Source organism: Alexandromys fortis, unplaced genomic scaffold, assembly GCF_014885135.2.
Source record: "Alexandromys fortis isolate MF-2015 unplaced genomic scaffold, M_Fortis_MF-2015_v1.1 scaffold_14, whole genome shotgun sequence".
In the NCBI taxonomy this organism is placed as follows: Eukaryota; Metazoa; Chordata; class Mammalia; order Rodentia; family Cricetidae; genus Alexandromys; species Alexandromys fortis.
In genome coordinates, this window is record NW_026067910.1 from 6,467,400 (window position 1) to 6,526,329 (window position 58,930).

Here is a 58,930-nt window from a genome sequence, read left to right on the forward strand (position 1 = left end):
TTTTTTCGAGACAGGGTTTCTCTGTGTAGCTCTGGAGCCTGTCCTGGAACTCTATCTGTAGACCAGGCTGGTCTTGAACTCACAGAGATCCGCCTGCCTCTGCCTTCCCAGTCCTGGGATTAAAGGTGTGCGCCACCACTGCCGGCTAGGAAGAATTGTCTTTAATATGTACAGTTTTTTTTTTTTTCCTGAGCTGGAAAGGAACTTTTATTGTGTAGTGTGATATCTGTAGCCAGTACAAAACATCAAAAAGCGATTCCCCCTTCCCCCAAAGGGACTCTAACAATTTGAGCAGCGAGCTTCTCCGTACTCTTTCCTGTCTGCCTCCCATGTTGTTTTCAGATGGTCTCAGCACTCAGATGCCTCCTGTGTTAGGGAGTTATTTGTCCGTGACACAGCTACAGAGGCTTCCTCTTCTTTTCTCCTCTAACATTGAACAAGGCGTTTGCAGTACAAAATGTTTTAGGTTTAGTGACTTATCAGTTTTTAATGACATCTAGATTTTGAGTCATAGAAGTTCTTTAAATAGAATTAGTAATTTAAATTTCATGATAATATTGTATAATCACACATTAGCTCATTATTTTATAACTTCTAAAATATTGGACATTAGTGTTCTGTTGGTTTTTGCTATTATAATTCAATATGCTACAAACATTTGCAAATAAATCTTTATGAATGTTTCCTATTATTTCCTGGCTGGAGTTATGACATTATTTAAACTTGTTACATTTCATTACATTGTTTCTGAAAAGAAACCAACTGATGATTTCCTCAACAGTTTTTAGCATATCTTTGGGAGAGGAATGCTTTAAAGTTTAAAACCAAATCATTTTGTAATTTCATACGTCATAAGATGCAGCTCCGTTTCCTGCCTTGAGAAGAGACGGAACTGTATAGAAAAGCGGCTGCTGTCCGTTGCCTTGGAGATTTTGAACGATGGTTGATGGAAGGATCCTCCTCTCACCTCCTGTTTCTTAACTTTGCAGGCTCCCTAAGACCCTGGCCAGGCTGGACCTCAAGGGCAATGCCATCCAGGACATGGCTGAGAGGGAGCTCAGGGACCTCAAACTACTTCAGGTTCTGAACCTGAGGAACAACAAGATCTCCGCCTTAGACCTCAAGGCCCTGGAGGGGCTGCCCCGGCTCAGGCACCTGTACCTGGACGGAAACCCCTGGAACTGCACCTGCAGTCTCCTCCGTGCCAGGGAAGTCCTGAAGGCCAAGGGCACCGACGTGAAAGGAGGGCAGTGTGCAGCCCCAGCAGAGCGACAAGGAGAGAGCTGGATGTCTTCCAAGAAGATCGTGAGACAATGAGAGCACCACTTACACCAGAATGAGAGAAGCAAAGAGATCAAGAAGAAATCAAAACTGGAAGACTCTTCCAGAGTCAGGCTCAGCCTGGATGATGATGACGATGATTACGAAATAGATTAGTGATGAGCTTTGTTTTCAGTTTAGAAAATGATTTTTAATGTTCACTCTCAGAAAGACGCTATCATTTAGATATGCAAGCCTCCGTTGTAAGTGGTTTTTGTATTTTTGGAAGGTGAAATAAGGGTTAAGATTAGTTAAAATGTGTGTGGGGGGGGAGAAACAATTGATGTGTTACCTACTTTGAAACAATTTTGTGCTTTAGTCTGCAACCTAGATAGATAATGTCAAATAAAATTATAAAAAAATAAAATAAAGTTAATCAACGATCCTTAAGTAGAGTATTTTGTTTTACCAAATAATTGTTGACGTTTTTATATGAAACTGCTGTTAATGGCCTACACTACAAACTGCTAATATAAGCAACGAGAACAGAATGACTAAGTTACTAGAACAATTCTCAGGAATTCACAGAGTAAACGGAGAAGCTGGGGAGTCTGGTGAGAACAGCGTATTCCCTTCCTCTCAGGAGAGTGAAATACCTAGGAGACAGACAGACAGCAGGCTGTAGGCAAGGCTCCTAGGAGACAGACAGATAAGCTGCAGGAGAGGGTTATTTTGGTTGGTGGTCTCTGAGACATCAGTGCATGGGTGTGTGGTAAGAGCCATGTAGCAGAGGCCTTGTTCACCTCACGGCAGTCAGGAAGGAGAGAGACTTGAGAAGGGAGCCAACCAACAGGACATGGCTTTCAACTAACCCCCTGTCACCCAAATTTCTCTAACTAGTCTCTACTCCTAAGTTCCATCATTTCAATGGTGGCATGGTGAGGTGGATTTGAGTATGGGAGCTAGGGATCAAACTGCTTGAGGGACTGACACAGAAGCATGCATCGGAGACATCCTTAGCTTCTCCAAGGCTCTTCTCTCTGGAGAATAAAGTATTCTCTAGTACTTCCGGAGTCTGTTTTCCTCCCTGCAAGATTTCTACCCTTGGAGGCAGTGGGCAGGAAGGCCATTTGGCCTAGTTGACTCCACAAGGTCTTTACCAAAACCCAAAGAAATGCAGAAGAGGAAGTGTGAGTTAGTGGTGTATTATCACAGATGTCGCCACATGGTGCTTTGAGTTATAACATTCAGTTTCTCTGAGTTAACCACAGGCTCCACAGTGCCTTCCTTCTGGTTAGCTGCATCTTGAGGGTTGGTTGCTTGTCTGTAAATAGGAGCACACAGATGGCAGAACAGTACTTTTCTCTGTCCATTTCTGGGTACACTCTATTTGTAAATACATTTGAAACCCCATTCAAAGTTAGTTTTTGTTCTCATTAGTAAAGAGTTATCTGTGCATAGGTAGGAAAGATTTCCATCAAATATCCCTCATGGCAGAGAAAATAAATAGGGGTCAGGAAGTTGGGCAAAGAGGCCACCAAAAGTAGACCTTTCTCCACTGGCATGTTTTAAATTAAAATTTCACACAGGTTTTACTTTATTTGATTTATGTTTATATTTTCTTTCTTCAAAATATTTATGAAAATTGAAATTCTTTGAGAGGAGCCCTATGTATATTTTGGTTTCTGAAATTCCCTAGTACACTAACATTTCCTTCCTCAACACAGAAATACATCAATCAGAGAATTTATACACAATTTTCCTTGCTATTACACAGGGTAGACCTATATAGTTCTCTCTTAAAAAAAAAAGATTAGTTATGTGTGATGTGTAATGATTTCTGTGCTCTAACACCTCCTGGGGAGTCCCAGTTTCTAGCTGCGAGGGTTTGAGAATGAAGCTAGTCATTGACGGAGCTGGCCTGGAGGGGCTCACAGACAGGAAAATTCGGAGCTGGGGCTTGGTCACGCTTGAATTGTTTTTTTTTTTTTCAGTGCTCCCCAGAACCGAATCCAGGGTTTGATGCTTGCTGAATAAGGGTTCTACTGTGAAACACTCCCCAGCCCTGCATCTGTTTTTATTTTGAGTGCAGCCTTCCAACATAGCATTCATGCATGCATGCACGTGTGTGCGTGTGTAGGGATTGAGCCTAGAACCTTGGGCTTGCTCGGCAAGTTTTCTACCAATTTTCAATCTCCCAGTTCTTTCAAAATGTTTAAGTTGAAGACAGGATCTCCTTGTGTTGACCAAGTTGGCTTTGAACTCAATCTGTAGCCCAGGCAGGGTTTGAACTTGTGATCCTCTTGCCCCCAACTCCTTGAGTAGGGATTACAGGCTTGTGAATCCAGACCCAGTTTACTTCTAGGCCTTTTATATAAGTTACATTAATTTTACCAGCACTGAGTGATTCTATGACTCAAAAACTTGTAGTTTTTTTGAGTTAATCCCACTGTATACATATTAATTTATTTGGTTTTCTGTTGATAAACTCTTTTTTTGACTTTTTATTACAAATATCACGTGTATAGCTTGTTTCTTATGCAGATGTATATATTAATAGAATACATTCCTAGAAATGGAGTTTCTGCGAAGATATGTTCATGAAAATTCTTTTTTTTTCGAGACAGGGTTTCTCTGTAGTAGCTTTGGAGCCTGTCCTGGAACTCACTTTGTAGACCAGGCTGGCCTCAAACTCACAGAGATCCGCCTGCCTCTGCCTCCCAAGTGCTGGGATTAAAGGCGTGCGCCACTACCGCCCGGCTTATGAAAATTCTTAAATTCAATTTTTATCTTAAATGACATATGCAACAAATATGTAAGCCACAAAACACAATAGTTGAATACCAATGGTCTTCACATTTTTAAAGGCCCCTAAACACACACACACACACACTATATATATATGTATGTATATTGCTGTGCTTATAAGTGACCCATAAATTCAATATATATATATATAACATATATACACACAGAAATATAACCTTTACTACATCTCCACACACGCACACAACCCTTCCTACTTCTACACACACACACACACACACACACACACACACACACACACACACACTTAAAGCTCTGTTTTGTTAAGGACTGTAGTTCAGTTATGTCTAACATCTTTTAGTTAATTAGGTAATTTACTCAGTTAAATTTGCTTAATCAAATACACACATACACATCAATGAGTTCATTACTGTGCATATAAGTGACCCAGAAATTAAACTGTTTTCCATAATATACTTGCACTTGTTTGATGACTGTTGAAAACTGAATGATTGTTGTAGGAGCTGCGGGCCTCTTCCCACAGCCTGGCTTCTGGACGCCTGGCTAGCTTATACCCCAAAATAACAACACACAAATTGTATTCTTTTAAACATTGCTTGACCCATTATATCTAGCCTCTTCTGGCTAACTCTCATATCTTGCTTTAACCCATCTCTAATAATCTGTGTAGCAACAGTCTTACCGGGAAAGATTCAGGCATGTCTGACCTGGCGGCTTGCTTCATCGCGTCTGCCCAGGAGAGGGGAGCATGGCGTCTGAGCTCACTTCCTCTTCCTCCCAGCATTCTGTTCTGTTTACTCCACCCACCTATAGGCTGGCCTATCAAATGGGCCGAGGCAGTTTCTTTATTAACCAATGACCTTCCTCCATCAAATGATTGCCGAAGTATCACCCAAAATGAAAGGGAGGACACAAATGGCTCAAAGCACAATTTATGAGAATAAGCTTTGTGACTGGTGACAACCCAGTTCTGATAATGGGAAATACTACTACTAATAATAATAACAAAAACAATAATGGTATATCTTATATTTTCCTATTTTTTCTAAGGCAAAATTTTACTTTAATATCCTCTGTAAATTTTCCACTAAACACTGTTCTTAGGAATCCAATATAGAGGACTTGACATAATAGCTATTATTCAGATGTCCAGGTAATCACCTTGATGATCAATATTTAATGTCAGTTTGGCTGGATTTAAAATTGTGCAGGAGCTTAACCCCCAGGCAATCTAGGGGGGCATTTCCCAAAAAGGATTAATTGGAGAGAGATTCACCCTGAATGTGGGTGATGCCATCTCATAGACTGGGGCTCAGACCTAATAAAAGGAAAAAAGGACTAAGTCAGGGCATTCTCCTTCCTCTGATACCCCCAGATGTGAGCAAGTAGCAGCCCTCTTGCTTCAGCTGTTGTGGTTTCCCCACCATGAGGGATTATACCCTCAAGCCATAGGTGGAACAAACCCTTTCATTTATTCTTATGAAGCTGTTTCTTGTCAGGTGCTCAGCTACAGAAACAGAGAAGTAGCTAAGACCATCAGAGACAAGAGTCTGTACCGTGGGGTGCTCATGGTTCCAGTATGGATTCAGATAATGCTTTACAGTCGTTCAACCTCAGCTACTTTCTTCCCATACCCTCCACTCACAAGCCTGGATTGGATCACTGTTTGTAAGGCTTAAGCTTTTTATTTCTTCTTGGTCACTTTTCCTTTTTATTTCTTATGCTGGGGGTTGACCTAAGGCCTCGTGCAAACGGGACAGGTTCTCCACCACTGGGCGAAACATCCAGCACTGACTTCTCTTAGTAATCACAAAGCCACTGAAAACTGCTTAAAGAGGCCTCAAGTGTCCGTGAGTTACTTAAAAGGTAGCTCATGATAATGATTCGTCTAGAAATACAGTGAAATTCCAAAGTAGGCTGTGTACTGTTAAGGGTTATTTTTTTATTCATTGTTTTTAGGTATCACTCAAAGGAATGGGTTTCATTGTGAAAGCTCCATGCACATCTATTATAATATTCATCTCTCTCCGAGCCGCTTTACCCCTCCCACCCGTCCCTTTCTTCCCCCAGTCTCTCCCTCTCTCATGCACATCTGCCCCTCGCCCTCTCCCACTGTCATCCCTTTCCTTTAGTCCTCTTTCGCTCTCCCATGGTTCCCTTAGGCTACATGTGTGTCACCAGGGAATTTTAAGAAAACCCTTCCCTCCACTGTTGTATTCAGTCCTAAGGAGGGAATGTTAAGCAGTTTCCTCGTCATTTCCTTTCTTTAGGAGCCTTTGAAAGTGTAAAGACTGTGGGTATACAGTGACACTATTGCCATTTGTGGCTTACGTATTTGTTGCATATGCCATTTGTGATAAAAATATAATTTAAGGGTTTTCATGAACATATCTGCCCAGCAACTTCATTTCGAGGAATGTATCCTATTTATATGCATCTGCATAAGAAACAAGCTATATACAACGATATTCGTGTAATATTTGTAATAAAAAGTAAAAAACCCAAAGTTTATCAACAGAAAACCATATAAATGATTATCTATACAATGGAATTAACTAAAAAAAAACAAGTTGTAAAGTGTGTAAATGACAGCTCCATTTACACACACACACACACACACACACACATTTTAGGTGGCTTCTACATTTTCAAAGATCTTTAGTGTCACTGTCTTCCCTCACTATCCTGCCTTCCCATGTACACCCCCCTTGAAGCCTTCCTGTTTCATTTCTCCTTCAAGCTTTCATATCCCTCTATGGTGTCTTACTAGTTTCCCGCTTTCTATGGGTTTCAGTGGTGTTGCCCTTTAACGGGTGAACAATGCTGCCCCTGGACATGACAGGTTATGGGCGATGTTCTCTATAGGTTCAGGTTATTTGAATACTTGGTCCCCAGTTGGTGGAGCTGTTTGGGGAGGTGGTACAAACTTTCTGGAGGAAGTACATCACTCGGGGGTGGGCTTCGGAAGCTCATGGCCTCGCCTCACCTCCAGTTCTTGCACTACTTCATGTTTGTGGTTAAATATGTGATCCCTTAGCTTTCTCCTCCTGGTGCCATGCCTTCTTGACAGCACAGCCTCTTATCCCTCTGGAACCATAAGACAAACTAAGCTCTTTCCTTTATTAGGTTGCCTTGGGGGTGGTAATTTTATCACAGCAGAAGACAGTCAATTAATATAGCTATTAAAGAAAAAGCTCAGTGTCAGGTATGGATCGCCTCTTCCCCAGTTATTGGCCAGTAGGGCTTTTATGTGGGAGCCCCTCAGTATGCTGTGACTACCATTCGTTAATAAAGAAGTTGTCTTGGGCCTGGCAGGGCAGAATAGAGGTAGGCAGGGAAAACTGAACTGAATGCTGGGAGAAAGAAGGTGGAGTCAGAGACGCCATGGAGCCGCCAGAGGGGAAAGATGCAAGCTGCCATCTGGAACCTTGCTGGTAGACCATGAGCCTTGTGGTAATATATAAAATAATAGAAATGGGTTAACCAAAGATATAAGAGCCGACTAGCAATAGGCTTAAGTGATTGGCCAAGCAGTGATTTAAATAATAAAGTTTCTGTGTGATTATTTTGGGAGTCTGGGCAGTCAGGGAACAAACAAGCATCCACCTACTACTACACATAGAGGGAATCCAGTACTGTGATTCTGTCAAATGGACACAGGAAAAGACTGCCCTTTAAGTCCTTATCTTTAGAGCTAGAGATTGGTGCATCTTTCAACCTTCACACAGTAGATAACAATTAATACAGAGACCCATACCTATTCATTGTGCAGCGAATGAGTGGCTGTGGAGTGCTCAACTCCAGATGGGACATCTATAGCACACCCACTCCCACAAGGCTCAAGAATCATAGCAGAAGAGGGAGACAAAAGGGAGGTAAGAGTCAGAGGGAGAAGACATTTGCAGAAAGAGATTTTCCAGACATGACAGTGAAGTTGCACACATGAATTCACAGTGGCTAGGACTGTAGGTACAGGACCTGTACAAATTCAAGCCAGCTCAAATCCCAACATGGGTGGGGGTGAGGCTAACGAAGTCCCACTCTTATCTGAGAAGCTTTTGTCAGTTAGTCACTGTCGGAGGAGGAAGAATCGTTTTTTCTGGTGATGCAGGCCCTGAGAAGCTACCCATGCTCTCCTACTCTTGTGACGCGGGACTCCCCTCTGTATGCTATAAATACATTTTGTTGCCATTGGTTATTAAAGAACCTGTGTCAGCCAATGGTTTAGTAGAGTAAATCCAGGTGGGAAATCTGAACAGAGATATAGAGAGAGAGTAGGAGGAGACAGAGAGATGCCATGTAGCTGCTGAAGGAGACAGACGCCCCGGAACCTTTACCAACAGCCAAGAAACGAACGAGCAGTCTATGTCTACCCTCATGCACACACAGGCAGCACTAAACAGACTCAGTAGCTGTTAAAAATATAAGATCAAGAAAGCAAATGAAGTTGGGAGGGTAAGTGGAGGAGAATAAGAGAAGAAATGGAGAAAGGATTTATACATGTATTTTATACAATAAAATACTTAAAATATATAAAAAGAAATGACAAAATGGAACAGTGAATAAAAGATTAACTATGAAAATGCCCCTGCCCGCATGTAAGTCAATGGAGACCCTAGAGAGGGAGTGACAATGAGAGGGGCAAGAGGCACGAGAGATGGAGACAAGACAAGATTCTGATCAAGTTTCATTTATTCAAGGGAATAATCCAGGTAAGATCCAGGTGAGGGAAAGGAGGAAATTTTCCTTGTGCATGTAGGTTACTAGGCAACTCATTAGGCAACCTCACTGTGGTCTAATGGTCAGGCACGAAGTCCCTAACTGCGACATCAGAAAATTCAGAATGTTCAGAACACGGGAACAATGGAGCAATAACTCCTTGCAGAGTTGGAATTTGACAGATCAGAACAGCAGGAGAAGCCAAGCGCTACAGGGTGGGCGAAACTGATCCAGGGAGCAGTAAGTCTCCCACATGAAAATAAGGGTAAAAAATTAACATTGTTGAGAAGTATTTAAATTTCTGCTTCACCACTAAAAAACAAAACCAAGGTGCATGACTGGGGATGTAGCTCATTTGCTAGCATTCATGGAATCTGAGATGTGATCCCCAGCACTGTAAACTCCAAGCATAGTGGCGCCTGGCTTTAATCCTAGCACTCTAGAGGAGGAGACAGAAGGATCAGAAGTTCCAGGTCACCCTCAGTCGCTAGCAAGTTCAAGGTGAGCCTAGGGAGCAATGAGGTCCTGTTTCAAAAGTTAGAAGTGAATAATGCTAAGTACGAAGGAGAGTGGTAGTTGCTGGCTTAACTGATCTGCTTTTCCGGCTTGCTCCCCATGCTTTTCCAGTTTGCTCCCCTTAGTTGCTGACATATATGGCTGCTACAATAAGGCTTCAATAAAAAATAAGAATGTCAAGGTCATAAAATGCAATCATTTACAATATGAAATAAAGGCAGCATGTATAAGTTATGTATGGGTTTATAAAGTTTAAGTCATGGATCTAAAGGGCGAACAAACTAATTTAAATATGTAAATCAAGATTAGATGGCCTTGAAAAGTAGTTGAAGATTGACCCAAACTGCAGCGTTTATTCCTTACCTACATACTTTTAGGGAATCACCAAGTGTAATGGGAAGGCAAAAATAGTTTAAAATGTGTATAAATTGAAAAAAAAAATGCCAGAAGTTGGCAAGAAGATGCTTTTATCAAAAAGATTGTTGCCAGGAGTGAAATGTTCTCTTAGGTATGGAAAGGGATACACCAACTGATTTGTTTCTTTATAGGGATGAGGGAAAAAAAAAAAAAAAGCAAAAGGGTAAAAGTATAATGTTGATAACACACTACACTGAATAAAATCTCTCTTGAATCGTTATTCCAGAAATGAAAAGAAATTTGCTCAACTCTACAAAGAACATCTACAAAAACTGCAAAGGACACATTTCACAGTGAGGAACTGCGAGCTCTTCCTGCAAGGTCAGCGACGAGACCTAGGCGTCCTCTCTCATCTCTGTTTCCACCATCATATTGGAAGTACTAGCTAATGTAATAAGACAAGAAAGGCAAGCAAAAGCCCCACTGGTTGTGAAGGAAGAAACTGTAGACGGCAGAGCTGCAGATGTAGGGGATCCACGAGAGATGCTCCTAGACTAACCAGGCACCGCAGCAAGGTTGTGGGACTCAAGCTTAACAGAGATCACTGATCGCTCCTTTGTGGACCAGCAGTTGCCAAGTGGAATCTGAAATGCAGAACACAGTGCTGTTTTATGTTGGAATTCCAATGCAATGTTTATGTATAAGCCTGACAAAATATGTTTAATGTCTGGCTGAAAAGCTCTGAAAAATGGAAGAAGGAACTTGAAGGAGATGGTAGTGGTTGTGGCTCAGTGGTCCAGCGCTTGCCTAGCATTTGCAAGGCTTTGGGTTCAATCTCCAGCTCTCTGTCTCCTCCAGTGAATAAAAAGAATGAGTAATGAGTAAAAAAAGTGTAATACTCATGAGCAAAAAATGTACACTTAAAAAAAGAAACCGGAGAGCAACTCACTGAAGAAGTAGATGGGCAATGATCTTGTAGAGAAAGACTTATTATTGTCAAGATCTGGGATTTTTTGTCAACTTGGTCTATAAAATCGATGGTTTGACTCCCAACGAAAATCTTACCCAATTATTTTATGGGTACTGACATTTTCTTCAAAAAAAAAAAAAAAATTCTACCCTGACCATGTGATCCACTAACCTAGCTGAGCTAGAATCAAATTCTTTTAGTATTTACCTAAGTAGGTTTGAACAACATCTTTATCTATAAGTACCATAACTTGGAGGTCATCAAGATGCCCTTCAGCAGGTGGACAGATAAGCCCACTCAGGCAGTGGAACACTTTAACACTCTAAAGAAATGACTTATGAAAACACAAGAGCAAACTTAATCCACACTAAGTAAAAGGTGGCAGTATCGTAGCCTACTTCCTGTGTAACCCCAACTGTGGAATGTTCTGGAAAGGGGACAACTGTGGAAACAGTAAGAGGATTAAGTGATTGCCAGGATTTCGCTGGAGGGGGGGGGGATGGATGAGCTGAGGATAAAGAACTTTCGGGGCAATGGTGTAGGTATTATAACACAAGGGAAGCGTTGTAGAGTTTTCAAAACCTACAGAGTAGATACCAGCAAGAGTGAACCCTTACGTAAACTGTAGTGTGGGAAACAGTGGTGTGTCAATACAGTCCCCAGCAGCTACGAACGCCTTCCTATTGGGAAGATACTGCAGCTGGAAGAGGCAGTGGTTTCACGGGTGCTGCCTGGACTGTGTATCTTATTTTTCTTTTCCAGGAAAAAAAATTGACAACTTCAGTATGCGGCTTCCATGTATTTCTTCTCATTTTAATTTTCTTTCTTTTGAAATTTTTAAGCTTTTATTACCAAGGATGTCATTACAAATATTAAGTTTCCCAACATTAGGTTTCCCAACTTAATTGCAAACATTAAGTTTTTCAGTCTCCCTTTGGGTAATGGCACATTTGACACACTGTGACACACTGTGACACACTGTGTTTTTAAATAATCTTCATTCTAGTTATTTGTTTGTTTTTTTGCTCTTCAAGACCCAGAAGGTGGGCCATGTCTTTTTATTTATTTATTTTTTTTCTCAGAGTGGAAAATTTTACAATGGCTTCTACAAGCAAACACATGAATACTCAGAAATATGAACAGTGTCTCACGTAAGTGTGGCTGAGGGAGGGAAGGCAAAAGGCAAGTCTGTGGTTTCATCCTCTGTCAAAGCAGGAGCAGGGCCCCAAAGCAAGGTCTAAGTTCCCTCCAGTCAGCTGGGGGTCCAGAGACAACACTCGGGCAAGTTTAGGACAACAGCTAAGGGGAGGGTAGAGACAGCCAAAGGCTAGGCCAGAGAGAAGGTGTGCAGGAGGCCAGGATCCAACTCCACTAGGTGACATCACATGGGGCATCATGGGTTGAGGATTCTGCGGCTAGGACATCACCACCGCAGAGACTGAGAACACGAAGCTACTCATCACTTGCTCGGTGTCGTCGGGCTCCGGGAGTTGGCAAAGCTGCTAAAGCAACAGTAGACGGCCACCTAAACACACTACTTCAGCTTCAGCGTGAGGCCCATCAGGCCGAGATTTATGCCTTACAGCCTTGGGTCATCCAAAGCCGGGGTGCGCATGCTCCACGGAAGCTAAAACCTCAGCACTTTGTTGAGCCTCCGTGGTCGCACAAATTATTGGTGGATGTAACCAACTGAAGATTACACTGTCTCTCTTTTACTACTTACGACGCTTTATTTTTTTTACCATGCAGTGGAGGAAGAAAAATACAAGTTAAAGGCTATTTGTAGGAATTCAGTCATGTGGTTACAATTCCCTGGAATAGATATTACATGGATTGGAATTTTAACTCATTGATTTTTTCTGCAGCCGATGACACTCCTGAGCACTCACCACAAACCAGACACAGGAAGCAATCCAAGCACACCGCTGCTTTAGTCCTTAGGACAATCAGAGCGCAGGAACATGGTTAACTGGGAACTGTGAACATCATTAGGAACCTCCACAGAGCTAGTTCTCCTTGGATGAAGTCATAGGAAGGAGAGGAAGGGCTTAAGGGGGTAGAATCGGGTCTGCTGAGCCAGAACCTGGCTTCTTGGTCATCATTCTTTAGTTTAACAACTATTTTTGAACATTTTATTTATTATCATTTTAATGTATATAGGTGTATACATTAAATGTATATAGGTATGTGTTACCCATATACATTAAATGTATACACCTATATACATTATAATGCATATAGGTATATATATATATATATATATATGCCTGCATGTATGGGGGCATACTGCGCTAATGCAGTGCCCACAGGGGCCAGAAGATGGCGTCAGATCCTCTGGAACTGGAGTTACAGAAGGTGATGAGTTGCCCTGTGGGCACTGGGAATAGGACCTGGTCCTCTGGAGGAGCAGCCAGTGTTCTTAACTACCAAGTCATCTTGCCAGCCCCTTTATCCACTATTTCTGATTAACTGCCAACTGTTTTTTTTTGTTGTTGTTAAAACAAAATGACTTCCCCTGCCTACACAGATCATTTGTTCATTGTGAGAATTCAAATAATGCATTTTATAACTGAAAAGTGAAGAAAATATTGACTCTGAAATATTTGGGACTTCGTGCCTATTTCAGGCCGCATTAGTATACATGATTATTATTACTTTTATTCCTGGTCAAATTTAGGCTGTCTTAGGTTAAATGTGTTTAATAAGCCAAGATTTTATGCTCTGAAACCCCAGTTTCCTTAAAACGTTATATTAGTTCCTTTGGGGGCAAACAACGAAATAAGAAAATGAAGCAGGAGGCCCCACTGTGGCTTTTTCTGTTCTTTCAGAACAGCAGCTGAGAGTGAAAGGCGTTCTCTGAGTAGAGAGACGAGCCGGGGGCTGGGAACCACTGCCAGATATAGATAGATTCATGGTGCGCAGGCCATGCCAGACCGTGGTACCTTGGATGTACTTTTTCTATTGTCTCAGTCTAATGAGGCAAAATGTACCCACACACCTAGTTACACAAGGTGCTTTTAATTTAGGTAGGCAGGAGGAGACAACAGAAGTCTAGGACTCAAGATGAGTCTATCCCCAAAAGCTGTCCTGGGAGCATGGTACCTCACTTTCAAATGTCTCATTTCCTCTGCAGGCGGGGCACTCCAGAAAGGGGCCTGTGCTGGACTTTATCATCTGGACAATTTGCTAAGCTATAGTATTAGAGTATCATTTCTGGGTGGGTGTTAGAACAAAGACCCGGTTGTTGAGGGCAGTACCTCGGTGTTACAGTGTTCCATTCTAAATGTTACAGTGTTCCATTCTAAACACGCCTAGGACCCCCCAGGAAAGAGGAAGAAATATATCAGTTCAAAGTGACACAGAGAACTGTCCTGCATAAGACACTCCATCTCTGTCTACTGAGACGCGCAAAAGCCGAAAATGGTCCTCTACTGCTCAATCCCTTAGGAAGGGACACAGAGGGATTGTTTACCTGCGCATGCTATTCTAGGAGGAGAGCCATTACTAACGCTGCTGCAGATCTGAGAATTGGCCAACAGGACTTGAGATTGATGGCTGGGGTCTTGCCAGAGTAGCAAGATTGGGGACAAAGTACTGAGTACATCAGAGAAACTTGGTAGAGTGTTGGCTGACAGGGGCAGGCTTGGTGCCTCCAGAGCAGTTAGCCAGGTAGCAATGGGTGTCTAGAGACTTCCTCAGGAGTTCATCTGGGCTGCGGAACATTAAGTGGCAGCCAGTGGGGAAGACTGCGTCTTGCTGGCCACTGTCTTTCCCCTCCCTTTACTATCAGAAGAGCTGTACCTAGCAGACCGGAAGGGAGAGAAGTGTGCAGGGTGCCCCTCGGCCCTAGCTGGCACTTCCTCAGGCTGAGCTGCCAAGGGCAGGAATACTTGCAAGAGGGAAGAGATTCAAGTTTTGAACTAAAGCAAAGCGAGTCTTACAAACGGAGATGAGGCTGTCTGGAAAAGGAGCCAATGGTTAAAAAATACAATTAAGGCATGCAGACATTTCCCAGTGGGAAAAAGGGGGCTGTAGAGAACAAAAACTAGTTGTATTACACAGATTCAAAAATGTATTTATATAGTTGTATGAAAACATAATACCCACCTATGCTACAGTCACACACGATATAAAGTAAGCCATGAGAAATGGGTTGGGATTTGGGTAACACCATGCTGGGAAAAAAATTCAGAAGGAAGAGGCTAAAGAAAAGAGGCAGGGATGGTCCAGAAGCGCTGCAGGGAGGTTCAGCATGGCCTGGAGGATTAGTTGAAGTGAAGATTTGCTAGAATTTGAAGCTGTAAAATACCAGAGCTAGAGGTCACCTTACATCAGATGACCAAGGTGACTAAGCTCATGACTAAGGCATCATGCCTTTTTCCCATCCACTGAAACCTAACTCATAACTGGAGGTCGGAATTACTTGAATGAATGAAGAGCCTGGGTCGCCAGGTGGTGGACAGCCTTTTTACACACGTGTGGTGGTGGGCAGCCATAAGGATTCTGCAACGGTTCAGGAAGAGATGAAGAAACTCCAGAGACACTTCTGTCCCCTGATCTTTGCTGTTAGGTTACTGAAACAAAATGGACCCCAAGAAATTGGAATTTCCACAAGGCTCTCATGCTGAGGGAAGGAAAAGACTAGAACTTGGAGCCAGAAGACTTTTCTCTGGAAAAAGTCTCTTCCTTGTGGAAGAGACTGAGGTTGACACAAGGATGGGTGGGTGGCTGGTACACCACCTTGACCAGGACTTCCTAGCTATGCATACCTCTTGTTTTCTATCTGCACTTGAACTTCACTAAGGAACTATGGGAGAAAAGCCATATAAGATGGGCAGTGCGTGCTTGCGTGCACGTGTGTGTACATGTGTGTAAGTGTGTGTGTGTGTGTGTGTGTGTGTGTATACTCTGATCCTTTTCTCAGTCCCGCAACATTGAATCGATTTCCCTTTTCTGCTTTCACTGTCATTTGCTTCATTGGTCTGTTGAGGATGGGCAGCATGTGACTTGTTAGGGATGACAGGGTCCGAGTCTGACCGTAACAATGCCATGGCAGTTCTGCTTCTAGGTCTGAAGGTCCTCATTTCCACTCTGGGAAGTTTTATTCTGGTGGGAGGATTGGACAGCAAACTGTGATGAGACCTCTCCAAGAAGACTCTAGACTTTGGGAGCATCTATTTGGGGACCCTGGTTGATTTCTAACATCTGCACTTGCTGACGGGTGGATTCTCTCTGTAATTTCCAACTCGCTTAGAACACTTTTGTTTTGTTTGTTTTTCGAGACAGGGTTTCTTTGTGTGTAGCCCTGGCTATTCTGGAACTCACTCTGTAGAACAGGCTGGCCTCGAACTCAGAGATCTGCAAGTCTCTGCCTCCCGAGTGTTGGGATTAAAGGCCCGGCTCCTACTTAGATTGAATCTTTTCTGTCATGGCCGTGAGAGGAGATGGACAACACCGGATGCCCAAATCCTCTGGTCTCGGGATCAGCTCAATCCACCCACTACTACTCTGTGGACACTACACCGGGGAAAAAAGTCATAGGCGTTGGCACGCTGCCCTCCCGACCCCCAGGGGGCGCCAGCGTCCCGAGCCCGCCTCATTCTCAAGCGCACTCTCTTCCACGTCGCCTAGTGGCGACTCCAGCCTCGCCTCCCAGTCGTCCCGGCAGCCAATCAGAACTGTCCATGTACTAACGGGGGCGGGGCTGCCGAGGGCGGAGGAAGATGGCGGCGGGGGCTAGGTGAGGTGTTGGCAGTGGCGAGGGGCTCGGGCGCGGGGGGTGGGGGGCCGCGGAGCGATGGCCCGCGCCGGCCGCTGGGGAGGATAAGACCCCGTCGCGCCGCGAGTGTGGGCCGGAGGGAGGAGACGGTGCCCGAGCGCCACGGGAGTATGACGGGGCTGTACGAGCTGGTGTGGCGGGTGCTGCACGCGCTGCTCTGCCTGCACCGCACGCTCGCCTCCTGGCTCCGCGTTCGCTTCGGCACCTGGAACTGGATCTGGCGGCGGTGCTGCCGCGCCGCCTCCGCCGCGGTCCTAGCGCCGCTCGTCTTCACGCTCCGCAAGCCCCCGGCCGGCGGCAGGAACCGGCGTCATCACCGGCACCTTCACGGGGGACACGGGCCGGTCGCCACCCATCCCCGGCTGCGCTGGCGCGCGGACGGCCGCTCCCTGCAGAAGCTGCCGGTGCACATGGGCCTGGTGATCACCGAGGAGGAGCAGGAGCCCAGCTACTCGGACATCGCGAGCCTCGTGGTGTGGTGTATGGCCGTGGGTATCTCCTACATTAGCGTCTACGACCACCAAGGTGAGGACCGGTGGGAGGCGGGGTGGCGAGGACGCTTCCGAGTCCGAGGACTACACCTCTGGCTAGTTTGCTCCAGGTCGCCTTGCGAGGCCGCCGCCCGCCAGGCCCTGCGAGTTCAAGTCTAAATCACAGTGCCAGCGCTTTCGAGGAAGGGAGATCAGTTTTATTAAACGTTGGCCGAGTCTTTAGATTTTGCTGTGTGTGTGTGTGTTTTACATTAAAAAAATACTTATGCCCAGTTAAGGTATCTGTTTTGGCTTTGTTTCACAGAAGGGGGAGCTGACGTTCATTCAAAAACATAAACTGCGTTGCCCAAGGTCACAAAAGTAGTAACGGGGAAATAATTGTAACCGGTCTGTGCATTCTTCAAAGCGTCTCTTCAAAGGGGTTCAGTGCATTCATCTCAAGTGCGACCGGGCGGTGAAGGATTTATACATGAGCCATATCGTAGGTTTTCCAAATGAGCTTTTGGAGGTAGATGACATTTGAATTGAGTCTTTGAAAAGCACACCCCGATCTCTGAAGCTCGGGATCATGTGTGATCATTTACCCTTAGTGGCCCGTACGGGACTTGATGCGGTTGTCTTCCTGTAAGTTCTGATCGAGGCCATGAATTTCATCATACTTTTCTTAAGTACAAAATTCAGCACGTACTGCATGGCAACACGCCTATGCCAAACATATTCCTCGGAATCTTGCCTTCATCTCGCGTGCTCTCAGGCTGGCGGGGAGAGAGGACACCCTAGGTGATGGGTGACGTTTGGGGGGGGGGGTAAAGTTACCACTAGAAAGGAGAGAAATTCTGAAGACAGGGACTTGAGGGCTGGCGCAGAGGAGATGAAATTTGAGTAGGGCATTGAAGAACGGGGGTGGGGAGTGGAGACTCCAAATGTCAGAGTTGAATTTCAGTCAAGCCCCAATGCAGTGGTATTTCCTTAAAAGATAAAGCCGTGGTGGTAAGGATGAGTTAGAGCTGCGGTGCGGGGGAAATGCTGCCTTGCCTGCTTGCCCTAGAGGAGCAACCTGGGTTTTACCTCTAACTCTTTGCCAGCCCGATATTTAAGTGCAGGGTTGGATAGGGTAAGTAGTAATCAGTGACTCTCTCCTGGCTACCAAGGAGCACAGGAGCCTGTTGTCTGAACCGATGATGGCCCTGTAGGGTAAAGCTTGGTGTGTTCAGAGACTGACAATACAGAGCTTCCTAAAGACTCAAGAGACCAGTAGAAGCCAGGAGACTGTTTGATGACACACACAACTCTTGCTTAAACCATTGCAGTCAGTCATACAGGGATATAATACAGCAATAAAAAATGGAAATTAAAAACATTAAGCAATGCGGATTGACTTATATCCGGTAGGAAGGAAAAGACAAAGCTGAGTTGATCGACTGCTTCCAAGCAGAGATTACACTACATCACACTTCCTTGTTCCTGCAATTCCTGTTACTGCGGTTCTGATGTGACTCAAGTACTTTGTCATGTGCTCTCAGAAGGAAAACGATTGGCCATGAAAAGAAGTCAACTTCGAACAAGTTTAGACTGAGAACTGAACAGATTTAAGGAACATTTTTACTGAATGGACTTGAAGGATTCTGTGTGCTACTTAAAAGCATTTTTAGACGATAATTTCATAGTTGGAATAAGAGAGCTTCAATTTACTTATCCTGGCTTTTGACTGATTCTTTCACACAGCAAGCAAGTTGGGTATATATAAATAATATACCTTTCCAGGCATGAGCATGCAGGAGTAAATGAAAGCAGAACCTAAATCTGGTATTTGATGTTAGCGTGTTAGAAAATACATAGTTTTAGAAGCATAACCAGGAAAAGTAAGGTAGGGGATAGAAGGTGATAGCGGAAAGGAAACAGTGAGGAAAGAGATAAAGTTTTAGATTGGGTGGCCAAGGAGAAAGCCAAACTTTTGAATAGACAAAGATATTTTAACTTTATACTATTTCCTCCACAATACTTCTTTTTAAGCTCACAGGTACTTAGGAAAGTTTATGTGTATTGCCGTAGACATAAATGCTGCATTCACTGAATACCTGCCGTACTATAGAGGTATAACATTCAAGGAGATGTATAAGGTACATTAATGCAGACTGATACATGAATCACAAATGCTGAGTGCGAAAGACTTCAGGGAGAGAAAAAGGCAAAAATCTCTTGGCAGCGCTGTTAACCTCTTGTGGTTCTAAGAGGGAAAATGACATCTGCATTGGAACTAGCAAAAGTAGATAGGATTTGGAGCTTGAACACTCTGCTGTCTCTATATGTGAACTGGAAATGCAACCTCTTTGGTAAGATTTTGAGCCTTGAATGGAGCCTTGGGAACAGTGAATGGAATAGATAAGTTTCCTTAACAGAATGTTGGAAAATTAAGTAAGATGATTGCTTCAGAAGCTGTTTTGCTTATATGTGGTTTTATAGAAATCGATCCCAAAGTTCAGTGTTTTAAAATAATTATGTGTTAGTTCAGCTGCGCAGTTTTCCTGGGGTCACTTACGGAGATGCAGTCAGATAACTGGCGTGAAGGCAGAGGCTGCTATTATAGGTCGTCCATTTTATTCCTGGTCTGCAGTGGCTGGACTAGGAGAGAGGTCTGTCTTCACATGGTTCCCACATGGCTACTCTGAGCTTCCTTATCTACAGATTGCCTCCAGATCAGGTGTTCCAGGGGCAGACCAAAGCTGCAAGGCTTTAGGACCTAGCTTAAGCAGAAGTCACATATCTGTCTTGAGTGAAGGAAATAGATTTTACTTCTCAGCTGTGGCGAAAATGGCTCATGCCTCAAGGTAGAGCTGAGGCAGCCACCTTGGAGACAAGCTTATTGATTTTATTTTCTCCATCCTGTATCTCTTCAACTTCAAATCTCTATTTACGTAACATTCATTCTAATTATGATGGGTTTTAGATTGTTTTTAATCCTTAGACCAAAATACCCATTGTATTATGTACTTTGAAATGTCTCTTCCTGTGAATTGATGGTTTTGCTTGCTTGCTTTTTTAGAAAGAGGCAGGTCTTGGTAGACTGGCTTGGTACATTAAGGTTTTCTTACCCCAGTTTTCTTTAGTGCTGGGATTACAGGTTTGTGGCTTGTTTTGTTTTTATTTTTTACTTAATGCCCTCTTCTTGTGCTGCCCAAATACCTGGATTCAGATGATTGTGCATTACCTTCCCTATAGGTTCCCTCCTAACCACACACACACACGCACACGCACACACACGCACACACATGCACAAACACCCCCTCCATCCCAAAATATCACATTTCAAATATGTTTTGTATATATTAATTTCGGTGGTTCTGGGGATCAAACTCTGGGCCTTTGGCAAGTTGAGCACACAGCCCTGAGCTCTGCAGTTCAGACCTCGTGCTTTTTATAATACATGGGAACTTTTTTTATCATGGTAATTTCTGCTGTGTTCATTCATTGGAAGGTGAGGTTTTCTTAGAAGATTGGTCAGGAATTTTTGAGCTCACAGTTCTCATAAGGAGAGTTGGTTATTTTGTCAATATGATTATGACTTAGGAAATGATTATGATAGGGACTGTGTTAAAAACTTTTTTTAATGTATTTGGTGTTATAGTCTTTGGGCTGTTACACTTTCATCTGTACACTTGAAGTACACAGTCCTGCATGTTGTCTGGATGGGTACTGTCCTCATTGGTATCTTGCTTATTGTATGGTTGTTTAGAGAAATTTGAGAAGGAATCCTTGAAATGTTTATTGGAAATACTGATTCAGCATACTTACTGGGCATCTGTTTTTATCAAGCTTCTTGTATGATGCCCCTGCACGATGGAGTTTGACCTTAACATAGAACAAAAGCTACTCTGGCGCTTGGCTATGCAAGATGAATCGTGGGTTGGAGCTGGAGCCTAATGGATGTAGTTCTGAGGCCCGAAATTCACCCCTCCGCACGTCATTTTTCACATTGTTCGCATGTAATGATAATTTGGGTAGTCAGCAAGGTATTTTCTGTATGAGATCCAGCAACCAGACAACAAAAATATTTTGTTCTTTCTGCTTCTATCTCTTTATTTGTAAATCTGTCCTGTGCAATAGTTTGGGGTAGTGATTTCTCAAATTAGCCCTAACAGGACTGCCCAGTGCCACCCAGCCTTCTCAACCTATTTCTCATGGGTCTCTGTACCTTTTATTACACCATATTTAGTTTTTTTTTTGTGATCACCTCTTTTTTTTTTTAAATTTTTATTTTTTATTATGTATACAGGGTTCATCCTGCATGTATCCTGCAGTCCAGAAGAGGACACCAGATCTTATTACAGATGGTTGTGAGCCACCATGTGGTTGCTGGGAACCGAACTCAGGACCTCTGGAAGAGCTTCTGATCCATCTCTCCAGCCCCATGATCACTTCCTTTTGGAGTGCTGGAAATTCTTTCTTCCTTTTCTCCCTTCCTTCCTTTCTTTTTTTGTTGTTTGATTCAGGGTCTTACTGTGTGGCCATAGCTGTCCAGGAACTCACTCTGTAAACGAAGCTGGCCTTGGACTCAACAGAGATCAACTTGCCTCTTCCTCCCTAGTGCTGGCGCTAAAGGCATGCGCCATCACCACCCAGTTCACTCTATCTCTCTGATCCTTGTGGGTCTACCCTCACCTCAGACTTGTGTCTCATACTGCATCACCTCCTGTCAGTGTGTCTTGACTGTGTCTTACTCTGTTCCTGGAGCTCCTAAGAACAATAGGTACCTCTAGAGAATCTAAACGCTAAGAGACATATGGCCTAAGGAAACAGGTCTAGAATTTGAACCAAATTTTATTTAATTTATGTTCTTATAATTTATGTTGTTTTCATCATTTAGAAAACAGACAGTAGTCACTCTATGGACTGTGTTGTGTCATGGCACTGACATCAATGATAGAAACTTCACAAAAGGCGTTTTAAGGCAGGTAGTTAGTTTCCCAACTCACCGATCTAAACGGCCACCCCTAGCTATTGGATGCCTGTCTAATCACTGCAGTTTAACTATTGCTCTCCATGAACTAACTGTTAGCAGATTAGCAGAGCTATGAAGACGTTCTTGGTTTTAGAACGTGCAGCTTTAGCTGGAGATGTTGCTGGGGTGGGGAGGAGTGCTTGCCTCATGTGTGAAAAGTCCCGTGCTTCATCCAGATGCTAACGAAACAGACAGTTAAATAAAATGTGCAGCTGGAACTGAGGAAGTCTGTGTGTCTTCAACTGCATACTTGTGTTGGAGGGCTTAAAGCTGTTACACGAAGCCATCGGTCCTGTTTGTTTCCTTGCTACAGTATGTTAATGTCCTAGCATAAAATTGTTATGTGTGAGGTGTCCTGAGCTTCTCCAATAAAATAAAATAGTTTAATGACTTATAAGGATTTGTGTTTATGACTGCAGTAGTCACGTAAAATTTTAATATATATATTCTTCATTTAAAATGATTGTGCTATTAAGTATATGTTTTCTTCTCTAAAGACTCTCCTCCAGTAGTGTGATAGTTGTGTGTTACAGAGCTTAAACGAAGGTAACCAACAGGTAATTTACTTAGATCTCTAGTTGAAAATAAAAGGCATTTAAATTGAAGGCATGTATATAATGACACACTGCTTTAATTGCACAGCTTGGAGGAGCTTGGCACCTAGGAGAGATTTTTTTTAGTGTTGTCTTTCTTTGTCCTGTGAATTCTTTTTGCTAGATGTTTCTTAAAAGGATTGTTACTACAGAAGGAACAATTATGAAAATTCATATCTATTAAGATATGTTAAATGTGTATTTTAAGTATTTGAGTATATATTTCATAGTCATTTTATACATTTGATTATATATGTCACATGAGTTTTGCAAGAGCCTTTATGAAGTACAGGCAAGATTGGTTGATTTATTGTTTGGTTCATATGTGGTCCTGGGATTCAAACCTAGGGCCTTAGTGCATGTTAGGCTCTACCTCTGAACTATATTATCCATTTCCGGAAATACCAGCTTCTCTATTTTGAGACCTGAACAAAATAAGCTGAAACATTTTTGGTAAAATACCAGAATTGAGATATTCATGAGAACGGAGCAGGGAAGGATACATTTTGTGTCAGTGACAAAGCAGCAGGAAAGAACTGCATTGCCGCGAAGTCTAGAGTGCTCTGTGTACACATGCACCAGGGCAAGGGTAGGAACATTCCCGTGTGCCATGGTGGAAGGTCAGGGAGCATTCTAGTGTTGTCTAAACTTTGCACTTAGTTTTTATACCACAGTTACAAACATTTCCTAGAATATAAAAGAGACACATTTGGCTCCCAAAGCACATAGCTCTTGTTTGTCAAGAAAACACCACACACACACACACACACACACACACACACACACACCTATTTTTTTTCTGAGGTGCAGCTTTCCTAGCATAAAATTTTATTCTTTCATGGGAATTTGAGATGTGTGTGCTTGTGTACATGTATATGTGTTTTGAAAGACGACTCTTTCACTAATCTGTTTATGATAACTTTAGGAAATCAAGCCTTTGTAAGATAGTTATAGAGCAACAAAAACAGAAATTCCTTATGTCATAACAAAACTTACATTAGATCCCTAGGTGATTCTACAAGAATACTTTCTTTGTGACTGCCAGCTCCCCAGTAATGACAAGGAGATGTAATAATTATGTAAGCTTGGTCTTAGATTTGTTCTCAGCTAGCTCTTGTAACTTAAATTAGCCTGTTTCTGTTCATCCATGTTCTGCCACATGGCTTTTTACCTTTCTTGCATTCTGTATGTCCACTCCCTCCATGTCTTGCTGGTATCCCTCACAGCCCTGGATTCATTCTGAGTTCCTCTGCCTGGAAGTTCAACCTGTTCTTTCCTGCCTAGCTATTGGCCATTCAGCTCTTTATTAAACCAGTCACAACAATACATCTTCACACGGTGTAAACAAACATCTCACAACAAATACTTGTTTTCCCTGTGAACCTTCTCAATCCTTTAAAACACTATAGAAAGAAAGTATTAGTCCCTTCTGTGGCTGTGGTAGTAATTCTCTGTTGCTGTGCTAATACTGTGTGACACACTTCCTTCAGCAAGACCACACCTCTGAAGCGTCCCCAAACAGTGCCACCAATTGAGGACCATATGTACAAATACATGAGCCTATGTGGGACATTCTCATTTAAACCACCACATGCTACAGTTCTGAGTTTTTCAAAAGCTAATACTGTGGGCTTTCGAGACACCTCAGCAGCTAAATGTGGTTGCTGCCACACCTGACAACCCGAGTTGCATCTCCAGAATCCATTTCAAAGCGGAAAAACATCTCTACAAAGTTGTCCTTCCTTCAGCCTGCATAAATATGCACCTACCCCACCCCCATCAAGCAAAAGTAACACCAAGAATAATAAAGGCTGACTGATAGTAATTTAGACCTAGATTTTAGAGCAAATCCTTCCAACACTAAGGACAGTTGTTCGACCACCCTGAATCTAGTTCCTTATTGTTAAAGGGGAGGATAAAGTTCCTTTCTCTTTGTTGTTGTCTTACCGTGTAGCTCAGGTTGGTCTTGAGTCCTCAGTCCTCGTGCCAAAGTCCTCTGAGTGCTGGGGTTCTAGTTATACCACTGGGGCTGCCTTAAAATACCTGGCTAAATTGCAGTACGATATTCTCTTTCTCAAAGGTGTGTTTTCAGATGGGTTTTCCTTAAATTGGTTAAATCCAAATATGAATTCTCACCCTCTTTTTCATTCCAACATTTTTTGGATCAGTTTACCTTGTAGAAGACAAATAGGGTAGATTATAAATGAGAAAAAACCTAACGTCCACGTACCCTGTGCTATTTCTTGAAAAATTATGGCAGTCAAAGCCAGCCCTCTGTGAAGGCGTAAGTCACGAACAAGGCAACACCAGTTTGGAGTTATGGTTAATAGGGTGTTATTTATTTAAAGGGGAAAAAAAACTTACAGATCACAATCCCAGACAACAGCCATCTGCACAACCGGGAAGGGAGTCTAGTCTCCAGCGGAGCAGGAAGAGAAGAGAGCCAGCAGAGGAAATAGCCACTTTTTTAAAGGGAGAGAGACCACGCCCCAAGGGGCTGGTATCGCAGCAGCTATTGGTTGGAGGGGCGGAAGGACCTCCCGCAACACCTCTGTCTTGTCTTTCTTGTACCATGTGACGCGTGTAGATTCTGATTGCCGAGGAGAATCGTAAACTGGTCATCCTCACATACTTTGTGGGTGAAATAAATGCTGTAGAGTGTGGTCAGCTATAGGGTCAGCTGTGCCTGTTTCATATAAGCCTTGGGCAGAAACTATTGTTTATTATCAGCTGTTCTCTGCCCAGCTTAGCCTAGAGCAAGGCTCTCTCTGAGTAGGGCTCAGCCATTCTGCCTTGTAAATTCTGCATGCAATCAGGAAGTGTCTACTTAGTAGTATTGTGAGAGTTTCCATTCATGCCCCTCAGGTTTTGTTGCTGGTTGGCAGTTTGTGTACTGATAATTCAATTTTTTAAGTAAACACTGAACTTCTGTTATATAGAGGGAGACTTGGGAGAAAAAGATAAATGAGCTAGAAATTCACAGGTAAGAATCAAGTTCAGTGATGGAGGTGGTTGGTTAAGTTAATGCTACTTTAAAAAGTGCAATATTAAGTTTATTAAGGGATTTGAGCAAAATTCTTGTGAATTAGGGGACGAATGAGACACTGGGAAAGGTCTCTGGAAGGAAATGACACTTTAGCTGCTCTGTAAGGAATTGGGAGAATTGTGTAGGCATAGGCCTTTGAAGGTCATGTAAAGGGTAGGGATTGGGTGACTACATCTGTTTGAGAAGCCTAAGGTTGATTAATTTTGTTGATTATAGAGCTACAAAGAAATAGGTTGATTTATTTCCTAAACATGCATTATTTCTACCCGTTTGCTGTCGAAGCAGAGACAGCAGTGTTTATGTTGAGGGGTTGTTACTGCATGGAGCCATTGAAGACACTGAGTTGGAATGGGATGAGGTGGAGATGTATCCAAAGCTGAGTGATTTGGTAGCCTAGTGAAACATTCTGGAAGGGGCAGGAAAGCGTGCTAGAAGGTGCTTGTCATGAAGAAGGCTGCAGTGACAGGAAGCTACTATGGCAGTGGACAAAAGGAACGAGGGTGTAGAGACCATCTCTGCCTGAGCTCTGCTTGGCTTATTTGTGAGCAGTGAAGGTGGCGGTGCTGCAGAGTGGAGATGACGCCTGGGTGGCTGGGCAGGTCGTGCTGCCTTTAGGTCTAGAACTGCACGCTTGCCCACTTACCTCATCCATTGTAGTTCTCACTCTGCACTTTTCTACATTCCGTGGCCCGAAATGCATAAAACTTACTTTTACAGCACCCCTCCTTCCTTTGAAATGAGGCCTCAGCCTCAAGTCATAGCCCAGTCATAGGCTGTCCTGGAGTTTAGAATGTAGCCTAGGCTGGCCTCAGACCCAAAGTAGTCACACTGGTTTTAGCTTCCGTAAGTGCTGGATTACAGGTGTGAGCTATTGTTCTCTCCCCCAACTTGTTCTGATTGTTTGAGAGCCAGGTGTCCTGCCCCACCCCCAGGGTTTCTCTGTGTAGCCTAGGCTGTCCTGGAACTTGCTCTGTAGACCAGGCTGGCCTTGAATTTAGAGATATGCCTGCCTCCGCTTCCTGAGTGCTGGGATTAAAGGTAGGCACCAAGGCTGTCGAGTCTTCTCCCTGCTTGCATTTGCTTGTTTACAGAACTTTGAGGTAAAAGTTGTGGTTGGAATGAACTGGACGTATTCAGAACAAAACAACACCTTCTTACTTACAGATTCAAGTATTTGTTCAACATGGCTGCCTTGACATTAATCTCACAGAAATTTCTCATTATTTTACTAGACTTCTTGGCATACCTTTAAATATGAACCCTAAATTTTGCCATATTAATTTTACCCTTGTTCTGCCCCCTAGTGGATTTAAAGATTTCTGAATGACTAGACTCAAGAACTCTGGGCAGTGAGAGAGGGCTGAGGAATTCTCTCCATCTGAGGAGCTACGAGGACGGACCTGGACTTCATCCTCATAGATATGAGACTCTTGTGATATTTGTATGTCTATATTATATATTTATCTGGTCTTTGAAGTGACACAGATGTTTTTGTTTTGTACATGGGAGGTTTTTGGCATCTGTAACTATCATTGTTCAAGTTTGCATGTTTAACAAGGATTTATTTTACTTTTAATCATACACACACACACACACACACACACACACACACACACACACATGAGGGAATGTGTAGATGTGAATGCAGGTGCCCATAGAGTCCAGAAGAAGACATAGGCTCAGCTGGGGTTAGAGTTACAGGTGGTTGAACTGCCTGATATGGAAACTGAACTTGGGTCTGCTGCAAGAACAATATGTATTCTTAACTGCTGAGCCACCTCTCAAGGCCCTCCCCACTTTTTGGTCGAAGAAGAGAGCCAGTTCCTTCAGGTTGTCCTCTGACATTCACATGTGTCTGCTGTGACTTGTGTGTGCCATTCCCACCCAAATAAATAAGTTAGTTTAAAAAAAAATGTAGTCTTCTACTACCTAGGATAAAAGCCATAGGATGGTCTTCATTCTTCTCTCTTTCTTTAAAAAATATTTATTTATTTATTTATTTATTTATTTATTTATTTATTTATTATACAATATTCTGTCTGTGTGTATGTCTGCAGGCCAGAATAGGGCACCAGACGCCATTACAGATGGTTGTGAGCCACCATGTGGTTGCTGGGAATTGAACTCTGGACCTTTGGAAGAGCAGTCAATGCTCTTAACCTCTGAGCCATCTCTTCATTCTTCTCTTATGTCGTACTCTCTGTACTCAGGTTGGCTATAGTAGTCCTCAGACTGGATTCTGTGTGGGGCCCTGTAGTAGCCTGTTGCCTGTCTAGATGTTGCTTGTACATTGTCGAATATCTGTTTGGACAGAAGTATGAAATAAAACTTAGAGTCGCATCTCAGTCCTTTCCTCGTAACATTTGCATCAGCAGTCTGTGTGTGTATTTTATGCATGCCAGACCCCACTCTGTCTAACATTTCCCCCGTCTAATGGCTTCTCTATAGATATCTTTTTAATTTCCTAGATTGAATTTAGTTCAAGTCTTGCACTGAAAAATTGTTTCACTTTATTTAGTTATTTATTTAGCTTGTTATTTGTGTGTGTGTGTGTGTGTGTGTGTGTGTGTGTGGTCAGTGAATGTGTGCCAGGGCATGTGTGTGGAAGTCGGAAGACAACTGTGGGAATTGATTCTTTTCACCATGTGGACTTTTGGGGTTGAACCCATAGCAAGCACCTTTGCCCACCTGTTGAGACATCTGTGAGACCCCCAAGTCTTGCTTCTTGTAATAAGCCTTCTTCTGTTGGAAGACTTTTTTTTTTCTGCTTATCTTAATTGTGAAGAGACACCATAACCACACAACTCTTATAAAGGAAAACATTCAATTGGGACTGGCTTATGTTTCAGAGGTTTAGTCCATTATCGTCCTAGAGGGAAGAGAAGCATGGTGCTGGAGACGTAGCTGAGAGTTATCTGGATTGACAGGCAGCAGGAAGGAGAGTGAGCCACTGGGCTTGGCTTGAGCACCTGACCTGAAAGCTCACCCAGTGACACACTTCCTCTATCAAGGACACACCTTCTACAACAAGGGCACGCCCCTAACACTTTCAAATAAAGCCACCCCCCTCTGAGCCTCTGGGGGCTGTTTTCATTCAGATCACCAGCTTGGTGTTTGCTTGCTGGTCCCTTCCCTTCTCTTCCTACCCCTCCTTCCCCTCCTCCTCCTCTTCTTTTTAACCTAGATTGTTAGATGGGTGTCATATAGTTTCTCTTTTATTTTTCTCTAAGGGATGTGGTGGCCATAAATCTTAACTGCTGTGCATGGTTGGAAGATTAAAAAAAATTATTTTTGTACTTGGGTTTAAATTTTTTGAGCTTTGCGTGGTTCTGTGTCTTCCTCTGGATATTTGGCTGCAGAAGCTAGAAACCGAGCTTGGATGACTGTGGATATGACAGAGATAGCCCTCAGGGAGATGACTTTAGCAAATCAGCTCAACTTTATTCCAGAGTGTAGGAAATATATAGGATTGGGAAGCCAGGGAACAAAGTCTAATTTGCATTAAATGGCACAGTCCTTTCATAAGGCTCCTGTATGTGGCAACAGGGATCTATAGCAAAGCTCCTAGGACAATTCTTAGGAGAAGGCTTCTAGCAGGAAACTGTGCCAGAGGTCATGCTAGAGATAAATCAGGCAACCAGGTTTTAGACAGCTTTCAGATAAGGGCAGTCCTCTGTGTCTAGGAACACTCTCCAGACACTGGCAGGTAGAGAGCAGGAAGTCTCCCTGGGGAGGAGGGAGTCCTCCTTGTTGCCAAGCCTAGAGAAAACTGCCAGGCTATGGTAGACTCTAACATCTGACCTGACCAGCAGGGCCTCTCAACAGCTATGCTCTGATTTTATTTTTTACTTTGTGCATAATTTATACTGCTTTCTCTTACAAAACAAATCAGATTGAGGCAGTAGCATTTAATTTAGCTAATAAACTTGCAGAGAAAAGATGTTAGATCGGTAATCAGGAGTAAAGACATTTCTAGACCAGCCCCCAGGACACTGAATTTCAGTTTCTTAGGATGTCAGTAAATAAAGGTCTCAAGTAAGGGACCCCTTAAAATTCCTTCCCAAGTCGTAGTGTGTGATATTCAGTTCTTGTGTGTCATGCTTTTCTTTTAGATTCTAGTTTGAGACTAGCCATTACTGCTGTATTTGAAATGCATCCTGTTTTGGGTCTAGTATTGTATCCACAGCAAACATCTGGTCACCTAACTGGTTGTGATCTCTTTGCTCATAATTTTCTTTTTAAGGTATATTCAAGAGAAATAATTCCAGATTGATGGATGAAATATTAAAACAACAACAGGAACTTTTGGGCCTAGATTGTTCCAAATACTCACCAGAGTTTGCAAATAGTAATGACAAAGACGATCAAGGTAAGTACATGTGGGCAACTGGGCACATGACCATATGTGTTTCAGGGTGGATTTTGTCTCGTTCTTCATGTATTTTGCTCTGTTGGTCTTTATTATAATCAATTATATTGCTAGAAAATAATATTCAGAAAATTATAGAATGGCAATTGACATTATAGAAATGAATCCATGTTTAAGGATTTATTTAACCATGCAGATTTTATAGCCCTGTGAACAGAGAACCCCAAGAACAGATACGTCTATAATAGTAAATTTAATGAGTATATAAATTGATGCAAAACTGGTTTTTCTATAGGGTAATATGAAAGATTGTTTAATGTAATATTTTTGTATTATTACCAGTTATCTAGAGTCTTACAGTTATAAAGTCGCTTCCAGAGCCAGATAGGTGTGTGGACAGTGCACACATACTCCACTGAAGCACAGTTTTCTTTAGTTTGAAGTTTTCTTTTATGTTACTACTAAATTGACTGTTAGTGTAGATGGCATTTTTAGATAGCAAAAATTGTGGCTAGGGTCTTTTGTAGAGGGCTTACTCACTATGCAAAGCTGCTTTGAGGATTTAGAGAAGCTGTGACCTGGGCTGCATGGCTCCTTTCAGAGGAGCAAAGGGTGTATTTGGTATTGACACCGAAGGGCTCGAGTGGTTCCTGGTTATCACGAGTCTGTCCTTAGTTTGGGCTGAGCTTACTTCATAAAACTGATTTTGGAATAAATATGGAAGACTGTGTTAAAAATTACCTTATCTGTTTTTTTTCTCTAGTTTTAAATTGCCCTTCAGCAGTGAAGGTGCTGTCCCCAGAAGATGGAAAAGCGGATATTGTGAGAGCTGCCCAGGACTTTTGCCAGTTAGTAGCTCAGCAGCAGAGGAGACCCACAGATTTGGATGTAGATCTGCTAGACGGCTTACTTAGTAAGTCAGGAATGTTTTCCATTTTGTCTCCCAAAGACACAGATGAAAGAGAATATTTTGGTTCTTTTCATTCTATACAATCCGGTTTGCGAGGCCTGGTGGCTCATGCCTTTAATCTTAGCATTCAGGAGACAGAGGCAGGCAGATCTTTATGGTCCAGGCTAGTTAGCCAGGGCTAAATAGTGAGACCCTGTCTTGGGGGGGTGGGGAGCTTTTATTACTATACCCCTTACAGTTCTGACGTTTAATGACCCACATGTGAAAATGATTTTAAGATATGGACCTTGCACTTGCCATGGAGATTTAATAAAAGAAAGGGATTTAAAAAAATAGGTATTTGAGTATGTGTGTGGGCACCTGGGCAGCAGTCAGGATAACTTTCTGGAATTGCTTTTCTCTTCCACTACGTGAATGTGGATAGCTCACCAGGATTGGAAGCAAGCACTTTTACCTACTGAGCCATCTTGCTGGTTCAAGGAAATGGTTTTTGAGGAATTTTTCTTTTTAATGAATATTCTTGGAAGTAGGATTTTAGTCTTACTTTTCTGTTCCTCTTCCACTTCTTTTTCCTTTTTAGTTTGGGCTTTTGCTTAAAGAACTTTATTATGAGGTAAACCCCCAAATGCAGCCTTTTATCCATGCCTCCTTTTTGTATTCGTTCTGTTTGCTGTGCAGATAAACCACTGTATGTGTCATTTTTTTCTAAAACACAGCATCTCATGTATATGCACACACCTACATGTACATGCACTCCACCTCACCCCATACTGCTGGTGAAAGCCTTTGGTTTGTTCTTTCTCTCTGGAGCCCTTAGGAACTTTCTAAGACATTAATTAATTTCTAAGAAATTAATGTCCATTGATGGCTTCTGTAACTGTGATGTCAAGACATTCACTCTTGAGTCGTTACCATAGAATGTAATTTTACTTGCTTACTAACCATGCATTTTCTACCTCAGTTATTTTACTTGCTCTATATTTTGAGCTTGCTGACTGCTTTTATTGACTGCTCACCTCCTATTTTCTGTCACTGGTTAGCTGTTGGGGCTCAGGGAGTAGCAGACTATTGCATAGGACTGTTTCATCAGAATTACTGCGATATTGACCATTTCTTGGACATTTTGGAGCCCAATTAGAGAGGAATCTATGGTTATGTCCTAAATGGTAGCCTGGGTGGCATATAGGTGGCCTTAAGGTATCCCATTGGGAAGTTATTGAAGTGGTGAGCCAAGGAGCTTCAGGGTTTGCTAATGTATAATGAAAATGTTTACAGACTTTAGAAAATTCTCTTATATTTTTCAAGACTACTGTTTCTCCTTTCCCTTTCCTGTGTCCAAATCCTCCGTATTACCCTCCACGTTCTCATTTAAATTCACAGGGTTGCATCAGTTGTTGTTACACATGCCCCTCTCCCCATTGTTGTTACACCCCTGCCCTCCCCACATGACCTGCTCAGTCTGTATAATGTTACTTGTGAGTATGTTTTCAGGACTGACCATTTGGTATTGTGTAACCAGTTGTGTGCTCGTCCCTAGGGAAGTCTTCTTCGAGCATTCCTTAGTTGCCTGTAGTTCTTTATGTAGGGCTGAGGCCTCCTGGGCTTTCCCCTGTGCACTTTAGCATGTCTTTTGTTGCTGGCCTTGTTTGGCTCATGTTCAGGCAGGTACATTGTTGAGACCATATGGATGTAGCATCTCACATTACTAGGAGACACTCTCACAGCAGATGCTCTGATCCTCTTGCTCCTACAATGCTTGATGTAGATTTTAAACTCAATTAGCTGATAGGGTATTACCGAACACTGTGAACGCCACCACTCCCAAAGTCCTTTATAGCTGTGTGCAGGTTTCACTTGGCCCTCTAGAGCAGAAGGCAACCACTAACTAAATTTTGCATTTTTTAGAAATTTTATATTAAAATCTATCAAATAATATTTAGACTTTCATATTCTGCCTAACATTGAACAGTCTTTTTTTCTAACATCATATTTTAATTTATTATTTGGGAATTTCTCATAATACATCCTGATGACTCACTTCCAAGTCCTCCCAGGTTGGTCTCTCCCTGTGACCTGCCACCCAAAATAGAAGAAAAATCCAATTTGTGTTGCTCAGATACTCACTGGAGCATGGCCACACTTCCAGCGGACTTTAAAGAAAACTGATCCCCATTCCCACCCACCACCATCATTGTTTTCATTTTAAATGAGACAGGATCTCACTGTGTAGCCATGGCTGACCTGGAGCTCAGTGTATAGAACAGGTTGGTCTCAAAACTCACAGAGATCCACCTACCTTTCTTTCACTCTGGAGTGCTGGGATCAAAGGTGTATGATACCAGGCTGGACTTAAACTCTAGGAGATCTGCCTGCCTCTGCCCTCTGAATATTCTTTTGTCTTTTTTTTAGGTTTGTTTTTATTAAAGTTATTTTTAATTAAAGTTTATTAAGCATTCAGATAAGGCTTCAGATAAGAGAAGAGGAAATCTAAGAAGCCACTTAATTGACATGTTTGTGTGTGTATTAATTTTATGCATGTCTTTATTTCCAAGGTTCACATGGTTTTCCTGATCCTGATTTAGTATTGAAGTTTGGTCCTGTGGACAGCACCTTAGGCTTTCTTCCCTGGCAAATCAGATTGACCGAGATCGTGTAAGTAACTGAAAGTGTGTTTGTTTTGTTCTTTGATCCCTGCACTGTACTGTATCCTCTAGCTCAGGAGCTTATGCGTGAGTGGTAAAGTGGATGGTAAAAGGGCCTGTGGATGAAGTGGACAGGAAATGTGTGACTGCGGGTGTTTGGTGTTGACTCTAGTTATCAGGAGATGGGAGTGAGCAGCATCTGAGTGCTGGAGTTGTTGTTCCAAGGAAGAAGTAGGAATCCACTTAGGCATTTGATACTGATAGAAATGTTGTGTTATAGTAACCGTAGGAAGCATAGCAAGTGGGTATTGTTCAAAGATGCAGGGGACTGGTCCTGATGGAGGGATGGTGTGAATGAAATGGGGGTGAGGGCTTCAGAGTCTGGGTGGTTCAGTCTGGGAGTGGACACAGGAGAGCCTGTAGGTGACACAGACATGGTGATTTTGAAGCCTTATTTGGCTGTTATTGCTAGAGTTGGGTTGGAGAAAGGATAAAGTAAGAAGACAATTGAAGGGCCCATAGCTGTGATTGGGGTGAGTTTAGTGAAGGGAATAAGCTCACTCTCGTAGATCAGGGTTTTCAGACTCTAACACGGCCAGAATGAATCTCAGGTCTTCCAGGTCATGCAGGAACTTTCTACTTACTAAAATTCGCCCACCTTAGCAAGTGCAGCCAGATAACCACAGACAGCACATGAACAAATAGGATGACTGTTACGGAGGGACAGGAGGTCAAGGCCAGCCTGGGCTACATAGTGAGTTCTGGACAAGCCTGAGCTACCAAGAGAAACCTTTTCTATCAGACATACAAAACAAAGGCAGTCTGTTACTTGTTGATTCCTGATTTTGAATAAAAGAAAGTTGGCTTTTGTTTTGTTGTTGTTGTTTTCTTTCTTTTTTAATTTTATTTTTCCCTAGACAGGGTTTCTCTGTGTAGCCCTGGCCATCCTGAAACTTGTTCTGGCCTTGAACTCACAGAGATCTGTCTGCCTCTGCCTCTTGAGTTCTAGGATTATAAAGGCATGTGCAATCGTGCTTGGTTAATGTGTTACTTTTTAAAATAGGCATTTTAATGTAGAGTTGAGGATTTAAATAGCACAGGTGACAGATACCTAGCACATAACAGGTTGTCCATTGTATCTGTGTCTATACATTTGTCTCAGCACGCATATTTTGTTGAATTTTACCTGTATTTTTGGTACCTCCAGCAGACTAAGCACCATGATGTCAGATGAGGCATCTCAGCCCTAGAATGAGCGTGCTAAGAAGCATTCAGCAGCTGAGACACACACACAGTGTTTGAAGACGAGTAGATAGGGCAGATTGTAACATGGAAGAAGACAGGGGTGTTGGAGATTTGGGGGTTTTGTTTGTTTGTTTTTTCCATCTATGTATTTTATATCCCAGCTTCAGTCTCCCCTCACTGGGTGTGTTGGAGTTTTAAGGGGAACATGAAGCAAATTTTAGGAAGAATGCCCCCAATATCATTTGAATAGAGACAGTAAGACAAAGTTGGCAGCAGACCTTATTTTCATTTGATGTTAAGGTGTTTAGGAAAAACTGGCTGCTACTTTCTAAATTCCTGACAGTTGGAAGAAGGAAGTAAAGAGCTGTCATGGAAAACTACAAGCTGAGACAGGAGTGGTAGGGTGGTGTGAGTGAGAGTGTGTGTGTGTGTGTGTGAGAGAGAGAGTTTGTGTGTGAGAGTGTGTGTATGAGAATAAGTGTGTGTGTGAGACAGAGTTTGTGTGTGTGTGTGATTGAATGTGAGAGTGTGTGTGTGAGTGTGTGTGATTATGCGTGAGTTAAGAGTGTGTGAGTGTGAGAGTATGTTTAATGTGACTGGAATTCAGAATGTGGGTTTTGTAATCTGACTGTGTTTGGCCCTTAATGTTTTGAATTTCCAAACCTCATTGTGAAGCTATTTAGAGTCAGGGCTTTTTCAATTTTTGAAAATGATTTAAAGAACTTAAAGGGACCCTCATAATGTGTTCTTACTGCCTTTCACCTGCTTGTCTTTGTGGAATAAATGCTCCCACAGTGTTGGCAGCACGGTTGCTTGCGCTCAGTTACTGGGTGCTCACTGCGTCGCTGTGTGGGAGGGAGTGCATGCAGCTCTGGCTGAGGCTAAGCCTGGCTTCCACAGACTCTCAATAGCACTGCCTTTGCTGTGACCATACAGAGTTCATAAAGTGACTTTGAGTACACTGTTAATACACAGACTTTTAACCTTAACATAGGTTTTTGCATTAATAGATTGGGACTATTTTTGCTTGAGCTGTGTCACAGTGAGTTTGACTGAAAAATTAGCCTGTTTTGCATATAATTTACCTTTTTCTGTCCTTAACTTCCTTTTGTACATCACTCCGCCCCCCATATTATAGAGTATCATCTAATTATCCCCCTCCTTGTGTTTTCTTTTCAGCTCTTTGCCTTCTCACCTAAACATCAGTTATGAGGACTTTTTCTCCGCCCTTCGTCAGTATGCAGCTTGTGAGCAGCGCCTGGGAAAGTAGTGGTTCCTGGTTGCAAATGTGATTTCAGGCTTTTGGAGAAAAGGACCCAATTGACTCTGATGTTTACAAAATACCTATAAAACCTTGTACACACCTAGTTCATATTCCTCATAATTTATCAACAAACACAAAAAAGTGTCTTACTTGAGAGTGAGTGAGAGTGTGCGTGTGTGCGTGCACGTGTGTATGGAGATAAATTTATAAATGGGGCACATTGGCGAATGAGTACATCACCTACAGATGAAGCCCGTAGCGGCCATGTCTTCGGAACTGAGATTTCAGATGGAGAGGCTTCAGCTCCTGCCACTCTTCTGTTTTTGTGGGGAGTGGCGGGGTGGGTAGAGAGAGCTGGTGTGGTCGTTTGTGGTGGGAGGGGATCATTTCTGTTCAGTCTTTCTTAGTGACCAAACTTTAATTTTTAAGAATAATATATTGACTTACTAGTGGAAGTATTCTCATTTTGAGGGACATTCAGAGATTCTGGGTTGTTCCCTTGTTGTAAGTTTGCTCACCTGCAGAGCAAAGACAAGCCTCCTCAGTTTTCCGTCCATTTCATTTTTCTGTGTAGTAAGCAGTGAGACTTGAGAGTACTGGACTGGGTTGTAAAGATCATTTGGGGAAAAAAAAAAACTTAACAATATTAAAGTACAAAATATAAAAATTTAAATATTGAATTAGGCAGTCAAAAACCAAAAAAAAATGAAGAAATGATCATCGTAAAGATGGAAAATTTCCCAGAGGACACATTCTTACCTTAGGTAATGAGTAGAATCCTATATCATACCCAAAGCATTAAAAAAAAAAGTTTCAATTAGCTTCTTATTTAAAATAAACATTTGAGAGACATTACCAAGGCAGCTTTTTCTCCTCAAAAGTAACGTGCTCCTCTCTCTCGAGTGCTCCTGGGGTTTTCTTTGCCCAGTGAATCTCAGTGATGACTTCGCATAATGATTAGGTAGGATGGAGACCTGTATTACCAAAGTCTGTGAGCATAATTTAACTTGATCGTCCGTGTTCTCTTGTATTCTGGAGAACAGCACTGGTTCTGACAGAATTAAATTCTTGCTAGATGTTTAATGTTTTTCCACTGATAATCTTTGGATGGAAACCATTCTTTATATTTGATGGATAGTTTTCAGAAAACTTTTATCAACAACTGTACAGGAGTCAGGCATGTTTAGAATAGAGCAGTTTAAATAATAGGCCTCAGAAATCTGAAAAATAGCAAAGAACATGAGTTTGGAAAGTATGCTCTGATTGCTTGTCAGACTCTGTGTTTCAGCTTTGGATTACAAACCCCATTTATGATTTTTAAAATATACTTGAAATAAATTGATTGAAATGAATTTTGGTCCAGTGACATTACTTTGCACTTCAGTTTTTTTTTTTTTTTACAAAATTTTAAAGTCGTAATTTATTGCCAAAATTTTGTGTGAAACTACAGTGTATTTAAAGGTTATTAGAGATCCCCATTTTTGTTCCCCTGTACTGTGATCTGTGTGTTCCTCTGATTTGTTTTCTCCACAGGGGGTGAAAGGCAGTTTAATACCTTTTGTAAACATGATAGGTATAAATATAGACCATCTGGGGTGTGCACAGCTTTAATGAATTAAATTTATTGGGCTCAATTGAAATAAGGGGATTCAAGGTTTGTTAAAATGAAGTTTGTGAAATTACCTTTTGGAATAGAGCCACAAATCATAAAGCGTTGAATTATTATGCTTTTTTCCATAGTATGACACAGCAAAACAAATCTATAGCCTATGACCCACGTCTTTTGTGGCCTTAGGAATAATTGCTTAAGCAAATTAAGGATTTGAATTTAAATATAGGCATTCAGGAATCTTTTCACCTGAGGTCAACTACTAATGCAATCTCCACAACTTGAATAGCACCGGTCATTCAGTTCCTGCCAAGGTCATCATCACAAGTTGGACATCATGAGTTCTCTTTAAGCTGTTTCTCCTTGACATGCTGCACAACGGGAAAGACACCAAGGCAAACCTACTCAGCAGAGGGCATGGAGCATATAGAAGAGCTGGAGGGATTGACTTCATTCCGAAGTCTGATTGTAGATTGAAGCTGACTGGTTAATGTTTGAAGTTTAGAAGCTGATTATAATGTGAATAGCATCATGACTAAGGCCTAAGAATGCCTGTTTTTGACAATAAAAATGTTCCAATATTAGCAGTGCCAAATACACTGTGCACATCTATAATTTACCATTTGAATGTATGTTAATTAACTATTCCCTTCTGTGTGATGGTCCCAGTCCCATGCTTAGTGTCAGTGAAGTACTTGTGATGTGTATTATGCCTGTAGATTTTGGCAACATGTAAATAATATGTACAGCAAGTTTTTATGATTAAGGAATCAAATTTATTGAATTTTATTATTGAAAGTTGAAACAAGATGTATGAACAACAAATCAATAAAAGAATATACTCTTTTCATGAACTGTAGTATTACGTGAATGCTGCATTTAGTCTACTAATTAGGGATCCTGAAGTGTAATGAAAACCATATGACCAGATAGCAATCCTTTTAGTAAGTGTGCTCTTGATTGGAACACATTCGCATTTTTACCAGTTAATATTTGCAATCTTACGACGTTTGCTTTTTATTTACTACTAGAATAGGTTCGGCTTTGTCTTGCTGGAATTGTCAAGTCCCATAGTAACTAAAAGCTGATTTTTCACTGAACATAGGAATGTTAACTTAAAAATAAGTATGTAGCTTTTTAAGAAGTACTTTAATTGAAAGGTAAGAACTGTGATGTCTCACGCAACCGTATCTTACATAACAGTGTTTGTTCCCTTTCAAACTTAAGACCCTGATTGTAAGACAGCTTTATATGTATAGTTTTCATCTCAGCCCAGGCCTCACCAAAGTTATATTTTAATTCTTGTTTATAGGAAATGCACTTAACAAAAGTGACTTCAGGTGACCTTACTGTACAGTAGTGCATCTGACTTGGAAAATGACTGTGGGATGCTTTGAAGGAAAACTCAGGGCATATGTTAGCAGTTGTCCAAGATTCTAACCAATATCTGTACAGTGACAGAATTTGCGGGAAAGGATTTTGTGAAAAGAATTTGATTGAGGCTTAACATTTATTATAAAGAACAATACAATTTAAGAAAATATAAGGATCCGGGGAACAAAAAATTAAAAAAAAATTTTTTTTAGCTCAAATTGACTACACTTTTGGTGACAATCCTTCCAGAACTCTTTCATACTTTTATTTTTAAATGTGATACTATATTAGGCTTAATAAAGAGATTCTTTTAAACTATACACTTAGATTTTGAGTTTTTCTGTTGGGTATTTGGTTATTTTATGGACATGAATAGCAACATCAGCCCGTTAGCTACACGGAAAAAGACAATCTACCTTTAATTTAATGAATATTTAATCTTTGTCCAAATTCTTTGTGTTCCCCTTTTTCTTTCCATCCTATAACAATTTAGAGACCAGAAATTTATTTTAACATTACATATAAAGGCGTGCAAAGAATGAAAGGTAATCCTGGGTTCTTTGTTGTTGACCATTCCTTTTCTTTAGAACTAGTGATCTAAGTTGCTGTTAGGAAAACAGCACCTGAAGCTTGGGAAAGAAAAGTGAAGAAACAGTGGAAGATGGTAGGTCAGCTCAGGTCTCTAGAAGAGATCAACTCAAGTGTCTAGAAGATGGGTGGGCGTGAGCTCAGGTCTGTAGAAGAAGATGGGTAGGCGTGAGCACAAGTCTCTAGAAGATGGGTGGGCGTGAGCTCAAGTCTCTAGAAGATGGGTAAGCATCAGCTCAAGTCTCTAGAAGATGGGTGGGCGTGAGCTCAAGTCTGTAGAAGATCGCTAAGTGTCAGCTCAAGTCCCTAGAGGGGTGAATGAGCTTAAGTCTGTAGAAGATGGGTAAGTGGCAGCTCAAGTTTGCTGTCTGTCAAGGAGTATACCCATAGTGGTGATGTGGTTCAATAGCTGTAATCTTTTATGGGTTTGGGTGTAGGAGTCTTATTTTCTGCTCTTTACACAGTCAATCCTTAGTAGCAGCTATATAGGATTGTATTTAGTTTATTTAATGGAGAAATGTGGGGAATAGCAATAGTAACAGTAACCACGTGTTTTCTGCAATAGATTTCAAGCTCTGGCATGTCTCTGTCACCCTTCACTGTTACCAAGCTGTGGCTCCTCTCTTCACTGTTAAAACACCCTGAGAACTTCCTTACTGCCTCAGAATTCCCTACCTCTTAACTCATCTCAGTATCACGTGTCATCCTCTTAGTTCAGTGTGATTTGGTTATCCACATGCATGTTGGTAGAATGCAGCAACACTGATTTGATATATGTGTACACTGGAATGGCTGAATGAAGCTGATTGACAGGTTCATCCTCCCCTCCCTGATGTGTGTGTGTGTGTGGGTATGGGGGGTGAGAGCAGCAGTTTTCAAGAATGCAACACGTTACTGTTAACCTTGCCATACAACAGATCTGTCACTTTAGTCTTTTTTTTTTTTTTTTAAATAAATTATGGATGTTTTGCTTGTCTGTGGATCACATGCGTGTCTGGTACCCAAGGTGGTCAAACGAGGTCATTGCATCCCCAGGACTAGAGTTACAGATGTTCGTGAGCTGCCATATGGGTGCTGGGAATTGGATCCAGGTTCTCTAAAAGAGCAGCCAGTGAGTGTTCTTAACTGCTACGGCATCCATCTCCCACCCCACCTGGGTAACCGTCATGCTCACTCTTCGCTCACCTTTTTATACATGCACACGAGATGAGGCTGCATTAGTCTTTCTGTGTCGGTTTCATTTAACATAAAGGCTCCTATGTAACCCACCATAGCACAAGAAATACTACCTTTAAAAAAGACAGTGGGACTGAATTATGGATCCATACCACAGAGATTGATTACGTATCTTATTGTGGCTAGTGAACGTGCAGATGTTTCAGTGTGCGTATCCCTGTGCTACACATCTAGTGGGATTGCCGAATCATTACATAGTACTTTTGCTTCATCATGGTTCTACTAATCTTACCACCAACATAGTAGTCAAGTGTTGGGATTTCCACTTGCATTTGGTTTGCATGTATATTCATCCTCCCGGTTTGCATATATATTGGTCCTTCCATCTCCAGCTCCCTCCCCGTGTGCCCAAGTGTGTGTGTGTGTGTGTGTGTGTGTGTGTTTATGCTTAAATGTACATGCATGTGGAGGCCAGAGAGGGATGTGGAGAGGTTTTTCTTTTCCTTTTGCATTATACTCCCCTCCTCTTTGAGACGAGATCCCTCACTGACTCCGAAGCTGGCAGTTTCAACTGGGCAGGCTCCACCCCTAGTGCTTGGCTTACAACCTTAGGCTACTCCTCTCTTTAGGTGGGTGCTGTGATTTGAATTGAGGTTCTATTGCAAGTTCCACCCACTGAGCCATCTTCCCGTTCCATTTTCTCTTGTCTCTGCTGATGGTTTCTTTTGACTGTGCAGACGTGCTTTTTGTTTGATGTTATCCTTTGTTTTGCTTTACTTGGCAGTGCGTTGGGATCTTACTTGTAAAATCCTTGTTCGGTGTCATGGGTGCTCTTTTATTTTCTTCAGTCATTTTGCAGTTTCAAGTGTTAACGGTTAAATCTAATCCAGTTTGAGTTTTGCATGTGGTGTGGAGTAGTGCCCACTTTCATTCTTTTGCATGTGGATATCCACTTTTCACAGTACCATTTATTCAGGTTTCCATTCTTTCAAGCACTGTGTATTCTTGGGCTCCTTTGAACACCAACTGCCCCTAAGTTTGTAGATTTATTTGTATATTGTGTATTTTGTTCCATTGCTCTCTTTTCTATTTTTATTCATTTATTTTTTGCCACCACTATACTGCTTTGATTACTATAGGTCTTTAATGTTTTGAGATGACTCTGATGCCTGTAGCTATTTTCCTTTTGCTTATGATTGCTTTGACTGTTTTCTTGGTAGTTCCTATGAATTTTTATAGTGGTGTATTATTTATGTTTTAATAAATAAATCTGCCTGAAGATCAGAGGGCAAAGCAGCCACACTAGTCAGCCATACATGCCAGGGAATAGTGGCACACACCTTTAATCCCAGGACTTACGAGACAGAGGCAGATGGATATCTGAGTTCAAGGCTATCCTGGGCTACACAAGATGGATCCAGACACAGATCCAGGAGGTGGTGTTTCACACCTGTAATCCCTGTTTTGGGAGTCACACATCTTTAATCCAGCACTAGGGAGGTGGAGATGGGAGCGGTGTGGCTGGGCCGAGAGAGGAATATCAAGGGAAAGAGACAGGAGGAGCTCAGTGTGGTGTGGAGTCTGAGAATTCATGGAGACGGGATCTTGGTCTGAAGATCTGGTAGAAGTAAAAGGTCTCTAGTGGGTGGCTGCTTGGCTTTTCTGATCTTCAGCTTGAACCCCAATATCTGTCTGTGGGTTTTAATTATTTGTGCTATATATTTTAGTTTTTTTTTCTGTACCTGTGAAAAGTGTCAGTGGAATTTTGATACAGATGCGTTGATTTTGTCTATTACTTCTAGTAAAGTAGACATTTTAGCATTGTTAATCATCAGTCTGCGAACATGGATGTCTAACCATTTATTTGTATCACTTGTCTTATTTCTTTTATAAATGTTTTGTAGATTCTAGTGTACATGTCTTTTGTCTCCTCGATTGAAGTTTTTTCCCAAGAATTTATTTCTTGTAGTTTTGAAGTGGCCTTGTTTGGTAGTTTTTTTTTTTCTTTTTAACAGCTAATTGTTAGTGTATAAAAACACTGTTAATGCTTTTATGTTGACCTCTATGAACTTGTCTTGTTCAGGTATCAAGTGCTCAATATTTGTTTAAATAGTGAAAATCTAGGGACTATTGAAATCTGATTTGCTGGCTTGCACTGTTAGCCTGAATGTTACTAAAGCCACATCTATATTTTTTGTTGTTTTTCTTTTTGAGACAGGGTCTCATTATGCATCCGTGACGGCTCACCATCCAGATCTGATTGTCTCTCCCACCCAGTTGCTCTCCCTCCAGGTTGTTGGGATTAAGGCAAGGACACAACACCTGCCTCTAACAACTCTATTTCCTTTTACACTTCTGCCTGTGACTTTTTAAATATTTCTTAGTTTCTTAAGCATAAATATTACTTATGTTTATTGGAATTTATTATTCACTTGGTTTCCTAAAAGTTGAACTCCCAAGAACCACTAGGATTACATATTTAACTTGTGTACTGCAGTTGAATTAGAAAAAGCTTTATTTTCTTTACACTTCTATGTCACAGTTCATCATCAAAAGTAGTTAGGGCAGGAGCCTGAAGGCAGGAGCTGATGCGGAGGCCATGGAAGAGTGTTGCTTACTGGCTTGCTCCTCCTGGCTTGCTCAGCCTTTAGAACTCAGGATGACCAGCCCCTGGGTAGCAACAACCACTATAGTCTGGCCCCTCCTCCACAAACACTAATTGAGAAAATGCTCCACAGGCTACGCAGAGGCTGATTTTATGGAGCATTTTCTCATTGAGCTTCTCTCAGAAGACTAGCTCTGTAGAGGGGACACAGAAACTAGCCCGCACACTCACCTCACCAAAAATAAAGCCACCAGTTTTTATTCTCTTGAGTCATTCTGCCTTTACATTTTCAGTTTTATTAGGAAGTATATTCTGGACCCCAGATGGACCTTATGCTAAACTGTAATAAATTTCTCATTTCCAAAACTGGCCTTTTCTACCTGCTACGTTCAGTGCTAAATTAGGCCATTGTAATGTTTTACTGGACTATTACAGTAGCCTCCTGTATGGGCAAAATTGTTCTGTCTCTTTCAGTTCATATACTGAAGCAGTTCTTCCATCCCACCTCCCTCATGTGGTGTTGTATGGATATAGAGCCTGTAGGGGAGGTAATTAAGGTTAAATAGGTCCTAAGGGTGGGCTCTGAATCCAATAGGTTCGATATCCTTCAAAAATGGGGACGGTATATTAGAGCTGAAGATAGTAGCCCACTGATGCTAGCAAGGAAGAGAGCCCTCAGATGGTGCTTTGATCTGAGAGAACCCTGAAGAAAAGCAGGTTTCTGTTTTATATATTATAGTATGTATATAGTGGCAGCCCAAGGAGACGAATACCCCTCCCACATTTTCCCACCTATCTTAGTTACTGTTCTATTGCTGTGAAGCGATCACCATGACCAAGGAAGCTTATAGAAAAAAAAAAAAACATTTGCTAGGTGCGGGGTTGTGCAATGATAGGGAACAGACCACTAGAATGTATAAAATCAGAAGCAAACTTTATTCCAAATAAACAAACAAATAAATAAAATTGCCATGGGGCATAAAAAGCTTATCAGCTAACCAAGACCACAGCGAGAGTTCAGGCTTCTGAAACTGTGGCGTTGGGGGGTGGGTTCTGGCTCCCTCTTTATAGGAAGAAGTAAGCATTAGGCGAGGACAAAATACTTTTTACAATTTTGAGGTGAAAGCTTAGAGACATTGCATCTTACGATTTACAATTTTTGATAACAAGGTTTCAGTTAAAATGATGTTAAAATGGCCTGCAGATTTTCCCCCCAGCTAATAGTGTTTGCAAAGAACTTTACAGCTTTTCTGGCACAAGCGGTTCCCCGTAGCAGGGAAGGATAAGAAACAATGTAAAGCAGAAAGCCATGCAGGAAGGAGCATTTGGTTAAAGTTTATGGGATGGGGTCTCACACAGACCTTTACTAAGTAGAGTTTAACTTTGGTCCACTGTGGTTGTCAGTTGTAAGGAGCAGGAGGGTTACTGTTAAAAGTTAAGCCCTGGCTGTTGACAGAGGTGTTGGGGAGTACTATTTTCAGGTGTGTGACTTTTGTTTACGCTGCATTTGTTTAACTCTGTGAAGCTGTGTTACTATTCCTGTCTAAAACACCTGATGGTCTAATAAAGCGCTGAACGGTCAAAAGAGAGGCAGGAGCAAGGATAGGCGGGGCAGGCAGGGCAGAGAGAATAAATTGGAGGAGAAATGGGGAACAGAGAAGAAAGAAGAGCAAGAGAGAACAAGGAGAGGGGGGACCTCATGGGCCAGCCACCCAGCTACATAGCAAGCCACAGAGAAAGAAGTGAAGAAAGGTGTAAAGAAATAGAAAAAGACAAAAGTAGAGGAAAAAGAAAAAGCCCAGAGTAGTCAGGATAACATAAGGTAAGAAAAACTGGTAGAAACAAACCAAGCTAAGGCTGGGAATTCATAACTAGGAATAAGCCTCCGTGTGTGATTTATTTGGGAGCTGGGTGGTGGGGCCCTTCAAAATTCAAAAGAGCAAAAACATCATACAACACAGCCTCTGTTTCTAGTCTGTTGGTTTTGTTTTTATTTATGTGCATGTCAGTGTTTCTGGGAGGTGAATGTCATGCTTGTGCTGGGCTCATCGAGGTCAGAAGAAAATGTCAGAACTCCTGGAGCTGGAGTTACAGCCAGTTGCCAGCCAACTGATGTGGGTGCCAGCAACTGAACTCAGATCCTCTGTAAGAGCAAGGTGATCTCTTAACGCTGTATCATCTTTTCATCTACATTTTTTTTTACTTAAATTATTAGCTTCTAAGTGGACGATCCTGTGGTCAGAGAATATTGTTGGCACTCTTTGTAGTTTATCCAACTTCCTGAAGCTTTCTTTGTGATATGCCAATTTCTTTGAATTTACTTAATTTTATTTGAAAAGATTCTCTAATGTAGGTACAATTTTGGAGATATAGAATATGTACCTTATTAACTATTTCATTAGGCTTTTTATATACATGTGCATATTTGTTTGATTTCTTTTGGACTGACATGATGCATCACTAGTCCGTTACTGTTGATCCTGCTTCGCCCTTTTTAGGAGGGCGGTATGCGTATTTTATACAGAGATATTCTGGACTGCTGTGCTCTTGCTGTGGAGTCTGGCCATTCACTGTAAAGTGTCTTCATTCCTGGTGATGCTTCAGGGCCTGAGTTCTCCTGTGTGAGTTTCCAAGCTCTCAGTCTGCTTTGCTTTTATTTGCAACTGCCCAGCCTCTTTTGCCTATTCTCTTATTTTCAGCCTTCTCTGTGAACAAGGCAAATGAGTTAGGCTCATTTACATTTATTGACGCGACTTACTAGTGACTGTCTTTAGAAAACTGAGCCTGACTTGCAAATGCGTTACTAGAGCCACCTTGGCGGTTCATAGCACCATGCCAAAGACTTTGTAAACACAGTTCATGTCATTGATCTTGTCGCTGATTACTTGATTTTTATGAGTAAGACTTTTTTGGCAGCTTTGTCAAAAAAAACATGACTACTCTAAATCAACAATCCGAATGTTTCAAAATTACCTATCATTTCTGGACGTGGTGGTGTGTACTTTTAATACCAGCACTCAGAAGGCAGACACAGGTAGATCTCTGTGTTTGACATCTTCCTGGTCTACATAGGGGATTTCATACCAGAGACACTGCATCAAAAAAATTACCTAGCAATGGAAAGATAAGCATTGAGTGGGAGTATTATATATTTTTATTATGCAAATTCAGATGATCAAGCAGCATTCTCCTCAAGTCTAGAAAAGAATGCATGGGGGGAGGGCATCAGAGACACAATACAGGGGAGGCACTCCATGTTCATCATCCCATGAGAAGATACCATCTAAACTTCATTTATCAGATGAGTAGAGGCACTGGCAAGAGCAAGGAACAGGTAGCTGACAGTCTTATTACTCCCCATTGCTTACACCCTTGGCTGTTACTGAGACTCGATTGCTGCTAGAAATCAAGCCTTAAGAGTTCTAAGGTATCGTCCAAGTCAGTTCTGTGAGTTTCTGGCTTCTTCAGCAAGGCCAGGTCCACCCCCATTCCAGATGCCCTTTGCTGTGGGACTCAGAAGGGCATTATATACAGATGGTGCTGCTTTTCACCAGATGTAGATTGAAGCCATCTATAGAATTGCTCAGATGAATCTGTAGTTTATTCTTATTTGTTAATTTGTTGGTAATACTACTGTCCTACTTTATAAAACATAAATGCTATTCACTTAGTGTGCAAGGAGGGATAGGGGCAGCCAGTGTACCAAGGCTAGAGAACAGGGTGCAGAAGTGCACCCTCTCCTCCCATGTGGGGACCCAGGGGATCAAACTCACGTCTCTGGGCTTGGTGGCAAGTGCCTTTATCCACTGAGCCATTCGCTGGCCCTAGTGTATACTTTGAAAAGGAACACTTTCATCTAGTAAATCATTGGGGTTTCTTAAGTCAGTGTTAACATTATAGCTCAACTATAAACAAGAAAAATTTTCACGTAGAGGTATAGAATCAAAACAGAGGTGTGTGTTTCAGGTTTTATGAATGATGGACAGAAACATCTGTTTAGGCTGCTGCCTTTGTACCATTCTTTAGCCCAGTGCTTTTTTTTCCCCATTCTAGTGTGGTGGCTTAAATGTGCCATGTAGAAGGGATGGATAGTCTCCAGCACAGAGCTCAGATTGCTGAAATCTTCTTCATAGTTTACATGTGCCCCAGTTTCCCCTGTAATTTCCATTTGTTGTCATGCTCCCTCTTCTCCCTCCTTCTGGCCCTAGCTTTCCCTCTACTGCTTATTTCGTGACATATATTTCATCATTCCAGTGCTATAGAATAAAGTAATCCCACATTTACTGGCTTAAAATAATTTTTTTTTCACTATTTTGTGGGTCAGGAATTTGGACAGGGACGAGGAAAGTCGATCCATCTCTGCTTCATGTCATGTCGGCCTGGGTGAGACGTCCCTCATATCCGTGTCAGGTGCCTTCATTAGGTTGCGTCTACGTAGAGGCTCCTTTTCTGCTGGGGTTGTAGGTTTAGTGCCTTTGACTTTCCTGGTGGAATGAGCTTCCTGAACTTTAGTTCCTGTACTTGGAGTAAGTTTCGTTAGGTGTGGTGAGGTGGCTGAGTGAACAAAGGAATTGCCATCAAGCCTGATGACCCGAGTTTGAAGGCCAGGACTCAGCGATGTAAGGAGAGCACTCGCACGCACGCTCGCACGCACACACACATGCACGCACGCACTCCCCCTTTGCGTTGTTTCTGTTCATGGCTTTCCTTCTATACCAAGACCCGGCATTTTACCTCCCTACATTTTGCTTCTTATTCGGTTTGGCACTTCTGTTCTGCTTCACTCGGTTCTTATTTAATTATCCCTCCATTAAAGCCACTCAAATCTCACTTCTCAAGTTTGTCTTCCTTTCCCTCTGAGTCCCCATTCTGTTCTGTTATTGTTCTTCTTCTTCTTCTTCTTTTTTTTTTTTTTTAAATATTCTGTCTGTGTGTATGTCTGCAGGCCAGAAGAGGGCACCAGACCTCATTACAGATGGTTGTGAACGCCGGGAATTGAACTCAGGAACTTTGGAAGAGCAGGCAATGCTCTTAACCACTGAGCCATCTCTCCAGCCCCTGCTATTGTTCTTGAAAGTCATTTGTACCCATCTATCACAACAGTCATCAGATTTATTCATATTTCCCATGAATCTGGAGAGAGGCTTGTTCTAAGTTGAAGCAATTTATGTAATTTATTTATAAAGTCCTTATGGTTCTGAGAAATTTGATGTTATGCTTTCTTTCAGAAAAAATTATCTGTTTAGACAGTTGTTTTATTTTACTTATTTATTTTTTATATTTTTGGAGACAGTTTCATTATATAGGCCAGGGTGGTCTGAAACTTTTTAATTCTCGAATCTTGGCCTCCCCAGTCCTGGGGTACAAGTGCATGCTACTATACGCGGCTTAGGTATTCATTGTATACCACAAAGAAATAGACTTCCATTTGAGTACACCCTGAGTAAGTGCCAATTAAAAGTTGTGGAGTCTTTGGTTTTTAAGTAATGGTAATAGACACGTAGAAGAAAAACAAGGGTGAAGCTTACTACATCCCAGGGCAGCTCACCAGATCCAGCAGCCCTTTCTGCCGGTGCCCAGCCTCCACCCTTGTTCCCATTCTGTGGATTAGACTGTGCCATGCATCTTCCCCTAGTGGCCCTGGAAAGACTTGCTCATACAGATGAGGCCTAGTTGTGTGCTGAGAGCTAAAGCTAGTCTCTTTAACACCCTTGTGTTAAAGGTGGATGTCCAAAAAACAAAACAACAACAACCACCACCCCCCCAAAACCAGGGCTCAATTGTAGGAACAGATGTAGAAAACAAAAATGTCTGTTAAACTCCGTTCATTCAAATAAGTCTCTTTTCCTGTAATCTTGAAAAGCAAGAAGTAGTAATAAATTATATACTGGCCAGGGGAGAGTTAAATGGCAGGAAAATGGAGCAGAAATTGAGCAGCGGTGAACTGAAGCCTTTTTTTTGTGTGTGGTTTAAAAAGACTACCTAAGCCATATATGGTAGAACACACTTGTACCCCAGCACTAGAGAGGCAAGACAAACAGTGTCCCTGGGTAGGAACAGGATCAGAAAGGACTCAGGTAAAGATCAAGTCTGGAAGCTACTCCTAGAGGAAGGATACCAAACTTCAAAGGCCAGCTTGGCTGGCTGCAGATTTTGCCTTAGATTTTCACACTCTATTGTTTGTTTAGCTTATAAATAAAGCAGCAGCCAAGGGCATTTGAGTACAGTTAGAAGCTGAAGTCGGACCTGCAAGCTTTTCTTACAATAATTAAGTCATCTGGGGAAGCTCACCTCTCTGGATATGTGTGAGTCTTGCTCCAAAAAGGGAATGTATAAGCATAAGATGGTCGGCTGCATGATTTTCAGGGTTCAGTGCAAAATGAAAATTCAGGGCTTCTTGTTAAAAGATTATTAAGAGTTTGCTGATGTTGGTAGCATTAAGCACACATGAAGTCATTTTTAGTGGGGAATATTGCTCCCTATAGAATCTAAAATGTCAAGTTCTTCCTGTTCATCCCTCCAAAGCACACTCTGTGTACCTGCTCTTGGTGATAGCACTGTGGCCCTGTGCTGTGGGAACTCCTTCAGCCAATAGCCTTTAAGGTATCAGTCCATTTGGTCTCTTATACTATAAATGCAGTCATAAAGCATGTGCTATCTCTCCCTCATCTCTCTCTGCTGCTGGATTTGGTTCCTGTTCCCATTTTGTACAGAGGATTGTGATCTGTAAGTCTACTCTTGGATAAAGAACCCTTTATTATACTCGGTTCTGAGCTAGTGTGGGATTCCTTTATAATGTCCATCTTCATCTGGCACTCACATGAAGGAATCTCAACTCTACGTTTACTGGGATAGTCCCAAAAGGCTTAAAGGATCTACAGCCCAGGTTTCCACCCCTGCCTGCCTGACATGATTTCACCTACTAAGCAGTCTTTGCCAAAATTGCACCACAGCAGAGCTACTGTGCAGCGACTTGGCAGTTTCTCGAGCTTGCACATGCTTTCATGCCCCTCCACCATTCCCTTCCCCCCCCCCCCCCGCCACTTTCCCTGCCATGAGGTGACATGCACAGCTTCCAGTTTGTCTTCCAGCCACCAAAGAACTCTCAAGCAAAGCATATTTGTCAGTATTTAACCAGGCACCAATGCATGGAACCAAAGCAGTGGGACTGTTTGCACTCCTGCTGGTCATGTCTCTTGACCATGTGGCTGCAACCATGAGACCTGCTGGCCAATAAAGATTTTTATACCTAGAACAATTTACTGAAATCTCATAACAAGGGTAACTTCATTTGGTTAATAAATAAATCAATAAACTTGAAAGCTATATAATTGCAGACAATATTACCATCCAGGAATTTAATGACCTTTTTGCTTATGCTATGGATGGTATTATCCAAGGCTTATATAATTATTCTAATACATTAATTTATTGGCTATTGGGACTTAGCTTTGTTTTTCATATTATAGCCTTAAGAAAATCGTTTGATAATATAGTCAAGAATCAGTCACTTTTGGAAATGAGATAGTCTTTACAGACTAATAATGAACAGCTAGCTGACAGGATTAATTTAATATCATCGAAAACAAAAGTTAGCTGGAAAAATTAATACTATTGAAAAGAATAACATTAATTTGACGGACAAAATTGAATTCATGTCAAAGAATACTGAGAAATTATCTGAAAGAATTCATACTGTTGAATTTCATAATCAAAATCTGTTTAAAAGTTATGATAGGTTAGCAGATAGAATATCTCTCCAGGAAGGCAATCTGCACACTATCCAAATAATGTCTAAGGATGAGATGTTATCTTTAAATAAAAAACTTCCTACCTTAGAGTCACATGTACAGAATGAGGACCAGAGGCTAGGTGCATCAATGAAATTACTAGAAATATATATAGGCCAAGAGAGTCAGGCTTTACAAAAGACAGTAGTAAAAAAAGATTTGAAATGATTGAAGAAATTATCAGAGCTGATGAGCAGGAAGAGAAAGCACAAGGGACAGTATTTAACATTGCCAGTATGTGTTAGAGTCAGAGATAACTTACTCAGGGTTTTAACTTCTTACCCTGTAATCAATTCTGAAAAAGCATCAAGTTCTAAAAGCCCAAAAGGACCCAAAGAATGTAGATGGGAACCTGTAGGAATTATCTAAAAGTAGTAGTATCTTATGATTTGTATTCACCATTTGTTAGGGAGATGGTAAAGACATGGACTTCCAGCAATAAGGCTATCCTATATGATTGGCTTCAATTAATTTCAGTGGTCCTGGAAGACGGACCACAAATACTGTGGAAATGCTATTGGTGGGAAGAGGCAAGAATTTTAGAACAACAGGGGAAAGCAAAAGGTTTTGAGGCTCCCCAAGATCAAATTCTTGGTGAGGGAACTTATGCTGACCCACAGGGTCAAGCTCTTTACAATGAAGACATTTTGTCTCTATGTCACACAGAAGTCTTCAATGCTTGGGACAGGTTTCAAGAACTAGGAAAATGAATTGAATCATATATTAGGGTTAAAACAGGGTCAGAGAGAACCCTTTAGTGACTTTTTACAAAGATTAACTAAGGCTGTACAAATAGGAGTAACAGACCCAGAAGCTAGATGACTACGTATTGAATCTCTGGCCTTTTGAAAATGTCAACTTAGAATGCTGTACTGCCTCTGCCTGCCTCCCTTCCTCCCTTGCTGGTGAGTGTATCTACTCTTATTGCTAGTACTGCTGCCATCATCTCTGCTAATCAGAGCCTTGTGTCTTCAACCTTTGAACATAGAACAAAGCCCAGTAGCTCTCCAGGAATCCTTTAGGTGTCCAGTACCAGGTTAGGACTTCTGAGACACCCAGCCATGTAAACTGAGAAGCTGATGGGTTCTCACCATTCTCCAACATGCACACGGCTATTTTTGGAGTACCTAGAATGTATCATTCTGTGAGCCCTGCTTCTCTGGAGGAGAACTCTAATTAATATACTAACTTCCAGAACAACAAGAAATGCATTTATAGTATTTTGCTACAGCAACCTAGCTGGACTAGGACAAAGCTCTAAGGACAAAGTGACACAGGAGAAACTTCTCTGATTAAAATCCCCTCTCTTGTAGAATGTTCGGGGGTTCACAAAATAATTCTGGATTCATATTTAGATCAAAGTTACAAATTGCAGCCTTTAGCTCATATCCAACTTCTCTGTGTCTTTGTGCATAAAGTTTTATTAGAAAATATCCACACACATTTGTTTTTAATGGGAGAGCAGAGGTGAAAATACTCCCCAATTTTGACTTTTTGAGATGCAGCCATGTCTGTGGAAAGCCCTCTGCTATCTGCATGGAGCCCTTTCTATGTCATGGTGGTGCATCTTTTGCTGTTTGTAGTTGAACCAGTTTCACCTTTTCCTGGGAACCTTGCCCCCAGCCAATCAGGGCAGGCACGTTTTCTGATTGGTGTCCTCTTTGTCCCCCAACTGTTCTCATGTTGAGAGCTGTAGAAGAGACAGAAGCCGAAGAATGAAGGACTGTTTTTTTAAGCTAGACAGAATAAGGGTTGTTTTTATGCCATAATCATGCTGCTTCCCGTGGCTTGTTTTATCAATCCCGTTTCTCAAAGAGTTGCAGCAGTGTGTTCGGATTTCACTGACACACTGATTAAGCAAATTTGGCTCTGATGAAGGCAAATTCATGTCCTAATGGTTTTCATCTGACTGAAAATAGCAAGTCTTCAATATGGTAGTTTCTGCACAGAGAATATTAATGTTTACCTTCCTCCAATGACAGTAATGATTTTGACAAAAATCAGCCTGCTCTTCTACACATCTCCCCTTAGGGCTTTCAGTCTGGAGTTTTCTTTGTAGAGCAAGCTGGCCTGGAATTTACAGATTCTGTAAATTCCCCTGTTTCTGCCTTCCGGGTGTTGGAATTAAGGGCCTGTGCTACCATGCCAGGCAAGACAGGCTTCTTCCTGTCTCTTATTGTTTAATAATGGCTATGTCTCCACATCAGAGAACAAAACCCTCAGTGTCTGGCATGTGACAGACATGATGGTGTTGTCATCTCAAGCTTTACGTCTGGGGACCTCCACAGCCGTTGTGACACAGCTCTCATGGAGGTCATCATGGGATTTGCCATCACGGATCCCAGAGGTCCACTTTACTGGCAGCCTTTACTCTAAAAACTGCAGATTTTTTACCTTTTATGCTCTTTTTTTCCCTTTACATAATTTTAAAAACCTTTTATGCTCTTTTTTTCCCTTTACATAGTTTTTAAAATTGATTCTTTGGGAACATCATGCATTCCAATCCCACTCATTTCCCAGTCCTCCCCTAACCCTTGTTGCCTTACCCCCCAACAGAAAAAAAAACCCAAAAATACCCAAAACATTTTGCTCCTCCATCTTTCCTACCTCTTTACCATACATTCTTTTGTATTAGTGGCCTTGGGAACTGTGGTGTGTCATACAGTAGACCCCTTTATCCAACTGTAATGAGCTGTTGGTCAGGTTCAAGGCCTCTGGCTTCCTGCACACCATCAATACTGAACCCTCAATGGAACTTCCTTTGAATAACCTGCTGTTGTTGCCCCAAGTCATGGAGATCTTGAGCTATCATACCACGGAATCAGTCTCTTCATGGGCTCCAGCAGGTCCTAGATGGGGTAGATGTTGGGGTGAGCCAACTAAAAGCCCTGGATGTGGACCTGGGTGGAAGCTGAGTTGGTCAGCTCAGGTCTCCACCAGGGAGCTCTCCTCAGGTAAGGATCAGGTCAGCTCTCCTGTTATGGTGGACAGCAAGGTGGGGGCAGTTCTCCCACGGTCATCGAGGGTTGGGGCCAGCTCTCCCATGCCTATGCCAGTTCTCTGGTGGGGGAGGGAACTCTCCTGGTTAGGTAGCTGCCAAGGGGTAGGACCACTGCCCAGGACCACAGATCCTGAAATGGCTCTCAACCACAGCCTGGGCCCAGATATCACCATGGCCCTGGGTGGCAGTACAGACCACTCAGATTGGTATGGCCCTGGCTGCAGTTGGCCCTTAGACACCAGCATGGCTACAGGTGGCAGCCCAGACCCAGGCATCCACATGGGCTTTGGTGGTAACATGGGTCACAGAGATCATCACAGACCCAGACATGGCCCTTAGTTGCAACACAGGCCAGGACATCACATGGCCCTAGGTGGCAGCTTAGGTCACCCATGCCAGCCTCTTCCTCACTGTTGTAAATGTTTCACAGTTCATCCTCTGCACAGTGCAGGGACCACCCCACTTCTCCCCATTCCTCCATCACATAACCATTCATCAGAGTGGTGTCTGCCCGCCAGGGCCTCCAGACACTGGGTGGGGCCCTTTTATACTCTTAATTCCCAGAGCTGCCACCGTATTTCTCCTCTTCCCTTTTGAACTTTCGAGCTGCTACCATGGTGGGTCCTTCAGCTCTTGGGGGTGAGCATGGCTACTCTGTACAAAACAAATAATTGACCCCAGCCTTACTGGCATGTAGGCATCTATAGCTGGTCTATAGAACATAAGTATGTTACCAGTCCCAGCATATACTAACTCCTGATGCTGTCCTTCTATGCCATTTATACTGCAGGTGCTCATGGTAGCTGAGGTCATACGTATTGTCCAGACACAACCTATGTGGCCACCTAAGTACTGCATGTTGGCTCTATTACCAAGCACATATGTATTGCTGGCCCTCATGTCCACTATCAGCTCTTGTCCTTGGCTGCTTTCATTGGCTTTTGTTCTCAATGTGGAGTCCTTGAAGTTTTCACCACTGAAAGTGAAGTAGTTGTTAGTGTTATAGACCAGGCACCTTGAGTTGATGTACCTGTCTCCTATAGACTTACCAAGACTTATGTCTGTCCATAAGGTATGAGGGTTTCTTTGAATACGCACAGACCTATCCAAGTCTAGAAGGACCACACAGCATTGGAGGAGCATGATCCTGCCAAAGTAGCACAGTAAAACCTGCATCTAATCAAAAAGAGATGGTGTGGTGGTTTGAATGAAAATGGATGGCCCCCAAAGGCTCACAGGAAGTGTCACTGTTAGGCCTTGTTGGATGAAGTTTGTCACTAAAGCCAGACTTTGATGTCTCAGAAGCTCAAGCCAGGTCTAGTATGATTCATTCTCTTCCTGTTGCTTGGGAATTCAGATGTAGAATTCTCAGTTCCTTCGCCAGCACCATGTCTGCCTGCACGCCACCATGCTTGGACTAAACCTTATAGATCTATATGTCAGCCCCACTTAGATGTTTTCCTTTATAGAGTTGCTGTGGTCATGGTGTTTCTTCACAGCCATAAAACCCTAACTACGCTCCAAAACTACAGAGACACCCTGTCTCAAAAAACAAAAAACAAAACAAAACAAAACAACAACAACAAAAAGCCCCCCAAAAACTCAAAAAACAAAAAACCCTAACTAAGATGGATGGGACTTAATAAAATGCCTGACAATGTAAAAATAATTGCTATGAAGATGCCTAGCAAGTTCTCAGGGCATAGCTCTGTGTCAGTCAAAATTCCAATATGGATGAGGAAAATGTTCATGAGGCCAGAACCTTAGCTGAGAAATTAAGAACTGGTGGCTGCTGGGGGAAGGAGAGTCACTATTCTCTGGGGACATGGTAACGGGCAGGTTGCAATGCTCCACACCCATGTGCATGTGAGTGGCACTAATTGAACTCAGTGGGTTATTAAGGGAGAGAGACATGTGTAGGGGGATCCAAGGGAAGTTGAAGAGGCCAATGAGGATATATATGATCAAAATATATATATTTGTGAAAAATGTAGATAGTAAGTTAAATTATTTAAAAAGTAAAAGGATGAAATAAAAAACTGAAGAAAAAATTTGAAGTTTTTTATGAAGAATAATATTTATATTCTTTGAGAATTTAATGTATGTGTACAATGTATTTTGATTATATTTGCCCCATTCTTTCATGTATCATCTCCCAAATTCATCCCCACCTCCCATTCCCTTCATAACTTCTTATCCTCTTTTTCTCTTTTTAGTAGCCCACCAAATCCAGTTTGTATTGGGTTCATGCTACACGCTGATCCATGTGGAGACATCTGACATTCTCGAAGCTTCATTTAGAGAGCTAACATTTGCATTGTAGGATTTTCAGAGCAGAACAACAAATGGAAGGATAGAAACCAAACAAATCAAACGTACAACCAAGCTTATTTAAAGAAATAAAGCCCCAAACTTTCCAAGCTTGAGAAAATGAGGGGGAACCTCCTTCAGCCAATAGCCTTTGAGAGGCTGGACCAGGTTGGGCATGGTCTTGGATAACAAAAGGGTATGCACTTGTGCACCCCCTCCTCTCTCTTCTGGATGCTAGGTTTGGTTCGTTTTCCATTCATGGAGAGGACTGTGATCTGTGAGTCCCCCTTAAATAAAACACCTCTTGTTATACTTAGTTCTAAGTTAGTGTGGGATTAATTTATTCACATTCTCTTTCATCTGGTGCTTAATTTGAGGCCCAAACCCACGACTCTGAGATTAAGATTCTCATGCTTTACTGACTGATGATAATAGGTGAGAGCTTACTCACACTAATAATGATAGTGAGAAATAGAGTGAATACTTGTGAGCTATTATTTATAGACTATTCCCATTGATATAGATTCTTGTATACTGATACAAATTCAAATTATATTTGTTATATTGAATATGCTCATATTTATATTCACAATGTTTATACACTTATACAAAATTATTTTGTCATATTGTATGCATGCATACCTCTACTTAAAACATTTTGTGTATTGACACAATTTTAGGATATATTTATCATATTGCACTATACATTTCTACCACTGATCAAGATACTTATACATTATTTACATTTTGAGATCATTGTCCTCATTTGCTATACAGTTGTTTAAAGATTGTTTAGTATTCTAATATAAAGTCTTAGTCTTTAAGTTAAGGTATTAAGTATTATAAGTCAATAGGCGTCCATGTTTATCATACTTATAGTTAGACTAATCAGGTTCTTTAGATACATAGAGATTAAATTCTGCATAGATAAGTAATCTTCAAGCACTTAAAAGAACAGTAAAATATGACATTTAAATAACTTAGGGCCCTGTTGACATGAGACACGATTGCTCCTGACAGCACCAATCTATTCCCGAGAGAATGTTAAACACTGAAAACACTCCACTTGGAGCTTGTTTTCTTTTTGGCAAAACTGGCTTTTGGGCAAGGAACTGCCCATGCCTCAACCACTGACAAAATGCATGGTATCAGGACTGGACAAGCAGGATACAAAAAATGACTGCCAAACCTTGCCAAGACAGGGTAAGTCGACTTTCTTGCCTTTAAAAATTGTCAGTTAGGCCTTAGCAAAAGTTGGTTGCTCCAATGTTGCAAATGATACTTGGGGTGATTGCCCAGGTGACCAATTGTTTCTGGCATTTATTACACATTTTGGAAGTTGCTTGATTGCACTTCCTGCCTACTAAAGTAATATCTCCCTTCTCAGGTCTTCAATGGGGTTAAAGACTAAATAGTCATAGTTACTTTTCTCTTATGACTTAGCTAAGCCATTTCTAATACAAGACTTAGACTCCTTGGTATAAAATAATTATTAAAACATTTAGCATATGTTTCTTCTTAATATTGTTAATGCTGGTTGTAATTCTAATTTTTATACTTGATATTTGTTCTTATTCTATATAGTTTTGTATTGGATTTGGAACTCTTTTATTTAGACAAAAGGGGGAGGTGGTGGGGAACCTTCTTCAACCAATGGCCTTTGAGAAGCTAGACCAGGTTGGGTGTGACTATGGGTACCAAAAAGATGCATGATCCAGCGCCATCTCCCTCTCTCTCTCTACTCTCACACCTGGATGCTGGATTCAGTTCCTGTTCCCCGTTTATGAAGAGGACTGTGATCTGTGAGTCCCCTTAAATAAAAAGCCCCTTATTATTCTTAGTTCTGAGTTGGTGTGGGATTAATTTATTCGTGTTCTCTTTCAAGAGAATACATGGACGTTTAGTTAGACAGAGCTCAAAATCCCCAAAGAACATTTCACTGAGCTGTATTACAGTCAAACTATAAAACATTCAAGACAAAAGAGTTCCCTCTTCTTTGAGAACAACAAAAGCAAAAAAAAAAAATAGCATGTAAGGAAGCTTCTATACAGACATGAAATTTTTCAGCACAAACCTGCAGTTTGAGAGAGCATGAGATGTTACAAAGTGCTAAAAGAAAGCCATTGTGATTGAACGCTTCCTTTCCCTGGCAAAACTCTCCCTCACACTTGAATGATAAGGACCTTCTCAGGTGGGCTGGAGAGATGGCTCAGTGGTTAAGAGCATTGTCTGCTCTTCCAAAGGTCCTGAGTTCAATTCCCAGCAACCACATGGTGACTCACAACCATCTGTAATGGGGTTTGGTGCCCTCTTCTGGCCTGCAGATATACACACAGACAGAATATTGTATACATAATAAATAAATATTAAAAAAAATATAAAAAAGGACCTTCTCAGGCAAAGGCTGAGAGAGGGCCTCTCTAGGGGTATCCTAAAAGCAATGACAATGGTTAGTAATTTATTGTGTATTTATTATGCTAAGAGAATAGCTCTCATGTTTCTACCTTCCAAACATAAAATAGACAGGTAT

General features: G+C 41.8%; 2 protein-coding genes across 2 annotated transcripts in view; both read left to right on the plus strand.

Annotated features, from left to right (window-relative positions):
• LOC126499092 (nephrocan) overlaps positions 1–1,696 on the plus strand; it is a 12,907-nt gene extending 11,211 nt beyond the window's left edge. Inside the window, exon 3 of the mRNA XM_050138142.1 lies at positions 990–1,696. Within this exon, the coding sequence (XP_049994099.1) occupies positions 990–1,317 (328 nt within the window). The 3' untranslated portion in view covers positions 1,318–1,696. The remainder of the gene's footprint in view (positions 1–989) is intronic.
• Positions 1,697–16,328: 14,632 nt separating this feature from the next.
• On the plus strand, positions 16,329–37,299 carry Nus1 (NUS1 dehydrodolichyl diphosphate synthase subunit). Its single transcript, XM_050138084.1, has 5 exons — positions 16,329–16,913; positions 29,761–29,886; positions 30,650–30,799; positions 33,349–33,448; positions 35,863–37,299. Exons 1-5 carry the CDS (start codon positions 16,499–16,501, stop codon positions 35,951–35,953), a joined length of 882 nt encoding a protein of 293 aa, XP_049994041.1. The 5' UTR covers positions 16,329–16,498; the 3' UTR covers positions 35,954–37,299.
• Positions 37,300–58,930: the final 21,631 nt, after the last annotated feature.

Excerpts from the sequence above, each read along its gene's own strand:
- Nus1 (XM_050138084.1), top strand. The coding sequence starts at position 16,499 with ATGACGGGGCTGTACGAGCTGGTGTGGCGGGTGCTGCACGCGCTGCTC. Across the intron at positions 16,914-29,760 it reads TAGCGTCTACGACCACCAAG|GTATATTCAAGAGAAATAAT; the intron begins GTGAGGACCGGT and ends TTTCTTTTTAAG. Across the intron at positions 33,449-35,862 it reads ATCAGATTGACCGAGATCGT|CTCTTTGCCTTCTCACCTAA; the intron begins GTAAGTAACTGA and ends TTTTCTTTTCAG.